The 69,830-nt window shown below is 37.6% G+C and overlaps 9 protein-coding genes, 1 long non-coding RNA gene, 1 other non-coding gene and 1 pseudogene across 11 annotated transcripts; 7 read left to right on the top strand and 5 right to left on the bottom strand.

Moving 5' to 3' along the window:
- Positions 1 to 494: 494 nt before the first annotated feature.
- On the top strand, positions 495 to 1,975 carry LOC104771466 (NCT transcriptional regulatory complex subunit A). Its single transcript, XM_010495994.3, has 2 exons — positions 495 to 910; positions 1,607 to 1,975. Exon 1 carries the CDS (start codon positions 495 to 497, stop codon positions 894 to 896), a length of 402 nt encoding a protein of 133 aa, XP_010494296.1. The 3' UTR covers positions 897 to 910; positions 1,607 to 1,975.
- Positions 1,976 to 2,402: 427 nt separating this feature from the next.
- On the top strand, positions 2,403 to 4,290 carry LOC104771467 (uncharacterized). Its single transcript, XM_010495996.2, has 3 exons — positions 2,403 to 3,050; positions 3,119 to 3,877; positions 3,952 to 4,290. The coding sequence occupies exons 1-3, from the start codon at positions 2,418 to 2,420 to the stop codon at positions 4,048 to 4,050; spliced, it is 1,491 nt and encodes a 496-aa protein (XP_010494298.1). The 5' UTR covers positions 2,403 to 2,417; the 3' UTR covers positions 4,051 to 4,290.
- LOC104771465 (uncharacterized) lies at positions 4,237 to 7,727 on the bottom strand. Its single transcript, XM_010495992.2, has 8 exons — positions 7,024 to 7,727; positions 6,106 to 6,788; positions 5,819 to 6,005; positions 5,533 to 5,736; positions 5,255 to 5,428; positions 4,972 to 5,169; positions 4,779 to 4,892; positions 4,237 to 4,696 (listed from the first exon to the last, which is right to left on the bottom strand). Exons 1-8 carry the CDS (start codon positions 7,669 to 7,671, stop codon positions 4,370 to 4,372), a joined length of 2,535 nt encoding a protein of 844 aa, XP_010494294.2. The 5' UTR covers positions 7,672 to 7,727; the 3' UTR covers positions 4,237 to 4,369.
- A 1,001-nt stretch (positions 7,728 to 8,728) lies between these two features.
- LOC104771464 (structure-specific endonuclease subunit slx1) lies at positions 8,729 to 10,292 on the bottom strand. Its single transcript, XM_010495991.3, has 3 exons — positions 9,882 to 10,292; positions 9,283 to 9,389; positions 8,729 to 9,170 (listed from the first exon to the last, which is right to left on the bottom strand). The coding sequence occupies exons 1-3, from the start codon at positions 10,121 to 10,123 to the stop codon at positions 9,001 to 9,003; spliced, it is 519 nt and encodes a 172-aa protein (XP_010494293.1). The 5' UTR covers positions 10,124 to 10,292; the 3' UTR covers positions 8,729 to 9,000.
- A 19,469-nt stretch (positions 10,293 to 29,761) lies between these two features.
- LOC147919508 (small nucleolar RNA R71) lies at positions 29,762 to 29,868 on the top strand. The gene has a single exon (XR_015594196.1). It is a non-coding gene; the product is annotated as a small nucleolar RNA R71 (small nucleolar RNA).
- A 6,616-nt stretch (positions 29,869 to 36,484) lies between these two features.
- LOC104771462 (F-box/kelch-repeat protein At5g43190) lies at positions 36,485 to 38,129 on the top strand. The gene has a single exon (XM_019241733.2). The coding sequence runs from the start codon at positions 36,789 to 36,791 to the stop codon at positions 38,010 to 38,012; it is 1,224 nt and encodes a 407-aa protein (XP_019097278.1). The 5' UTR covers positions 36,485 to 36,788; the 3' UTR covers positions 38,013 to 38,129.
- Positions 38,130 to 42,404: 4,275 nt separating this feature from the next.
- On the bottom strand, positions 42,405 to 43,635 carry LOC147919507 (uncharacterized; annotated as a pseudogene).
- Positions 43,636 to 46,449: 2,814 nt separating this feature from the next.
- Positions 46,450 to 46,815, top strand: LOC147919506 (uncharacterized). Its single transcript, XM_087506001.1, has one exon. It carries the CDS (start codon positions 46,466 to 46,468, stop codon positions 46,712 to 46,714), a length of 249 nt encoding a protein of 82 aa, XP_087362127.1. The 5' UTR covers positions 46,450 to 46,465; the 3' UTR covers positions 46,715 to 46,815.
- Positions 46,816 to 47,008: 193 nt separating this feature from the next.
- On the top strand, positions 47,009 to 48,274 carry LOC109131120 (uncharacterized). The gene is made up of 2 exons (XR_015593608.1): positions 47,009 to 47,656; positions 47,969 to 48,274. It is a non-coding gene; the product is annotated as an uncharacterized LOC109131120 (long non-coding RNA).
- A 341-nt stretch (positions 48,275 to 48,615) lies between these two features.
- LOC104771461 (uncharacterized) lies at positions 48,616 to 50,286 on the top strand. Its single transcript, XM_019241696.2, has 2 exons — positions 48,616 to 48,888; positions 49,600 to 50,286. The coding sequence occupies exons 1-2, from the start codon at positions 48,664 to 48,666 to the stop codon at positions 50,152 to 50,154; spliced, it is 780 nt and encodes a 259-aa protein (XP_019097241.1). The 5' UTR covers positions 48,616 to 48,663; the 3' UTR covers positions 50,155 to 50,286.
- Positions 50,287 to 50,867: 581 nt separating this feature from the next.
- Positions 50,868 to 52,329, bottom strand: LOC104771460 (transcription factor bHLH139). Its single transcript, XM_010495987.2, has 4 exons — positions 51,940 to 52,329; positions 51,613 to 51,831; positions 51,394 to 51,525; positions 50,868 to 51,243 (listed from the first exon to the last, which is right to left on the bottom strand). Exons 1-4 carry the CDS (start codon positions 52,162 to 52,164, stop codon positions 51,148 to 51,150), a joined length of 672 nt encoding a protein of 223 aa, XP_010494289.1. The 5' UTR covers positions 52,165 to 52,329; the 3' UTR covers positions 50,868 to 51,147.
- Positions 52,330 to 53,558: 1,229 nt separating this feature from the next.
- On the bottom strand, positions 53,559 to 54,386 carry LOC104772751 (uncharacterized). Its single transcript, XM_010497331.2, has one exon. The coding sequence runs from the start codon at positions 54,384 to 54,386 to the stop codon at positions 53,559 to 53,561; it is 828 nt and encodes a 275-aa protein (XP_010495633.2).
- Between the last annotated feature and the right edge of the window lie 15,444 nt (positions 54,387 to 69,830).

Here is a 69,830-nt window from a genome sequence, read left to right as displayed (position 1 = left end):
AGATTGTGAATTTTACTTTGGTTAATCCAGAATTACGGTTTGGTTTGATTCTCGGTTAACCAAAATATTTGTTATTTTTAATATCCAGATTATATCATAATTTCATCGGTTTTACCAAAATTTAAACCAGTTTTTTTTTTCATCAATAAAATTATCTAAATTTAACCTAAAACCTAAAATTATCGGGAACACCGAATTTTTTTTTTTAAAGGTCGATTAATTTCGGTTTTAAATTCTAAACTGAAATTAACTGAGAGTCAAATTTTATTTCGGTTAGTTTGACAATATTTTCAAAATAAAAATTAACCAAAACTGAATGGAACCGAAGAACCAAAGTCCCGGTTATCAATCAAAACCGTGCACGTTTCTCTTAGCTCTCGCATTTTCACTTACCCGCGGTGACAGAGCGCGTAAAACCAAAAAGAAAACCCTAAAAATGTAAAATACACTCCACTTTACGAGAGATCTCACCACAAAACCAAAAATCAAAATCAATGGCGGAAGACCAAGAAACACCAATTCGACCGGAGTTTCCAATCGGAAGAGTGAAAAAGATTATGAAACTCGACAAAGACATCAACAAAATCAACTCAGAAGCTCTTCACCTAATCACCTACTCAACTGAGCTCTTCCTTCACTTCCTCGCCGAGAAATCAGCGGTCGTAGCGGTGGAGAAGAAGCGTAAGACTGTTAGTCTCGATCATTTGAGAACCGCCGTGAAAAGACACCAACCTACTTCCGATTTCTTACTCGATTCGCTTCCCTTACCGTCTCAGCCTGTACGACATACCAAAACTGCTTCCGACAAGATAGCTCCGCCAACGCCGCCTGTTGGGACTCGCCGTATTGATGATTTTTTCAGTAAAGGGAAGGCCAAGGTTGCTGATTCAGCATAGAAAATTATCATTTTGTAAGATTTTGTTTCTTCCCAATTGAAAAATTTACTCTTTCGCTCAAAATCAATCTTATCTTTGTTAAATTCTAGTGTGAGAATGTGACTTATTGTATCATGAGCAACTCTTAGAGGAATTGGAATTACAAAAAAAAAAAAAAAAAAAAAAAAAAAACTGATTCTTGTCCTGTGATAGTTAAAATCTATGATGCATTGCTCTAGCTTTGGTGTGTAGAGGGAAAGCGAGAAAGATTTGGGTTGTGTATTGTTCTTCTAGCTACTCTAATATGAATATACTACTTGAGTGTTCAGTGTTCTGCAATAGAATGTTCTTTCCGCGGTTTCTTGGATTTCGTTCTCTATCGTTTAGTCTTATGTTGTATGTTCTTGAATATGAGCCAATAAAACAGGCATGTTCAGTGTTATGTTGTATCGTTTAGTCTTAAGTTGTATGTTCTTGAATATCAACTTTCTCTAGTCTTACATTCTGATGAGCTTACCAGAATAGAAGTGGACCAGTCTGATGGGTAAAGCCAGAAACTTTAACAGAACAATTAGATATATCTCAAGATCATTATCCATGGTCGCATTTGTCGATAATTCCTCTGATGTTCATTTTTACTGCCTGTTTTATGTCCAAAAACGGTTTGCTCTCTTTCAGACTTCATGTGTATAAAAGCACTGACCATCCTCTATTGATCATTAATCATGTAGAAGACGAGAAACTAGAGCATAAAGATGCAAGGAGCTTCTTATATTCATCAACTCTCAGGGGAACCTATCTTTTGCTCTGATGCTGTATAAGCTGAAAAGCTTTACTGGGTCTGAACTTGGTGGTTCTTTTGTTGTGTTTTAGTTTAAATACAACTAGACAAGGGTGAAATCTGATAAATTAGGTAAAGACATCACAGTTTTGGCTTTGGCAACATAGACAATGTAGTGTATGAGGGAACCAATATAAACTTGTGTGGATGTGGGATCTAGAAAGGTGATTGTACGAAACTAAGCTGAATGAGTACTTCTTTGTTGATATATTTTATGTTAATGTATGTATAGTAAAGTCGTTACATCGAATTCTGAAAAGTAATCAAATCCACTGACTCTACTAAAAACATCCTCTTTTTATACTTTGAACTTGAACGGTTATAGTTAAACTTCTTTTAAACCTTTTGGAATTAATTACTACTTCATTACTCGTTCCCCCTTCGGCTTCCATTCCCAAAAACTTTAATTATGCCTTTAACCACTACTTCTCTAAACTCTTCCTCTTCCTCCACTTTTATATAAACCCCAAGTTCTTTCAAGAGAGATTGATTGCCTGATTCTCTTTCAAGGTAAAAGTCTTTTAGTAGCAGTTTCTTCTGTTTTTGTTAGTCTATATTCTTCCGTGGTTTCATTGTGAAATGAATCCTTTTTGTTCAAGTGTTACCTTTTTTTTACTTATGCAAATATTGTCTCAAACATGGCTGTGTACTAACGTGACTTTTTTTTTTTCATTGTATCAATGCAGATTTTGTATTAAGACATGTCAGATACTTTGGAGAATCCGGTGATTAACTTGAAGCTACTCATAGATGAAGATAAAAGCAAGGTTGTATTCGTTGAGGCGGGTAAAGATTTTGTCGATATACTCTTTAGTTTTTTGACATTGCCAATGGGAACGATTGTTAGATTGATAGAGATGAATCAGCAGTTACAGTCACCAGGAATAGGCTGTTTCAACAATATCTATGCAAGTGTTGTGAGTATGTCCATTAAGCATTTCAGGACAGAAGCTTGTAAACAAATGCTTTTGTATCCTGGAAGTTTGAATCATGAGAAATGTCAAAATCTTAAGATGAGAATAGATGATTCTGAGCCTACAAAGTGTTTCATGTGCCCTATGTTTGTACGAAGCGGGCAATGTAGTAAAAGGTATAGCAATTTTAATAACTCGAGATGTAGCTGTGGGAATTTGATGGATGAAGTGTTACAGTTTCAAGGAGAAGGAGGTGGAGCTAGTGTAGGAAATGGTGTTGATCATGCTTCATTCATAATCACTGATGATTTGAAAGTGGAAGTTACCTCTGTTGGGTTAACACTTGCTGTTCTTAAAGATCTTGGCTACACAGATTGCAATAAGTTGGTTGAGAGGATTCAAGACGTCAATATCAAAGAGGTAATCCTTTTACTCTACTAGACTTTTTACCTTTCATGTTCTTATGCTAGTTCCTCTTAATTTCATAGGTAGCTACTTTGCTGGAGTGTTTATTCACATCGGATACGCCACTGACCGATACATTTCTGAAAAAGAAAAGCTCATATGGTATGAAGAGGATTCATAAAATGCTGACCCCTGGCATCCATGAAGATAGAGAGGAATCAAAAGCTGACCAAATGGTTACATTAAATGCTCATGTTAGGAAGAAGGAAGGGAACATTCTGTTTGTTGAATGTGGCGAAGACTTTGTTGATCTTCTCTTCACCTTTCTTGCTATACCTCTCGAATCTGTATGGGGAATAGTCAGCAATGGAACCATCCTTGGATGCATTGGAAACTTGTGCAGAAGCTTTAAGGAGTTGAGTGTTGTTGATTCAGGAAGAGAAGCTAAAAGTGTACTTCCTCATTACTACAAGTGTCAGAAGCAGCTGCTCGATGTTGTCACTACACATAAGCCACCAACTTACTACAGTTATGTTTCCTTCTCTGTGGATCATTTTCGAGAGTACAGTTTGTCTGAAAACTCTGATAAGCCAGTTGTTTACGAGTGGGATAAACTCGTGCCCGTGATCTCGCTCGATCCAAAATGTGAAGGTGATAGTAACACTACTGATGAGTCAACAACACCTAGTGGTGGATTTATGAAGAGAGGGACAAAGTTTATGGTAACTGATGATTTGATCATCACACCTTCGAATTCAACCTCAACCATTGGATTGCTAAAAGAAAAACAGATCAGATTAGACGCTGTTGAGGTTCAAGTTATCATCATTAAGAGAGAAGAGGTAAATGCATGATAATATTCTTCTTTGGTTTCGACATATACCATTGCCGATTAACATTCTGATGCATGCTGCAGGCCATTAGGTTATTAGAAGCTTCATTAGTGACATTCTCTGCCTTGAGCACTAGTCTTCTAGCCGTGGAATCAGCTTCAACAAGTGTACCTCAAAGCTGACTTTTCAAGAAGCCAAAGATTGAGACTTGAAGAGCTATCTTCAACCCACACCTGAGTTGTTGCTAAATTTGATTGCTAGTGAATATTTTGATAGCTCAGTTTTTCATTAGTTTCTTGGACATCTACTTTGTTCAATCTTTGTTTTTAGCTACTTCTCATTTGCTTTTTATTCGTGAGACATTGAACTTTAGGATAAGCAAGTTTAAATTAATCTTATAAACCGATTTCTTTCTGTGGCCATAAGTATCCTTCATACATATAACCAAGAAAACGTAGAAAATGTTTTCATCAAACATAGGAGAGACAAAAAGGAGAAGAGTCATTGTAATCCATCTTCCTTCCATATTTCTCTAAGGAGCTGATATCTTACAGTCTTTCTGCGTTCATATCCTTTCGGCATCCACTCTGACGAATTGGTTGTTCCAGGAGCAGATAATATAGAGTTAATAGACGTATCTAAGTCATCAAGCTCATCGTCACTTGTGTATTGTTTCTTGAATACTGATGATCCGGATTCAGATAAAGACGGATTGTTCAGCTCTCCTATGAAGCGTTTTATGGAATCTGTAGACGGCATTAAGTAGACAGTGGGGGATGCAGCGCAAGGAAAGATTGTGATGCATCCATTGTCTTCTTCTGTTGAAGCCTGAGTTCAAGACAAAAGGGTCAAGAACACACACACACTGATTATTATGGCCAAAATGTGAAGAAGGTTTACTAATACTAACCTCGGAATTCAGAACATCGAATAGTCTTCTTGGAATTCTGTGCGGGTTAAACTCATCTGGGACAAAGTTTCGAAGAACTCTCTTTATAATTGGTGGACCAAGTGTTGGACAAACCTTCAGAGAAGAACAAGAGGAAGTAAAGACAAGCTCTTTTGGAACAAGAAGAATGAGTTACTCTTTAAGGCCAAATTACCTCTTTTCTTGTGGATTTGTCTGCAAGCATTTTGAATGGCAGCATCATTAAATCGCCTAAGGAGTTGAGTAAATGGAACAGTCTGAAATTTTCACTTTCTGGCTTCTCATTATTATTGCTATCGTCATCTTTGTTCCTACCAGATTTGTCCTCCCTTGGTTCAAATTGATCCTCAAGCCATCTGGACCAAGTTCCAATCTGCAAACGCAATGATACTACTATTACATACCAAAAGGAATACATTTGATGGTTGACAACACTCTGTTCATGCGAGCTTAAGTACCGCGTTTTTTAGCTGTGCGCCTGCTCCAAAACTTGCTTTTCCTGCTGGAATTGGAAGAACATTTATGTCACTGATTGGATCAGAGACAGGATCTGTTGGCATTTCAGCCGCTGACTCACGGAGTATCGCATTGAACATTGCTACATCAAGTCTACTAATTAACTGTTCCATCACCTGAATGAAAAAAAATCTTGAGTAGGTATAACAAGATATATCACCATGGAGTTCTGATTACGGCTTTGATAAGAGTCTTTCAGGAAAAGTTAACTATCTCTTACCAGTTTAGCAAGCATAGGTAGACAACCACACTCTTGTCTTGAACCTCTTAGTGGACAAAGTCTTTCACAGGCAGCTCTAAAGGCATTCTTCCATAGCTCTATAGCATAGAGTCCCTGGTTCCTATGACCTAACCGTCTTTTTCCCGAAACTTTCCTCGAGATAGATCCTTTAACCGCTGCAGATTGCATATGCGGTGTCATACTCTGCAATGAGATTCATTTCGCATGGACGGGTTAGATTAAAACTCTTTAACAACCACATTTGTAAATTTGTTCTTTTGATTACCTGCCACCAAACTGATTTAACAACTCTGGAAAATATCCAAGACTCGAACTTCTCCAAAGCCGCTAGAAATGCTCGAGGATCTTCCCATTCATCTGAACTGGATTTTTCAGGGACAATCTTCATTTTATCCATACCACGGCTTAACATTGCTCTAAGCACAATCGAGTTTGATAGCCAAAATGTTAACCTGTGTATATATTTATAGAAACAAACAACATTAGAAGAACCGTACTGAACAAACACAAATGCCCATCCGAACTATATATGTTGGTATGGTTTAATAATACCTTGGAACATCATTTCCACATGCTTTAGAAACCAATATCATTCCAGAAACCGCGGCTCTAGCTGCACTGGCTCTCTTAGAATGATCTGAGCCATTTCCTTTACAAGCATGAAGATAAAACCTAGCGAGACGACGAGCTGGAGCATGAACCTTACTCATAGAGCTACTGTGCTCAGCGACCACAGAGTAAACAGCTGCTTCAACAGCTACAGATTCCTTCAGCTCATCTTCAAGCGTCTCTGTTCTAGGCTCCTGCGAAGATAAACCTACCTTGTTGCTCACTCCAATCGCCTTTTTGTGACTATCATCTTTGGCTCCGTCAAAATGCAACTGAATAGACTTAAGCTGTTTAAGTCTTGGGATACCTTCCATTCCTAGAGTCTTTCTTCCTAAGGCAAGAGTGTTTGTCCGAAGTTTCATCTGTTTTCTCGCTGCATCGGGAGGTAACGTTAAAGGACCAGATTTGATCTCAGAGAACTGTTTCTTGAGCTGAAAGGCATTTGTATCATCCTTTTGTTTTTGATCAATCTCAACGACCACTTGATTGCTCTGTCTCTTTCTCTCTTCTTCTCTCAGTAGATTCTCAATCTCGGAGACGAGTGCTGCTTCATTGTTGCTGTGCTTTAGCGTTACATGTTTCCAACCTTTCTTCTCATCTCCGTTCATTACCGCCTCTGTATTTTGCTTTTGAATCAACCGGTTCAAAATATGTAAGTCTTTACTTCTTAAGAATACACCAATTATGAAACTCAATTTTGTAGTTATCTTACTTTTCTTCATTTTTTACATTGTATCATATTATCTTTTTAAACCACAAGCCAACAACATAGACGTGCGTACCTCAGATCCAATTCGAATAATCAAAACAGTAATAAATGAAATGTGTTACGTCAAACGTCACTAATATGAAAATGCGTACCGTGGAATTAGCATCACACATAGCTGAGAAAGAAACTCGCCGTGTTGAAGAAGACACTGATGAAGCATCATCATCGTCGTCTGTCAACGACGCCAAACTAAACTCACTACCTTCTCCAGATCTTCTCGAGAAGCTCATCTTCGGCTGCGACGAACAGCTACTCCGATTTCCTTCATCGTAATCCTCCTCTCCAGCCGGCTCAACGGTTAGGTAAATCTCGGAGCTAGCATCATTCCTCGAGCTTTTCTTGAAAGTAAACGGAGCTCCCACGGGGACTGAGTTGGTCAACACGCCGAAATCAGCGAGGTTGACCGAGGCCGTGCCAAGAAGCTTGTTCTTGACACCCTTGTCTTTCTTTTTCGCGTCGTAGACTTGAAGTTCAAGAAGATTCTTGTGGAACTTGTTGTCGGCTCCAACTTTGGGTTCTAACGTTAATGTTAGCCTAAAGGACTCGTTGAACATGATCGTGTCTTTGCCCACGACCGCGATGAAAGAGCCTGAGTTGTTTTCGCCGTTTTCCCATTTGAGAAGGACGCATTGTGCAGGGACTTGGCTTGTTGGCCATGGTTTTAGCTCCTTGATTGAGACTACATACTCAACGAACACTCCATTGTCTTTACGACTCTTTGTTCGAAGACCCAACACCATTCTTTTTTGTTTTGTGTGGAAAAAAAACTGATTGTTGAATGTGAATTATTAGAGGGTTTTGATTTGGTTATAATGGAGTTCATGTTTTGGAGGGGTAATAAACAAAACCACCGGCCTAAGACGGACGTGGGTTGCACCATTGTCTTTTTTTCTTATTATACAAGGAGCATATTAATGCTCTCATATACCCTAGGGTATTTTTATATTTCACAGGAACTAGCTTTATAACGGATTTTAAAATTAGCTTGAATAAATTACTAGTAATACTATTTTTTGTGTGATTTTGAATCAAAGTTATTGTTTTGGGTTACCAGTAATGGAGGATCAAAACTTCCACGGAAATAGTTTTATTCTACAGTATGTGGCAAACTCTCTCAGGTATTATGGTAGAAAATGAAAAGTTAGTTTTTACTTTTCTAGGCATGTTGGCGCCGCATAAGTGTAGTCCTAGATGTGGAACTTATGAAGAAAGAAACCATTAACCAACCATACTTTGTGCAGTTGCTGGCCAACTCTTTCCAATGTTAGGGGTTGGTCACTTGGTCTTACAGTTATAAGATGGTTTGGTCAGACCTCAAGTCCCAAAACTCCCAAATGATACTTCAATAGACGATCAATATCACACTAAATGTACATTCAAATTAAAAGATCACCAACAGCAAGTGAACGAACCACACTGTTCAGTGGTTACCCAATATTGCAATCATACCACCACCACCTCAGTCACAAAAAGCGAACCCAAACACATTACCAAGCCCTCAAAGATGTAAAAGTGGTGCAGACTACAAGGATGATACTTGATATATCCACAGTCAAATTACAAACTACAACAAAATGATGGGAGGGGAAAGGCCACTATAGAAGTTAGAACTTCCCTTTTAAGCCAACCAAAGCGTCAGGACAACAAAAAGGTAAATGAAAACTAGTTCCTTTGCTCTGTCGAACACAGACTACTCTCATTACCACAATTTCTAACAACCAATATACTACTCAATCATATTTCTTAAAGATGTTTCCAATATTTGTTTTTCTATATAAACTGAAAGTCAAAGAAAAATAAATCAACCAATCTTGATTACAGTAACTCTAAATTTGGTGTATCATCATCCATTCATCTTTAGAATTTACAACAGCTGTAAAATCAATGTTCATGGGCTTGTGCGATGTAGTTTACAAACAAGAAAAACCCAAATGCTAGTTACACTCTTTTCCCTATTGTCATCAAGTCCCAACATAAATATTCATTACATAAGTAAACACGGGCGCTGCACAGAACATCGGTGATTCCGCTGATAACTTAATTAAGTTAGTTGTTGGTTGGTTACCTGATTAGATTTTCCAATCAGTTTCAAGATGGCTGCATTCAAGTGATTCCTCGACTTTATCCAATGCTCTCCTCCGGTGTAGAAGCAAAGCATCACTCTGACTCATCTCCTCATCTTTCTTTCTCCGTGGTAACTTTCTTGAGAAGATCTTCCATTTCGATTCAAACGAGGCAGCTAAAGTATTAAACAAGGAAAACTCTCATCATCCATAAGACCATAACCATACATACATGCATTCACAATCACAACGCAATGTCCAATTCAAACAGATGAATAAAGATGGTACCTTGGCTTAAACAAGTGAATCCAGTGATGATACAAGCACAAAGCCATGGTCTTCCAGCACTTGAAGCTTTTGCACCACCTCTGATTTCACCATTGTGCTGCTTTAACCTGCAACCAACAAAAACCACTTTGCTTTCATATTGCTTGAAACCTATGAATCCAAAGCTCATTTTTTTCTAAGCAGAACCCAAATGGGTAATCAACAAGCACTTTGCTTTATAGATTCCTTGAAAACTATGAATCTAAAGCTCGCGCCTTCAGAAACAGAACCTTAATAAGTAATCAACAAGTACTTAGCTTTTCAGTTTTCTTGAAATCTATGAACCAAAAGGCAAAAGCTCAAGCCTTTCGAATAAGAACCTAAATAATAATCAACAAGCATTTTGCTGTTTAGATTCCCTGAACTCTATGAACTGAAAGCTGAAGTCTTTCGATGCAAAACCTAAATGGGTAATCAACAGGCACTTTGATTTTAAATTCCTTGACATCTATGAATCGAAAGCTCAAGCCTTTCGAAGCAGAACCTAAAATGGTGATATACCAAAATCAAGTCATCTCAAATTCAAAAGAGTGTGAAGGGAGAAGGGAAAGATGACGAACCGGCGAGCAAAATCTGTGGTGATGCCAACATATGTTTTGATGGGTTCGTTTGTGGAGAGAATGAGATAAACGGACCAGGATTTGGGATTGGGGATTTTTAAATTCTCTTGCGATTGTTGCGAAGATGATGGTGAAATCGAGACTTCGGTTTGTGGATTTTTCAAAATTTTGAGGACCGGAGCTTTGGGGTTGGTATCGCGGAGCTTCACGGACGGAAACGTCCTAGATAGCAACCTCGTCATCTCACTTCTCTCGTATCTTCTTCATCGAATTCTCATAATGGAACCAAAAGAGTTAGCAAAATTAAAACCGTCACCTTTCTTTTTTCTTTTTTTTTTTTTTTCTAGCAGAATACAAGAATGGACAGAAAATTGTTCACATAGGTAACTGGAAGCGACTCCACTCTAGCTCTACGCACCACTTTGTCTGCTCTACCATTTTATGATCTGGGAATCTGAACAACAGAGAATAAAAGAAATTCATCCTTATCTTCTTCAATAACGTCCAGATATGTCTTGAAAGCAGGCCACTCGAAAGACGAAGACACCATCTTCACCAAATTAGAACAGTCTGTGAGAAAAACTACATTCTCATTGTCCACACTAATCATACACCGCATTGCCCAGATAAGGGTTTCCACTTCTGCATGGAGGGGTGACAAACTACGACGGGAATTAGATGCACCCATAGCGGGAGATTCTCCCTCAGGAAAAATGCAATACCATCCCCTACCTATAAACTGGTCAGTCACCTTCCAAGATCCATCTACAAAGCATCGGTGACTAGAGTCATAACCGTGAACCGGGTCACAAGTTTGAGCCATAGACCTGGATAGAGGTCGGGAGCCACTTTGAGGGAAGGATCCTAGGGGTTCTTCTTGAGCAGAAGACCAAAGCTTTGATTCCTCTTCCGCTGAACAATTTATCATTTTGGGCCTTCCAAATATACCATAGAATCTACGGAAATACTTCTAACGAAGGAGTGTCCTGAAATCTCCAAAAGAAAGAGTCCATATTATCATAGACTGAGTTCGAGGGGAAGCAACCCGAGGATGTCGGGAATTGGGACAATCCCCAGACCTGCCTAGCCGGAGGACATAAGAAGAGAGCATGGTTGACCGTCACCTTTCCTATAAACATTTACTAACAACCCCTTCATCTTTTTCTGAGTTTTACTAACAACCCCTCCATCTTTTTCTAACTTTTCAAACCATCATCTTTTTTCTACTCTTTTTTTTTTGTGGGGTTTTAAACCCTAATATTATAAGAGAAATTTGACTGTATAACCAACAAAAAATCTTTAATTCATTTGATAACTATTCTAACCATAAAACTGTTATATACTCTATATTTTCTATATTAATCACAAAATTACCCCTACCATCACCACCATTTATCACCATCTCCTACCACCACCAACCACCATCCACCACCACCTCCGACCATCATTCACTATCTCCGGCCACCGCGCACCACCACCTCCGGCCACCGCACACCACCAACTCCGGCCACCACCTCCGGTCACCGGCCGGCCACCTACCTCCACCACCTTTAGCCACCTCCGACCACCTTCCTCCACCACCTCCAGCCACCTACCTCCGGTCGCCGGCCGGCCACCTACCTCTGGTCACCGTCCTCCAGTCACCGGCCGGCCACCTACCTCCACCACCTCTAGCCACCTTCCTCCACCACCTCTGGCCACCTTCCTCCACCACCATCAAAACCCCACTTGGTAATTATTTCTACCCCTTATGTTATTTACTTAATTTTTTGAATTATTATGCTATATTCTTAATTATATATCATAATTTGGTTAGTAGGCAAATTGGCCCATATTATAAACCAAGTCTTATTCAAACCGAAATACTTTTTTTTTTGTTCAACTGATTTCTATTGATTTTGAGAAACTGATACACTTGTTACATGGGTTTACAACTTAGCCTTTCCAAAAAACAAACCTGATATCCACCCATAATTAGCCTAACCCTATCCTAGCCACACACCAGTTGCGAGAACTTGGCCTATACAAAAAATGGTTAACACTAACACCATTTGGGCAATAAAGCAAACATAAAAAAACTATGTAGAGGATCGAACCCTCTCATCCTCAAACACTGCTTGTAGCCAAGTTGGGTAACTGGACGTCACATAGGATTGTAAACAACAATCACTTGTAACACTGTGAGCAATAAGAGAAGCTCCTCTATTAGCTTTTGAATTCTCTACTACCATCGTCCACTGACAAAAAAATCTTAGTAACCTTAACAGTTCCCCTGATTCATACGCAAAAGAGGGCCACGCTTTTGGCCACAAAACACATCAAACTAGTGAAGCATCTTCCAACGCTAAAATAACCTTCACACATCTATGACTAACTAAACTTTCAACAGCCCATCGTGTAGCTAGAAAGCTTGCCTGGTCTTTGTTTGGCACATTAGTAAAAGCCCTACGGCTGTGCAGAATCACCATACCTTTGTCATCCCTCAACACCCAAGACGCCCCTGCGAGTTTGTTTCTTTTTGACCAAGACATACCAACATTACATTTATACCAAGAAGTCAGTGGAACCTCCCACCTTGTATTGTATTATAATATATGCGGTCTCAGATTACTCGTTTTTGGCTCCCTTGTTTCTCTGACCAGTTCTTCCTCTCTCCTCTCTTCTCCATTGGAAACCATTTTTTGAGCCACAAACCATTCATCCACATCATTGATAAGCGAAATTTCACTCAGGGTATCAATTCCCTATGCAGTTGTAGTACAAAGAGTTATCAATCCAAATGGTTGTTTATGCTAGCAGGTAGGATGCAATCAGAACAATGCAAGTCAAGCCAAGCAAAAGATGGTTTTGATATAACAATCCTAGAATGAATAAAGGAAAAGAATATAAACAACGAACCACACGACCTAAGCACTCGATGCAAGCATTCGAGTACAGGATCAGGTGGGGTGATCGAGTAAACAAAGAAGGTATGAACAACTCCAGGGGTTACTCGAAGAAGGTGATCATGTACCTGTTCGGGTAAGGGATCGAGTGATGAAATAAAATGCAAGCAATTAAAATTTGAAAGCTTCTAAGGATGAGTAATCGAATCATAAGTGTTTCTTAGCCCTGGGCAAAATATCCGAACCCAAAAATCTGACCTGAATCCGATCCGAAAAATCCGACGTGAACCCGCATTCAAAATTTTAAAATACCCGAATGGGTTTAGGATTTATTGAAATCGGGTACCCGAACCCGATCGGGTATTATCCGATATCCGAACGGGTACCCGAATTAACCCGAACATGTATAAACATAGTGCAAAATAGTCACTTGTAGGATTTGAACCGATGACCTAAAGCATTAAGTGGATGCATTGTAACCATTTTGCCACTTTAATATCTTTAACTAATTTTCAAACCTCCACTATTTATATATTACTATGTATAACTTTCATTTTTTAAAAAGGAATTTAGATATGAGAGATTTTACTTATTATGTAGAGACTTAATTGTATTTTTTTATTCTATACTCATGAACTCTAGATACCAAAATATTTTTTTTTACATATTAAAAAAACACAAAGAAGAAGAAATGCAAAACAAATAGAATATTTTCTACAAGAAATATGTATGCCATACATTTTCTTCACCTTTAATATCAGAGGAGAGATTTGAATTCGGATATAGAACGGGTACCCAAATCTGAAGTATATTTTGGGTATTGAACGGGTACTCGAACCAGATCCGAATCCAATGGGTGTTTATCCGAAATCCGATCCGGATACTAGAAATATCTGAATGGGTCTAGGATCCCTTTACCAAAATACCCGAAAATTTGAAATACCCGAACGGGTACCCGAATGCCCAGGGCTAGTGTTCCTGACCAATACAGATGTCTTAGCCTCAAGCAAATATTCCCTAGACAATGAACCTCTAAAATCTTGTTAAAACACTCTCGTGATAGAAAAAATTAACCTTGATCACTCCCCTACCCAAGTCTCGTTGGAGAAACATGACCAAGCAGACAATAAGAACCGATTCATTATTGTCAATAAACCCCTTACTCATCTAATCTCTTAGGCTAAGTAAGTAAATATCTAGCATTGGTTGATTCAAGCATTTCATCTACACCTCTCGGTGGTAAAACACCTTAGATCTAATCTCACCCTCTCGGTTTGTTGACAGCATTAAGAACACCAACCTAGAAGGGAATCTATAAAACATATACAATCAAACTAAGACATCCTAACTGATCAAGAACACAAAATCATCTATCCCATCCCTAGAAACTTTACTACACTACTCGGAAATCATTGCAAGAAACATAAAAGCATATATGAACGAAAATTGCATTGTATTAAAAGATAGAGTAGAGAAATAAAGAGTACAAGGTAGAAATCTAAAGAAATGATAAAAAGATATAAAATAAATCCTAACAAAAGTGAAAAGTGTTTTGAGTCGCTCAGTTCTCTCTCAGAAGCTCTCGCTCTCTGGTTTGAGGGTTTGCAGCGTACTCGTTTGCGAGGAAGAAGAGGAGGGGTTTATATATGGAAATCCCTTTGACCTAGCTTCCCAGTCCTGCCCGAGGGTCTACTCGATGGGGTACACGAGGATAAGGTCGGGTTACTCCTCGGGTAGATCTTCGAGTTGTTCTTCCTGCTCTTGGATCCTCCTTGATCGTGTTGGGGTTCAGACTGTTCTTCCAGCTCGATGGCTCCTTTGGGTACATGCTCGGATTTGTCCTTGTTTCTCCCCATTTTAGGCTCTAAAGCACTTGTTTTCATCCAAAGTATGCAAATGCAAGAATGCAACACTCTAAATGGCCTAAAAGTGAATTCCTACAGATAATGACCTAAAAATGCTAAGGTAAGGGTATAAACAATGCAAAATATGGACAAAAAAGGATGCTAAAAAATGTAAATTAGAGAGTTATCAGACCCCCAAACTTAAATCTTGCTAGTCCTCTAGTAAGGAAGTAGGAGAGTGCGGTTTCAAAACGGGGACTCATAACCTTTTATGCTAAGCGAAGGATTCAAGCTATAGTCCTTAAAGATAGTTTAATGGTGCTAAGATCAATCAATATACTTACAAATAATTTTCTATGCTTATTACCATGCATCGATCTAGTTCAACCTCCAACTAAAAGTAAAGAACATCTCTTTCACATTCAATTAAGTGTTTGGCGAATTCTTGCAAATGGAAGGTGAATCAAGCTCAATCGGTTTCAAGGGTAAGGCTTTTTGGTAAGGTGGTTTCAAACAAATTCTTTGGGTGGTTTTCTCTCAAAAGAAAGAATGCTAGACAGTTGTGAAAACTATCTAAGATTGAGAACAATTTGGGCAGACAAAGCTTAACTCTTGATAATCTACTATCTTCTCATTCACTTTCTCTTTTTTTTTTTTTCTTTTTAATTTAAATCCCCTATAATTAAACTATCCACAACCTTGATTTTAACTCCCTTTTCTTTGTAATCCCTAATGTCTAAACTTTAAACATCTAGCTCTCTCTTTTTTTTTTTTTTCTTTTCTTTCTTTGCTAAACTCCTAATATGTATATATATATTTTTTTCTCTCTAGGAGACTATAGCAAGATCTTTTTCTCTTTTTTTTTTACTTAGAGAGAAAAAAAATATATATATACATATTAGGAGTTTAGCAAAGAAAGAAAAGAAAAAAAAAACGAGACTTAGAGCTAATTGATTCTAACCTTAGGGACTTCTTTTTTTTTTTTTTTTTCTTTATTCCTCAACCCAACCCAAATAAACATGCTAACCTACCTATCTTTCAAGACCGAATCTATCAGCTAGTTCAAATTCTAACTTAGCTAAATCAAGAGGCAGTTCTTTGTCGTTCTCAATACTCTCAAGGTTTCACAACCTATAGCACAATGAAAAAGATCTCACTCAACAATTCACAACAAGGTTTGAAAGAAAGGTTTGGGTTCATGGGTAGGAAAAACGAATCGGGTTAAACGAAAAGATTGGTAAAAATGGAGTGCTAACCCGAGTTTAGAGTTACCATGAGCAAGTATTCAAATTTCATAAGCAAGACAATTTAAGTTCAAATTAAGTCCAATAATATAGAGATGTTCCAACGTTCAAGCAAGTGGAGGAAACATTCAAAAGACACAAGGTTCTAAACAAAGATTTTTCATTTTTTTCCAAAGATTGATCTAGCAACAATGAACTGTGATTAAGGGTTATAGCTTCAATCCTAAGTTTTTATTTTAAAAAAAGTAGTTTTAATCATTGTCCCCTAAGATGCATATGCAACAATCCTATATGAAACAAACTAGACTCAATCCTAATATGTAAATGCAACTACATGAACACTCTTTTTTTTTTCTTTTCTTTTTTTTTAAATTTTTCAAATTTTTTCGGTTTTTCAATGCACATAGATGCATACTCAAATGAATAAAACTAGCTTGCAAAAATTTGAAATAAGAAAATAAGAAAATAAAACACAATGTTATATACATTCTAGGACCCTCCCTCAAACTTAAATTACACAGTCTCTGTGTAAATAAAAGTCGGAAAAAAGAATCCAAGAATCACGCAAATTGAAATAAAACTAAATGCAATGTTATTTACAAAGGTTGGATGAACTTGGTACCTCATGGGTTGGTGAAGAAGGAGGTTGTATCAGCCTCCATACTCGCTAACGTGTAGCCAGGGTCGTCACCGGCTTCAGCAGCTGTCGGTATTTGATCATCCGAGAGCTCTGTGATATGCACGAACGACTTGCTCGAACCAGCATCCGAGGGGTTGATCGTAGGAGGCATCACGTAGCTCATCGGGTAGGGCATAAATACTGAGGAGAGAAAAGACTTAAAAATGTAAACTATATTTACAACTCTGCCGTTGGGATTTCCTCCCAAGTGAGCTGTTTATAGTCACTAAGCTTGACTTTCAACTCATCTCAGACTGGCGCAGGATCGACGAGACGCAGAGATGATCCCACCTCTGTGCTCTCATTTGCCATATATTTCTTCACTCTCTGCCCATTCACAGTAAACTCAGTCCCATCCTTCCCTAGCAAAGTCACCGCTCCATAGGGCAGAACCTATTTAATTTCGAAGGGTCCTAACCATCTTGAATTGAACTTCCCAGGGAATAGCCGAAGCTTTGAGTTGAACAGAAGGACTTTGTCCCCAACTTTCAAATCCTTGTGTCGGATCTTCTTATCATGAAAAGCTTTGGTTCTTTCCTTGTAGATCCTCGAATTATCATAAGCCTCCAGCCGTATCTCATCGAGTTCGTGGAGATCCATTGCTCTCTTTTCTTGAGCAGTCTTTATGTCCAAATTCAGCAGCTTTGTCGCCCACATTGCTTTATATTCAACCTCGACCGAAAGGTGACAGTTTTTTCCGTAAAGAAGCTGGAAAGGCGTCCGCCCAATCAGTGTTTTATAAGCGGTCCTGTAAGCCCATAACGCATCATCTAGCTTGAATGCCCAATCTTTTTTTTGTGATTCCCACGATTCTGGCTAATATGGCTTTGATCTGTTTATTGCTTACTTCCACTTGTCCGCTGGTCTGTGGGTGATAAGCTGTTGCGACTTTATGCTTGACTCTGTGCTTTCTCAACAAGCCATCGAAACCCTGTTAATGAAGTGGGTTCCTCCATCACTGATCACTACTCTTGGGATTCCAAATCTTGGGAAAATGATGCTTTTGAACATCTTCATTACGACCTTGTAATCATTCGTTGGGCTGGCGATTGCTTCTACCCATTTCGAGACATAGTCGACTGCCACTAGGATGTACATGTTTCCATTTGAGGGTGGGTTGAAAGGTCCCATGAAATCTATTCCCCAGACATCGAAAACTTCGACTTCTAAGATTGGCTGTTGAGGCATTTCATTTCTTCGATCTATGTTACCCATTTTCTGGCACAAATCACATTTTGTTATGAAGAGTTGCGCGTCCTTGAACATGGTTGGCCACCAGAGACCAGCTTGGAGTATCTTTTGGACTGTTTTGAAGGTGGCAAAATGTCCTCCATAGGCGGACCCATGACAGTGCTCTAATACTCCTTAGACCTCCTCCTTTGCTATACATCGTCTGAACAGGCCATCCGTCCCTTTTTTGTAAAGATAAGGTTCATCCAAGTAGTAGTTGTTGACATCCCTGAAGAACTTCTTCTTTCTATCAGCATCATAGTCCTTAGGAATTTTTCCGCACACCAAGTAGTTCACGAAATCTGAGTACCATGGTAGCTGAGCCGACTCGATTGCCATGAACTCGATCGACCTGGTTGACTCGGGGATCGAGTTAGCTATCGTATGTCCGATCGTGTGGCTCATTTCTTCCAAGAAGTCGATGTGCATCAGTCTTTCTTCAGGCATTGAGTCGTCTATTGGGAGTGGATCTTCAATTCTCATTCTGGACAGATGGTCTGCTACCCCGTTTTCACTCTTTTTTTTTATCCAGGATCTCTATGTCAAATTCCTGCAGAAGAAGGATCCATCTGAAGAGCCTAGGTTTGGTGTCCTTTTTTGAGTAAATGTACCTTAGGGCGGCATGATCCGTGTAGACAATCACTTTCAAACCGACTAAGTAACTTCGGAATTTCTCAAACGCAAAAACCACGGCAAGGAGCTCCTTTTCAGTTGTCGCATACCTCGTCTGGGCATCGTCCATGGTTCTGCTGGCGTAGTAGATCAGATGGAGCTTTTTATCTATTCTTTGACCCAGTACTGCCCCCACAGCATAATCTGACGCGTCACATATAATCTCGAAAGGATGGTCCCAGTTAGGTGCTTGAACTATTGGCGCGCTCACCAAAGCTTCCTTTATCTTGTTGAAGGCGTCTAAGCAGTCCTTGTCGATAATAAACTCTGCTTCTTTGTAAAGGAGCCGCGTTAATGGTCGGGCGATCTTAGAGAAGTCTTTAATGAATCGCCTGTTGAACCCTGCGTACCCTAAAAAGCTTATGACGTCTCGCACCGATTTAGGAGGTTGCAGCTGAACCATCACTTCGATCTTAGCCTTGTCGACCTCTATTCCCTTTTCTGAGATATTGTGTCCTAAAACTATCCCCTCCTGGACCATAAAGTGGCACTTTTCCCAGTTTAACACTAGGTTGGTTTCTTCACACATTTTTAGCACCTTGCAAAGGTTTGACAGATAGGACGAGAAAGAAGCTCCATATACTGAAAAGTCATCCATGAAAACCTCCACCATTTCTTCTATTAAATCCTAGAAGATGGATGTCATGCATCTTTGGAAAGTCGCGGGAGCGTTGCACATACCGAAAGGCATCCTCTTATAGGCAAAGGTATCATAAGGGCAAGTTAATGCCGTTTTCTCTTGGTCAGAAGGGTGTATATGTATTTGGAAAAATCTATTATACCCATCAAGGAAACAGTAGTATGGGTGGTTAGCGAGTCGTTCCAGCATTTGGTCGATGAAAGGCAGGGGGAAATGATCCTTCCTCGAGGCGGTGTTACGCTTCCTATAGTCAATACACATTCGATGACCTGTTATCGTCCTTGTGGGAATTAGCTCGTCTTTCTCGTTTTTGACGACGGTGATTCGTCCTTTCTTCGGAACGCAGTGCACCGGGAACACCCAAGTGCTATCAGAAATGGGGTAGATAACTCTAATATCGAGCAACTTGAGAATTTCCTTTTTCACCACTTCTTTCAGGTTCGGGTTTAGCCGACGCTGAGGTTCTACGCTAGAATATGATTCATCCTCCAGGTTTATCCGGTGGGTGCAGAGATCAGGGGATATACCCTTGATATCATCTAGAGTGTAGCCTATTGCTCTCCTATAGTTTCTTAATTGAGTGCAAAGCAATTTCAACTCTTTTTCAGGCAGGCTAGAATTGACGATAACTGGGTAATTTGAATTAGGTCCTAAGAAACCGTACCTCAGCCTAGATGGAAGAGGTTTGAGTTCCACTTTAGGCGCCTTAGACTCGGACCAATCATCAGTGGTTTTGAGTTGCGGCACAAGGTTGTGCTCGATCACCCTACTCGATGGGGCGATCGTGTTAGCGTCCGAGTTGGTGATCGGGTGGGCTGGTATTGAGCAACTACACGACATGACGTAGGAGATGACTACTGGCTTGTCCAAGCTTCTGTTGTCGAGCATCATTTCGTCTCCTTCAGATTCCATCATGTTCTCACTAAGCTCCGGTTCGATGACTTCTCGATAAGTGTTAAGCAGCTCCTTGTAGAGCTCCGTTTCTTGATGTATGAATCCCTCCTTACTATCATTTGTCAGCGCTGTTTGTAGGCACTCCCCGATTGCAATCTCCTCAAACGACTCCTCACGCAGTTTTTCTAACTCCTCTATCTAGAAGGTTTGACCAGCTATTGTAGGGTTTTTCATAGTTTCCCGAATGTCGAACTGCATAGTGAGGTCTTCCCCGAGCTTCAGATCGATCTTCCCGTTCCTCACATCTATCATTGCCCCTGCGGTGGCTAAGAATGCACGTCCTAAGATAAGCGGATCCCTTGGCACCACATCCATTTCCAAAACCGGGAAGTCGGTTGGTACGTCTACTGACCCTACCTTGACCGGCAAGTCTTCCAATACTCCGCTTGGCAACCTCGTTGTTCGATCTGCCAGATCCAGTTGGATTTCGGTGGGCTCGAATTTCTCGAATCCAAGACGTTTTGCTACTGTTAGAGGCATCAGGATGACTGATGCCCCCAAATCGCAAAGACATCTTCCAAACTTCAAGGGCCCAATCGAGCAAGGTAAAGTAAACGACCCGGGTCGCTCAGTTTCTTAGGTGCAGCATTCCTCTGGATTATGGCACTGCACTCATGATTGAGTATGACCATCCCTTATACTTGTTTGATCCGCTCCATCACTGCATCCTTCAGGAATTTATGGTAAGGAGGTATCAGGGTGAAAGCGTCCATTAGAGGCATGCGAAGTTCGAGTTCTTGCATCTGTTTCTCGAACAATGACTTGTACTTCTCCAGAAGTTCCTTACGAAATCGTCTAGGGAATGGCAAAGGTGGCTTGTAAGATGGAGGGATGAATCTTCTTTCTTTCTGTTTCTCTCCTCCCGGTTTGTCTGCAGGAGGCGGGGTTACCGGAGTGTCAACCCGATCATCTATACAAGTAGTGTGGTCGGGTGCAGGGTGGGTTGTTCTGGAGAGTGGCTTGGTGCTTCAGCAGAAGTGGCCGGTTCACGGAGATCCTCCCCATCTAAATCATTGCTGTCCTCAGTGATGTTCAGTGGTGCCGTTCGAGGTGGTAATTGTCGTCCACTCCGTAGGGCTATCGCGTGTGCAGACTTCGTAGGACTTTTTGAGGTGGAAGTCGAGTTATCTGTAAGCACCTGAATTCGAGATCCCAAGGCATCAAACTTGTTATGTAGTTGCTGGAAGTTGGCTGATAGACGGCAAGCGAGATCATCGAATCTTGTATTAATGTGTATCGTGTCGGTCTTCTGTGTGGATAAGACTGTGTGCATCAGTGATAGCAAATCCAGCGAGGAGGAATGATATGCTCAAATTTACCCTAGAGCTACTCTCTCAAATTAAGAGGTCAATGCAGTACTTAGGGGTCGAATTCCACAAGGACTCAAGACTACACAATAAATTATAGAGTTTTATAATTATGTTAAACAGATATATTTTAATTAAATTGCATGATTAAACAGAAAATAAAAGAGTTGTAAATTCAGATGGATGAAACGCTAGGCCTAGTGAATTTCTCAGGAAATTATGAAATATTAAATCAATCAATAAATTAGGATTCAAACAATTAAGAACAGATCTAGAACTCTAAATACTTTTGTAAATTAATTCAGTTCTCACTGCAAATAATATCTAAATTTAAAACCAGAAAATCCAAATCTCTTTGTAAAATTCTAGGTTAAAAAGCAGCAATAAAATCAGGTTTAGATTGTTCACAAAATTATTAAATCAAATCTCTTTGCAAGAAATAATTTTGCTCATCAAAAGGTTTTATCAGGAAAACAATTATATTCTCATATAAATTTATTTTCCTAAAGTATTAATTCTAGATGATCAATTAAGAATTAATATGAAGAACAACCTAAGATGAAGATCTAGAAAGATAATGAATCCTAAATAATCAGATCTAATAATTCATAAAATTCCCTGTGAAAAACCCTAAACCTAACAAACAAATTACTCAGACATAATCAATGAAGAACAAGACATCTTTCTGAATAATAAGCAATTGAAATTAAAGAGTAAAAGGGAGTTCAAGAAATTCTTCTCTCAAAGCAGATCTCTCTCTCTCTCCAAGGCTCTCAAAATCTCACAGGGTTGCAGGAAAAATAAAACTTGATAGAATAAAACTTAAGGGTTTGCAAAAAGGAAAAAAGATGGCTAGCTACATGAAGTATAGGTGAATACATGGTCACACATACCAACTATATTATAGTATACTCAACTACACAGAGTATATGTATTACATGGCCACATGCATGAACTATATGACGTCATGTGTTCAACACCATAGACATACAATCTGGTACACTGATTGATTAATTCCGGTGAAAACCGGTGTTGACTCCGGCGTTGACCAAAAAAAATTTCTAAAATAAAAAATAAAAAATAAGAAGTTATTATATTAAATCATTTATAGTTTTTATTAATTAAAAAATATTCTATACAATATCTAAATATTTTATATATATTTCAAAAATATATCTTAAATGTAAAATAGAGAACTCAAACCTTAAAAAAATTTCTAAAAATTAATTTAACATATTGTATTTGTGTAAAAGAGGGTAAAAATGAAAATGTTCATATGTTAAAAGTAAATATTGTGAATTTTTTTGTTGTTGTTTATATGTTAATTCACTATCTAAAGATATTTTTAATATATTTCCTAAATATATCCTAAATGTAATATAGAGAACCCAAACCTTAAAAAAACAATTTCTAAAAATTAATTTAACATATTGTAATTGTGTAAAAGAGAGTAAAAATGAAAATGTTCATATGTTAAAAGTAAATATTGTTAATTTTTTATTGTTTATATGTTATTTTGAGTATGTAAATTTTAAAGTAAAGAGTGTCTAATTTTTTTTCTAACAATTACCATGCAAAATTTAGAGTAAAGAATCATATACTCAATCTTTTGCATATTATTTTCTAATGAAAGTAGTTGAATTTGATTTTATTGATTTTGTAGTAATTAAATAATCTGATTATGAGAGATTTATATATATATATATATATATATATCTTGAAAATAATTATAAATTTTTTTTATATTTTGAACATAATTATAAATGATTTTATATCTTGAAGATTATTATGAATGAATTTTTTATATCTTTAAAATAATTATAAATGATTTTTATTTAACTATTTACTTTACCTTGAAAAATAAAAAGTAATTAATTACAAGAATGAATATATTAGAGATATATAAAAAATATTTGGATATTGAATAGAAAATGTCTTTTAATCATGAAAACCCATAAATAATTTACTATAATATATTTTTTTTTTAATTTAGAATTTTCTTTTTAAGTGTTGGTCAACGCCGAGTCAACGCCGGTCTTTGCCGGAGTCAATTGACCGATGTACTGGATTATATGTCTATGATGTTGACCGCATAACGTCATATAGTTCATGCATGTGGTCATGTAATACATATACTTCGTGTAGTTGAATATACAATAATATACTTGGCATGTGTGACCATGTATTCACCAATACTTTGTGTAGGTAGCCATCTTTTTTCCTTGCAAAAACCTAAAAAAACTATATATATATATGTGTCCTAAAACACGTCAGGGACTAGTCTTGCAAATATGGAAAACTTCGGGCAATTTTGTAAAACTTCCAAATTTGGCTCTCTCGTCGGTTTGGACTGGGTGTCGATCGATGCTAAGGCAGTGTCGATCGACACCATCTCCTCTGATCGATTCCAAGTTGATTTCTTGCGGATTATTGCTCCAAACTGATCCAAATTGCTCCACTTTGCTCCTTTCATGCTAAAATCCTGTAGAACCTGTAAAGACTCAAAAACAATCTAGAAACAAATGAAAAGACACTAAAAGACTCCTTATATCATGGTTAAAAACCACAAAAACCATGATATATCAACTCCCCCAGACTTAGCCTTTGCTTGCCCTCAAGCAAAACATAAACTTAGACCTGTGAAAGAGGTTTGAAGACAGGGAACTCACTCAATTGCATGATGATTCTTATTTGCACTCTTCATTTACCTGACTCAAGAACTTACTACTTATACTTAACCATGATTAGCATCAACATTCCTTACTCAAATCCCACAATCCCTTGGAATCTCTGAAATCTCCATTGTCATCTCATTAGTCAATATTAAAGCATAAATAAGGTGGATTCTTACCTTGGGTGTATTGATCAGTGGCATGTGGACTTTCTTCAGGCCAAGACATTCTTCTTCAATCTCTTTTCCTCTCCCTTTTCTCACTTCCATTATTTTTTTTTCTTTTTTTTTTCTAAATCAAAGATGTAAGCGAATACCGGGGTCATCGGTAATTTACCTACCCCTCGCTTCCAAGCTTTGTGTGATCATTTGACTCAAGAGTAGAATAATGAGGTCACTGGTAATTTACCTACCTCTCTAAACTGATCAAAATCATCTCATCTTTTATTCTCTCTTTTTCTGATTTTTTTTTTTTTCAAAGCACTGAAGGGAAGAGAGAGGGGAGACATACTTTGAAAAATTGCATTGTCTTGTATGGCCTGAAGAAGAAGTCTAGTCCACTGATTTCCAACCCCAAAGTAAGAGATTAAGTCCGGTTAAAATCTTGATAAAAGGTTGAGACAACGTTAGATCAATCAGATATCCATTGAATAAGGGCTTTCAGGATTGTTGATAAGGCTCATAGTCTTTCTAAGCTTCAGTTCTGAGATCAAGCATAAACAAATAATCATTAGAGTGTTAGCCAAATAAGAGAAATCATTAGTCAAGATCATAATTCCCAAAGATAAAAAAGAAAAATTTTGAAAATTTTTGACTCAAACTTTATGGTTTTGACTGACACAACTGAAACTCAAAAACAGAAATCATAGTTAGTAGACAACCTCCCCCAGACTTAAACAACACTGTCCCCAGTGTTATCAAGTAAGAGGAAAGCAAAAATAGAAATAAAATAAATAAAAATCAAAATCAAAAGAAAAAGAAAACCTACTAGTGGGTTGCCTCCCACTAAGCGCTTGTTTTCAGTCATTAGCTTGACTGTATTGGAGCTCAGGCATCCGGTGGATCAGAACGTGGCAGTGAAGTCCTCTTCATCCAAGGTGGGGTATAAGCTTTAGGTGCATGAGGCTTGCCAAGGATGTGAGGAACAGGACCAGGGTAGGATTTAGGGATTGGTTTGCCTCTCTTATGTCCTGCAAAATCATCAACAGAAGAAACAAGCGCTCTACGATAATCTCGTGGCTTGGTTAACTGCAAAACAGTTTTTATCTCTTTGAAATTCTTATTGATGATAGGAGGAAGTTTAGGAGAAGGAGAGGTGTACCTTTGCCTTACCTGAGGGCTCTGGAGTGTGGATTGATGACTCTTCTGTTTGGGAACAGGTTTCTGACTTGGAGCATCAGTCTTGGACAAGTTCAGTCGCGGTCGTGGAGGGGTGTCGATCGATACCCTCTTGGTGGCATCAATCGACACTGAGCCTGATGCTCGTGTTGCAGAAACTTTTTCAACAGAAAAAGTCCGTCCATCAATAGTAGAAACCCTCCTCAGCTTATCCATCTCAAATTTCATACTCAATCCATCCACATTCAGTGCTATGTGTCCCTTCTGCACATCAATGATGGCACTAGCTATAGCCAAGAAAGATCTTCCTAAGATGAGAGGATCTTTAGGCTCTGTATCATACTTCAGCACCACAAAGTCAGTGGGAATCACGAAGTTGCCAACCTTAACCGGAATATCCTCTAAAACACCTTCAGGAATTCTTCGGGATCGATCAGCTAGGATCAGAGAAATCTGAGTTGGCTTGAATTCTGTCATCCCAAGTCTCATAGCAACAGAATGTGGCATCAAGTTGATGCTAGAACCAAGGTCACAAAGTGAGTGTGCAAACCTTCCTGTGGAGATAGAGCAATCAAGTACAAAGCTTCCAGGATCTGGTAACTTCTCCGCAGTCTTACATTGAATGATTGCACTCACTTCCTTAGAGACAACCACCTCCTGCTTTCTCTCTTTCTTCCTCTGAACAGGCTGATTCAACAGAATTGCACTAACATCCTTTGTAAGAAGTGCTCCTTCTTCAGGGCTCAAACCATTGGATACCATTCTCTTTACATAGCGTTTTAGTGGTGGTGAAAGCTTCACTGCATCAATCAATGGCATCTCAATCATCACCTTGTCCATCATTGCCTTGCATCTAGCTTCTTCCATCTCCTGCTTAGACTTTCTTGGCTTGGGAAAAGGAACCTTAGGCTTGTAGACCCTCTCAACTGTTGGAACCTGAGATTTTGCAGCTTCTGGGTTCGTCTGAGATGAGTGTCGATCGACACCCAGGTGGTGTCGATCGATGCCATCATCTGAAACCGAGAGATTGGCCAATTTTTCTCCTTGTTCTGCATAAAAAATTTCACCATCATCTTCATCTCTCACTGATATGGCATTGCAAGCATGTCTGGGGTTTGACTCAGTTCTTGCTGGAAGAACACTCTCTTGCCGTTTAACAGACCCAGCAGTCTGTGCAACTTGAATCTCCAGCTTCTTAACATGAACATTCATTGCTTCTATCTTCCCATTCAGCTCAGTGTAGACATTGTCAATCTTTCCATTGAATGTCACTGTCAATTGCTCCTGTCCTTGCAAAAGCTGCTCAAGCATGGCTTCCATTCTACTCTCTGAAGAATTCTTAGGAGGTGGAGATTGATAAGATGAATTCCCATAGGTCCTTGTATAGCCATTGTTCTATTGTTGCTGCTGATACTCAGGCTTGGAAGTGTAGCTTGAAGAGTTCCCACTGTAAGGCCTATTGCCTTGCTGATTTCCAAACCGCTGTCCCTGATTCCCATAGACATAGTTCACATCTTCCTCTTGGTGTCCTTGATCAGGTTCTGGCTCATATGTCTCAACCTCAGCAGCAAAATGAACAGATTTCTTACCCATAAGGAGATTATGCACTGAATCCAGCTTAGCATTAATAGAAGCTAACTGGTTTGAATGAAATCCTCCATGCAATCTCTTCCTTTCAGCATCTGCTCCCTTAGTGCTATTGCTAGAAGCCAAATTCTCAATCAAAACTTCAGCGTCTTCTGGAAATCTTGTTTTGAAGTTCCCATGACTTGCAGCATCCAAAGCTAACTGATACTTCCAGTCACACCCTCTGAAGAAGATACTCAACAGTTGTACCCTTGAAAAACCATGGTGTGGACAGTCCCTCTGATAAGCTTTGAATCTCACCCAAGCTGCCTTGAAAGCTTCATCTGGTCTTTGCTTGAAAGTGGATAGCTTGACTCTCAACTCATCTGACATTGCATCATCATAGAAATGGTTTAGGAAAGCCACTTTGACTTGTTGCCAAGATGTCAAAGATCCAGCTGGCAACTGCTTCAACCACTGAGATGCCTCTCCTGCAAGTGAGTAAGGGAAGAGTTTGCAGAAGATGTAGTCCTCAGTCACCCCATTAGCCTTGATGCTAGTCACCAGATCCTCAAAATGCTCAATGTGGTCCAAGGGCTTCTCATTGGGCAAAGCAGAGAAAGGTCTATGCCCAACTAGTTGAAAGTATGCAGGTTTCAACTCAAAATCATTCCTCTGAAAAGGGGGAGGAACAATAGCAGACCGGTTCTCATACACCAGATCAGCCCGATTGTAGTCAGCAATAGTCCTGATCAGATCCCGGTTGTTCTCCTGTCGTCGAACTGGGTTCTGTACGTGGTTGGCAGCTCCACGCACATCTGCAGGTGGGTGTCGATCGATGCCACCTGGTTGGTGTCGATCGACACCAAGATCCGGATCATCAACGACACCTGCTTGCTGGTTCACGACAGCCTGCTCGTTGACAACAGGTTCAGGAATCACGTTTCCTTCTGCATCAAGCTTTTGGCCCTGCTCATTGCGCAAGTGGCCCTCTTGATCCCTCAAAACACCAGCCGCATCACGCATCAGAATGATCGTATTAACCATCTTCAGAGATTTAGCTGCTTTTCTTATTCTCACGCTCAAGTTTTCCCAACTCTTGGTTTGACAAATTCACAGTAGGACCAGATTTGTTGCTCCTTGTGTGAGGTCTAGGAGGCATGCACCTGAAACACCAAAGAGAAGAAAAACAAAAACGTGTAAGTAGAAAATAAAAAGAAAATTTTAGACGAAATTTAAAACTCAAATCTAATGGTAGATCAGAGAGTCCTCGGCAACGGCGCCAAAATTTGATATGCTCAAATTTACCCTAGAGCTACTCTCTCAAATTAAGAGGTCAATGCAGTACTTAGGGGTCGAATTCCACAAGGACTCAAGACTACACAATAAATTATAGAGTTTTATAATTATGTTAAACAGATATATTTTAATTAAATTGCAAGATTAAACAGAAAATAAAAGAGTTGTAAATTCAGATGGATGAAACGCTAGGCCTAGGGAATTTCTCAGGAAATTATGAAATATTAAATCAATCAATAAATTAGGATTCAAATAATTAAGAACAGATCTAGAACTCTAAATACTTTTGTAAATTAATTCAGTTCTCACTGCAAATAATATCTAAATTTAAAACCAGAAAATCCAAATCTCTTTGTAAAATTCTAGGTTAAAAATCAGCAATAAAATCAGGTTTAGATTGTTCACAAAATTATTAAATCAAATCTCTTTGCAAGAAATAATTTTGCTCATCAAAAGGTTTTATCAGGAAAACAATTATATTCTCATATAAATTTATTTTCCTAAAGTATTAATTCTAGATGATCAATCAAGAATTAATATGAAGAACAACCTAAGATGAAGATCTAGAAAGATAATGAATCCTAAATAATCAGATCTAATAATTCATAAAAATCCCTGTGAAAAACCCTAAACCTAACAAACAAATTACTCAGACATAATCAATGAAGAACAAGACATCTTTCTGAATAATAAGCAATTGAAATTAAAAGAGTAAAAGGGAGTTCAAGAAATTCTTCTCTCAAAGCAGATCTCTCTCTCTCTCCAAGGCTCTCAAAATCTCACAGGGTTGCAGGAAAAATAAAACTTGATAGAATAAAACTTAAGGGTTTGCAAAAACCTAAAAAAACTATATATATATGTGTCCTAAAACACGTTAGGGACTAGTCTTGCAAATATGGAAAACTTCGGGCAATTTTGTAAAACTTCCAAATTTGGCTCTCTCGTCGGTTTGGACTGGGTGTCGATCGATGCTAAGGCAGTGTCGATCGACACCATCTCCTCTGATCGATTCCAAGTTGATTTCTTGCGGATTATTGCTCCAAACTGATCCAAATTGCTCCACTTTGCTCCTTTCATGCTAAAATCCTGTAGAACCTGTAAAGACTCAAAAACAATCTAGAAACAAATGAAAAGACACTAAAAGACTCCTTATATCATGGTTAAAAACCACAAAAACCATGATATATCAAGGAATTAGATGGAGGCATTGGGTTGTGTATCTGGTTACTGTGGATGTAGGTTTGGGGCCTTGTGGTGTTACCACTTTGATGATAAATATAGTGCACATCTTCTAGCTGAATAGTCTCCCCATCTTGTTGTAAAAACTGATCTTCCTCTGATATTGCATGAACATGCTGCTGCTGGCTGAGGAGCTTATCAAGCTTGTCATTGAGGGCTTTCATGTCCCTCTTGTACTTGGCATCTTCCTCTCATGTAGATCGCACATGGCGATCCTTGTTGAGGAAGTTACCATTGCTTGCGGTGTCCAGAAACATCCGTATCTTGAGGACCACTCCTCTGTAAAGTGTACTCAGCAATGAAGCATTGCTGAAGCCATGATGAGGACATCTGGTAGTGTATCCCTTGAAACGTTCCCAAGCTTCACTGAACATCTCATTGTTCTTCTGAACAAAGCTGGAAATGTCATTTCCCAGCCTTGCGGTTCTGGAGTTGGAGAAGAATTTGGCTAAAAACACCTTCTTGCACGCTTCCCAAGTGGTGATAGACTCCTTGGGGAGTGATTTCTCCCAAATATGTGCTTTGTATCCCAAAGAGAATGGGAAAATCCGGAGTTTGAATCCATCCTCACTAACTCCATTTATCTTCGTGAGGCTATAGAGCCTATCAAATTCATCCAGATGATCCAATGGGTCCTCCATTGGCAATCCATGAAACTTTTTGCTTTGTATCATCTGGATGAGACTACTTTTGATCTCAAAATTGTTGTTCTGGACAGCAGGTGGCACAATGTCATTCGTTTGAGTATGAGTAGATGGAGCATCCCCTGCTCCTATGTTGGTCCTTGCTTGAGGAGCTGGTGGACCGTTCTGGTTGTTCATTGTCTCCTCAATTGTTGCTGGTTGTGGTTTTTGAACTTGTTGTTGTCTGAGTAACCTTGGTCTGTCGATGTTGTCGATGAAAGGACTCAAGTTTTGGCTACCCTTGGATCGTGTTTGCATGCACAGGTAGGTGACCGAATGTGTACACGAAAGTCAACCCGATCTAGGTGATTGAGTGACGGGTCGGGTGGGTGCTCGGGTTGTACCTGAGATTCAAAACTAACAAAAACGAAAGCAAACAAGTCAGATTCTGAACCAATAGAGATAAAAGAACTTGATCTAGCAAGTGTTGAAATCCTAAACGTAGCAAAATAAAATTCAACCAAATGGCAACGGTGCCAAATTGATAAGCGAGACTTCACTCAGGGTATCAATTCCCTATGCAGTTGTAGTACAAAGTATTATCAATCCAAATGGTTGTTTATGCTAGCAGGTAGGATGCAATCAGAACAGTGCAAGTCAAGCCAAGCAAAAGATGGTTTTGATCTAACAATCCTAGAATGAATAAAGGAAAAGAATATCAACAAGGAACCACACGACCTAAGCACTCGATGCAAGCATTCGAGTACAGGATCGGGTGGGGTGATCGAGTAAACAACAAAGGTATGGACAACTCTAGGGGTTACTCGAAGCAGGTGATCGTGTATCTGTTCTGGTAAGGGATCGAGTGATGAAATAAAATGCAAGCAATTAAAATACGAAAGCTTCTAAGGATGGGGTAATCGAATCCTAAGTGTTCCTGACCAATACAAATGTCTTACATGTCTCAAGCAAATTTTCCCTAGACAATGAACCTCTAAAATCTTGTTAAAACACTCTCGTGATAGAAAAAATCAACCTTGATCACTCCCCTACCCAACTCTCGTTGGAGAAACATGACCAAGCAAGCAATAAGAACCGATTCATTATTATCAATAAACCCCTTAATCTCTTAGGCTAAGTGAGTAAATCTCTAGCATTGGTTGATTCAAACATTTCATCTACACCTCTCGGTAGTAAAACACCTTAGATCTAATCTCACCCTCTTGGTTTGTTGACAGCATTAAGAACACCAACCTAGAAGGAAATCTATAAAACATATACAATCAAACTAAGACATCCTAACCGATCAAGAACACAAAATCATCTATCCCATCCCTAGAAACTTTACTACACTACTCGGAAATCATTGCAAGAAACATAAAAGCATATATGAACGAAAATTGCATTGTATTAAAAGATAGAGTAGAGAAATAAAGAGTACAAGGTAGAAATCTAAAGAAATGATAAAAAGATATAAAATAAATCCTAACAAAAGTGAAAAGTGTTTTGAGTCGCTCAGTTCTCTCTCAGAAGCTCTCGCTCTCTGGTTTGAGGGTCTGCGGCGTGCTCGTTTGTGAGGAAGAAGATGAGTTGTTTATATATGGAAACCCGTTTGACCTAGCTTCCCAGTCCTGCCCGAGGGTCTACTTGATGGGGTACACGAGGATAAGGTCGGGTTACTCTTCGGGTAGATCTTCGGGTTGTTCTTCCTGCTCTTGGATCCTCCTCGATCGTGTTGGGGTTTGGACTGTTCTTCCTTGTTTCTCCCCATTTTAGGCTCTAAAGCACCTGTTTTCATCCAAAGTATGCAAATGCAAGAATGCAACACCCTAAATGGCCTAAAAGTGAATTCCTACAGTTAATGACCTAAAAATGCTAAGGTAAAGGTATAAACAATGCAAAATATTGACAAAAAAGGATACTAAATACATGTAAATTAGAGAGTTATTTGACCCCCAAACTTAAATATTGCTAGTTCTCTATCAAGGAAGTAGGAGGGTGCGGTTTGAAAATGGGGAGCCAAAATTGTTTGCTTTTAAAATTAGTAAAATTGTATGATCTAGCCAAACCGAACGGAGCCAAAATTCAATATATTCTCTTTGACATTGGTTTATCTTCGAAACTGATATGCATAATTTTAAGTTTAGATGGATTACCAGTTCAGTTGTTTAAACTGATTAGGTTTTTAAAGAAGATAAGATGTTTAAAACAAACAAAAATCATATGAGACGTTGATATTATTAAAGGTTTCAAAAATAATTGTTAAGAAAACCAAACTTTTAGATTCAAATTAAAACTGATAATATCATAACGAACTGAACAAAATTTAACAGTTCTCAAAACCAAGCTAGAAGTCTTGTTTAATCTCTGTATGCAAAAAAATAAATAATAATAATAATAGATAAAAAACAATTGGAAACTTCAGGATTGTTTGGATCAAAATTTCAAATATAGTTTTTTGGTTTAACAAACTGTATCGTAATCTAAAATACTTATCAATTTCAAAACAAATTGTTATTTACTCCGTTCTAAATTGCTTGTCGTTTAAGATTTTTTACACATATTAAAAAAACAGTTAAATTTCTATTTAACTGTTTCTTTAATATATTTTTTAATTTTTTTATTAATCATTACATTAAAAAAGTTGGGACAAAACTGATATGTTTATCAAACATATGCATTGAAAATCTAGGACGACAATTATTATAAAACTAAATTTTTATTCTAGAATAACAACTAAAAAAATCGGAGCGAGTAGTTGACTACAAGATAATATTAATGAAACCATGTGTATATGTCAATCACATTGTAATTACCTGGACCCAAAGTCCACAAAATAGATCACTTGAAAATCATCGTCGGCATAGTCGATCATTATAGGCGATCAATATAAGTTCTAGAATCGGTCAAGTGGAGAAAACTAATGCACTTTTTTTCTTTCTCAACAGTTAATGCACTTTACGAGAAATAATCAGTAATATAATGGATTACTTTACGCACATGTTTTGAGAGTAGCATCATTATCAATGGTTACTCGTATAGTTGCTTTATCAAAAGTTTAATGAATAAATAATAAAAAATATTAAAAAGACAAAAGAGAGGAGAGAAGCGTTTCTCAAGTTACTCCGGGAAAAAACGATTACTACACTATTCTTACACATGGCGACTTGTTATTGGTTTCTACTTGTTTCAATTAAAATATTATTAATTTTTTTTATTTGAGTAATGTTTATGACTTTAACCAATAATGATGGTCTTATAGGGAAAAGGGTCATTTCATACCCGTACACACCTCAAAAGTACGAATTGCTGTCTGTATAAACAAAGAGTGCCAATTTAGACATGTACCCTAATACATTTCAAATTTCATACCTGTACTCACAAAATCGAACCAATTACAAAGTCTACGTTAACGAATTTAAGTCAACCGTTAGAGATGCTGACTCAGAATCCACGTGTATGCAAAACGACGCCATTTTGATACGTTTTCCTCGCAAAAAAATTTGTGGACATTCCACACTCGGGGAGATTCGAACCCTCAATCTCGAACATTACTAGCATTGGACTTAACCAATTGATCCCACAACAACACTCGGTAAAATCATACAATTATTATATTCTTATAAACCTAAGGTAGCATCTAAATCGAAGAAAAATGTGGGATATCCACACTCCCGTGCGTCGAACCCGCATCCTCAGATTTTAATAGCAAGGACGTAACCAATTGATCCAACAACATCACTCGGTTATATCACACAATGTTATCCTTATAAAACGGAAAGAAATCTAAATCCCAATTAAAAGACCAAAATCAATTTTAGTGTAACCAAATAATTTTATTTTATTTTCTCAAAAGTTTTTAATATGAACAGATGTATTAAAGTAGATGTAATCTAAAAAATTTATATTAAAAATATGAATTAATTAATCTAAATTAATTAATCTAAATTTTTTTAGATTAATTATTTTTTTAGATTAATTTTTAATGAATTAAAGAAAAAATGAATTAATTTTTTTAGATTAATTAATCTAAAAATTTTAGATTAAAAATGAATTAATTTTTAATTAATTAAAATTACATTTAATTAATTAATTTTTAATTAATTAAAATTTAGATGTAAAAATATGTCCTATTGAGAACATCTGAGGACATTTATATTAAAAAATATATCCTATTTTTTTCTTTAATTCATTAAAAATTAATCTAAAAAAATAATTAATCTAAAAAATTTAGATTAATTAATTTAGATTAATTAATTCATATTTTTAATCTAAATTTTTTAGATTACGTCTAATTTAATACATCTGTTTATATTAAAAACTTTTGAGAAAATAAAATCAAATTATTTGGTTACACTAAAATTGATTTTGGTTTTTTAATTGGGACTTAGATTTCTTTTCGCTTTATAAGGATAACATTGTGTGATATAACCGAGTGATGTTGTTGGATCAGTTGGTTATGTCCTTGCTATTAAAATCTGAGGACGCGGGTTTGACCCACGAGAGTATGGATTTCCCACATTTTTCTTCGATTTAGATGCTACCTTAGGTTTATCAGAATATTATTGTATGATTTTACCGAGTGTTGTTGTGGGATAAATTGGTTAAGTCCAATGCTGGTAATGTTCGAGATTGAGGGTTCGAATCTCCCCGAGTGTGGAATGTCCACAAATTTTTTTGCGAGGAAAACGTATCAAAACGGCGTCGTTTTGCATAAACGTAGATTCTGAGTCAGCATCTCTAACGGTTGACTTAAATCCGTTAACGTGGACTTTGTAATTGGCTCGATTTTGTGAGTACAGGTATGAAATTAGAAATGTATTAGGGTACATGTCTAAATTGGCACTCTTTGTTTGTACAGACAGCTATTCGCACTTTTGATGTGTGTACGGGTATGAAATGGCCCTTTTCCTTGGTCTTATATGTCCATATTTTCTTCTAGAGGTGGATACTAACGCCGCGTATAAACGTGTGTACGAAGAAAATCTTGGTGTATGAACATATAATACTTTAGAAGCTATTGGGCAATATTGGTGTATCCAATATATGCGTTAGACTTGACCAATAGCTTCTAAAATGTACTAACATCAATATATTTTAGGAGCTATATTGTACAATATATGTGTATTGGACAAAATATTCTAGAAGCTATTAAGCAATATTGGTGTATTGGATCGATTTTGTTGATGTCTGTTATAATAAGTTTTAATATTGTTGTAAATTTTAAGATTTGATGTTACATAAACTCCTATATCATTTATTAGTATAGAAAAACCAATAATAAAGAGTTTTTCTCCAAATTTTCCTCCGGTTTCTACAAGATATTAGAGTCTGATTAATTATTGTTTAGAGGAAAACTATTTATTATTAGGGCTTAGGAAACTAGAGAAGGATTTGATATCATATACATTCAGTTCAAAAAACTTAATAAACTTATAAGAGAACACATCGTCGCTACTTGCTACTGCTCTGCAGCCTCTCGATATAACATTGTTCAGATTTCGCATGAAAAGAGTGTAGACGAGCGGATCTTATCTACTGGTCCTACTTACTTATTATGACTATTACATCACCGATCGAGATAGACACTTTTTGTAAAAGATAGAAACCATATTAAATTCTAAAGTCAAAAAGTGGTCCTAAGATTAATTTTCATAATCAACTGTTCCATTCATCAATAATGTAATTAGATGTTGGTCGTCCAACGACGTTCGGACTATTATCATCAATAAACGTGCATTTATGTGTAATTGTATAATTTATGGCCCACTTGTGATTGCGAAGAAGAAGTCAAAACTCTTGTCGAGTTTAGTTTGGTTGTTGTACTCTCCAAATACTTGAATTGAATGTGGCACCGTCATTGGAGTTTTCAGTTTGGTTTATTCGGTTTAAAATAATGCATGACTGAAACTTTTGTCTGGTTTGATTGAATCACGTTTTGTTTTAGATAAAAGTATTTTGAATAATATAAAACTAAACTAAAATAATATTTATGTTAAACATAATATTTATATTTATATAGATTATATTTTTCGACATCATATGTTAAACATATTTATAATATAATTTTTTTTGGTGGTTATACCGTTTAATATGAAAAGACTTTAGCATTGATATTTTTCAGTTTGGCTTCATTTGATTTTAAGAAATGCATATTTGGACATTTGGTTCAATTTTTTTTTTTTTTTGGTTCCATTATAGAATTCTCTTCTGTTTAGTTTTGAAAAAAAAAATACAATGTATAAATAATTCATTTTAACTTAAAGAATTTACTTATAAAATAAGTATTATTAAAAATTTGAAACTTAAAAATAATTGAATTTATCTAACCGTTTTAATACAACACTAATATTCTTGGTTTCGAGTTAGTTTTGATATATTAATTTTTTTCGTTTGAACAAAATATAGAGAAAATATATTAATGTTTTATTCCGATGTTTGACCAAAAGAAAGATTAATAAATTGTTTACTTTCATATATAAAAAATTAGTTTCATTTTTGTTTATATGCTTTTTTAATATATTAAAAATTAGAAGAGCATCATCAGTTGGGTCCGGTTCACTTGTTCTTTTGTCCCACATCCCAAATGTGAACCGTCTAGACGCAAACGTAGAGTCTTCGTTACATATCTCTTCCCTTCCCTTTGTCTCTTCTTGAAGTAAGAAAACAACTCAAAGCTGGTTGAAACTTCAACGTCCCTCCTACAATCTCTCACCATGTTCCGACTCAGAGCTCACGGCAAGAAACCCATTACCATCACCACCACCACCACCACCTCATCCACCGCCTCCGATTTCCTCTACTGGTCACCAGAATCATCCCCCACAGCTCTATCTTCTCCAAGAGACATGGATCCAACCATCTGGTCTAACTTACCAAATCACCTCCTCGACCACATCCTCTCTTTCCTCCCTTTCAAAACTCTCATCTCCTTAAGATCAATCTCACGCCATCTCCGATCTCTCATCCTCTCTCCATCTTTCCTCTCCGACCATTCTTCCTTCTCTCTCCCTTCTTTCCTCCTCCTCTCTCATCCTCAATCTTTCAACTCCTTCCCTCTCTTCAACCCAAATCTCATCTCCTGGTGCACGTTACCACTCCCTCGCTCTCTCTCAGTAACCTGCGCCTCTTCTCTCCTCTCTTCTTCCCACGGCCTCCTCTGTTTCTCACGTTCCACTTCCTCTGTTTCTTCTCTCTCCATCTTCAATCCATTAACCAGATCCTCAAGATCTATCAAGTTCCCTAGCTACTCTTTCCCCTTTGAGCTTCTCTCTCTTGTTACCTCCCCTGACGGCTACAAAATCTTCGCTCTTTGCCCATCTTCCTCCGCCGCTTCTTCAAGATCCGTTTGCCTTTACGATTCCGGTGATCGCACCTGGAGAAAGTTCGGCGGCGTTGATCAGGTCTTACCTCGTGGGTTTAATCAAGATGGAGTGTTTTACAATGGGTCTCTTTACTTCGCTAGATCCGAGCCTTTTATAATCGTGAGCGTTGATTTAAACGACGGGAAATGGACAACAACAGCCACCGGACACGGTGTTTTTCCGGGGGAGGATCACATCACGTTTGCTAGATTGGTGAGTGATCCAGAGAGGAAGATACTGTACATGGTTGGAGGGATTGGGAGCAATGGGATTTGCAGGAGTATCAAGATTTGGGAATTTAAAGACGAGACATTGAGTTGGATCGAAACTGAAACGTTACCGGACATTGTTTGTAGGAAGTTCACTTCGGTGTGTTACCATAACTACGAGCATGTGTACTGTCTGTGGCATAAGGAGATGATCTGTGTTTGTTGTTACAATTGGCCTGAGATTCTGTTTTTTCATGTTGGAAGAAGGACATGGCATTGGGTTCCAAAGTGTCCTTCGCTGCCAGAGAAATGGAGCTGTGGGTTTCGTTGGTTCTCTTTTGTTCCCAGCTTGTCTGCTTCTGTTTAGTTATCTGATATTTGTTATTGTGTTTATGTTCAAAATCTCCATATTTTTTTGTCTTCTATCAATGGTTTCGTTGGTATCTCTTTGTGAAATAAAAGATTGGTAATATTTAAAATGAAACCATAATATTTTTGTTATTTAATATTTCGTTTGATGTTGCAATTTTCGAGTAGTCTTTCCACTAGGGATAAAATTTGCACTATTGAAAAGAGTGGTTAAGATTGCTTGGGACACTAGGGGTTGACACGTTACAAGGAGTGTCCCATGGTTTCAAGCATCGCATTGTGCCATTGTCACAAACTGATTCCTCGTGAGCCAGTTCATTGGTCGTATCACTTTTCCACCTGTTGTCGTTGCTAATTGCTATTTCAACCTCATCAGAGCTCGAGAACCTTGGCAAGTAGAGAGAGAGGGAGAGAAAAGCGGTTAAAGAAAGAAATTGTTAGAATGGTTGGTTGCTACAAACAGGGAATCCATCCAACCTAAACCTAACAAGTAAGAGCATGGCCATTAGTCATATTCTGGGGATGTCTTTTTATTTTTTAATAATAAAATAAACAAAAAATAAAGTTTTATTCGTAATTATCCTAGACTTGTGTCTCTGCGCAAGCTATTTTAGATACCCACAGACACTCAACGTGTCAATAATCTATTGGTTGCGTTTTTTTTTTCTTCTTTTTTCTTTAGTTGCTTCTCTCTCTCTTTTGATACCAATGAAACGAGGAAAGCATGAATCGATTCATCAAATGATAAGAACAAATCAACACTTCAATTACTCAAATCAACAACACAATATCAATTCCTTCAATCCGATTACAAACCAACGAGATTCAACATTCTTGAAACGAGAAATCCCAAAGTCACCTTGCAAGAACTTCAATGGAAGAAGAGTTCTTCGCAGAGGATGAACAATCGCCTAACAACCAGAGAGGAAGAAGAAGATCTAACAAACTTTTCAATATTTTCGATAAAAAACTAAAATGAGATTATTTTCTTCTTTTAAATGAATAATTTTTCCAAGTCTTCATCTTAGCCGTTGATTCCTCTTGTAATCTGGACCCTCCACGTGGCATTCACTCTCATATGACCGTTGCTATATCAAATCCTCCCCCCTTCAGCAACCATGACCTCATGGTTGAAAGATGGATACTTCTTCAACAGATCATATAAGAATTCCCAAGTAGCTTCAGATGTATCTTCATGAGTCCACTTCACCAAGACCTTAGTAACAGCTTTGCCTTGACGATTAACCATCCTCCTCTCCAAAATACACTCAGGTTCTTTCACAAAAGCATCTGGAACAGCCAGTGGTAGTTGTGTAGAAACACGATGATCACCAACCCGAAGCTTCAATTGAGACACATGGAACACCGGATGGATCTTCGAAGTGTCAGGAAGTTCCAACTTATAAGCAACCTTCCCACAAGTATCCAGCACCTTGTAAAGACCATAGTATTTAGGGGCAAGCTTGTAATTGGAACGACAGACGACTGAACCCTAGCGGTACGGCTGCAGCTTAACATAAACATAGTCACCCACCTGAAAACTTCTTGCAGAACGCCGTCGATTTGCAGTTTGTTCCAAACGATGCTAAGCGCGAAGCAAATGAAACTTAAGGATCAACAACATATTCTCTCGCTCCTCCAAACTTCTAGCAACCACCGCGACTTTTGACTCACCAGGTAAGTAAGGAAGGTGTTGTGGTGGGAGCTGACCGTACACAATCTCATATGGTGTCATTTGAGCAAAAGAGTGAAAGTTAGTGTTATACCAATACTCAACTAACGACAACCATTTGCTCCACAGATAAGGGCGATCACTGCACATACAACGCAAATACGTTTCCAAGCAACGATTCACAACCTCGGTTTTGCCATCACTCTGAGGATGATAGGCACTGGAATAGTTGAGAGCAACCCCCTGTAAGGTAAACAACTATCTCCAAAAGTCACTGAGAAAAACAGAATCCCGATCACTGACAATTGAATTGGGCAAACCATGAAGCTTGAAAATGTTATCCAAAAAGCCTGAGCAACAACAGCAGTAGTGTACGGATGACTGAGAGCCACAAAGTGAGCTGTCTTAGACAATCGATCAACCACAACAAAGATCACTGTCTTACCAAAAGAAGGAGGAAGACCATCTATAAAATCCATTGAAATGTCAGACCAGATAACATTTGGAATAGGTAAAGGTTGGAGTAAACCTTGGGATGCTGCAGTATCATATTTACACTGTTGACAAACAGCACAGCCGCGTATATAAGCCTGGATGTCTTTAGACATCCCTTTCCATTAAAAAAGACTTTTAACCCTTTGATGTGTTGCATCCTGACCCGAATGGCCACCCACACCTGAACCGTGGAGCCATTCCAGTATAGAAGTCCGAATAGCAGCATCATTAGGAATCACCAATTTACTTTTCCGACGCAGAATACCTTGTGACCAAGTAAAAGGCGGTTTGGAACTTGGGTTGGCTTGTAGCGTGGAAATCATAGTCTGTACACCCACATCAGAAACATAACTAGCTTGAATACGCTTCATAAGATCACATTCCAACACAGAGAGAGCCATGTGTAAAATCTCAGAACCTTCAACACGAGATAGAGCATCAGCCACCAAATTTTCTTTACCCTCTTTGTATTGAATTTCATAATCAAATTCCAAGAGCTTGGGAAGCCATTGTTGTTGTATCGGAGTGTTTAACCTCTGCTCAAGTAAGTATTTAAGACTTCATTGATCAGTCTTAATAACAAAGTGAGCCTGCAGCAAATAATGCCTCCACTTCTGCACTGCAAAGATCACCGCCAATAACTCCTTCTCATAAATGGACATGTGAAGTTGCTTCCCTTGTAAATGACGACTGATGTAAGCAATAGGGTGGCCTTCCTGCATCAACACTGCCCCAATTCCATGCCCACACGCATCAGTTTCAACCACAAATTGCTTATCAAATAATGGAAGAGCCAAAACAGGAGATGTACAAAAAGCTTGTTTCAAAGCATTAAACGCTACAGCAGCATCCTCAGACCATAGAAATGCATCCTTCTTGGTCAATAAGGTCAGTGGTCTGGCAATGTATCCAAAATTCTTAAGGAAACGACGGTAATAGTTGGCTAACCCCAAGAACCCCCTCAATTGCTTCAAATTCACAGGTACGGGCCAGTCTTGAACAGCTTGAATCTTGGCTGGATCTGTTGAAACACCGTCTTGTCAATAAAATGACCCAAATATTCCACTCGAGTCGTAACAAATGCACATTTGCTCTGTTTAGCGAAAAGCTGTTGTTCTCGCATAACCTCAAAAACAACCTTCAAATGAGCCACATGAGATTCTAAAGACTCACTATAAATGAGGATGTCGTAAAAAAAAACTAAGACAAACTTCCGTAAGAACTGTTTAAAAACAGCATTCATCAACCCTTGAAAAGTGGCTGGAGCATTAGTTAATCCAAAGGGCATCACCCTATATTCAAAATGACCATTATGCGTCTTAAAAGCTGTTTTAGGAATATCACTTGGCTCCATTCAAACTTGATGATAACCCGCACGGAGATCAATCTTAGAAAACAACTTGGAACCACCTAACTCATCCAACAAATCTTCAACCAGAGGGATAGGAAAACAATCCTTCACTGTCAAGCTGTTTAACCCTCTATAATCAACACATAGGCGCCAAGTACCATCTTTCTTTTTGACTAACACCACCGGAGAAGCAAAAGAACTAGAGCTCGGTTGAATTGTACCCCCAATCAACATCTCCTGAACAATTTTGTCGATTTCATTTTTTTGGTGAACCGCATACCGGTATAGCCTCAAATTTACCGGGTTAGCACCCTCAATGAGCTGAATCTTGTGATTATGGTGCTCTCGAAAGGGTGGTAGGCTGCGAGGTTCCTCAAAAATATCCGTATACTCACTCAACAAGGCATCAACAGAAGCAACACTTGTAGTGGTTAGAGATGATAAAGTCAATGGAGCAATCTCTTCCTTTTGAGAAACACACAGCATAGACAATTGCATTGACTCCTCCTGAACTTTATTCAACTTTTCAGCTTTAATTGCTCTCACAGACTCTGGATGAATGCCATGAACAACCACTTTCTTATTACCCCAAATAAACTTCATAGTTAGTGTAGTAAAGTCCCAAGTAATTGGACTTAATGGCTTAAGCCACTGTACCCCCAACACTGCATCAACACCAGAGAGGGGAATAACCATAATATCTGCACAAAAGGTCGTACTATGAAAGTTCCACTACAACTTCTTAATTCTGGCCGACACCTTCAGATGATTACCATCAGCCACCTTGACCTGAGCATTGTTCGCTGGTAATAAAGTACAACCCAATTTTGCTGCCATTCTAGGGTCCATAAAATTGTGAGTGGAACCATAATCTACCAAGACAAAGAAAGAACGTTTCTTGTGGACTCCCCTTGCACGCATCGTACTGTAGTCAGAATTCCCGAAAGAGCATTAACTGAAATTTGAGCAATAACACCGACTGGTTCTTGATTCTCCTTTTCCAGTTCCACAATCTCCAAATCATCCTCCTTATCCATATCTATGTTAAACAACTGAGCTTTACGATGGAATTTAGCATGAGCTGGTGTAAATGGTTCATCACAATGAAAGCACAAACCCTTAGCTCTCCTTTCATTCATCTCGTCTGTTGATAAGAATTTCTTTGGTGGAATAAATTGATCCTTAGGCTTCTCAAGAAACGGTTGTCTGATAACCCGTTGTTCTGTCTCCTTCGTAGTGGTTGGTTTATTTCCATTCCAAGATCCCAATTTACTCTTACGAGGATGTGCTGCCTCGTAGAGACGTCCTAACATCAAACACTGCCTCACTGTATGAGGTTGAAACATGCGAACATGCATTTGAGTGTCGAGACGGAGACCTGCTAAAAATGCACTCACCAAATATGATTCAGGTAACCTTAAGCGAGTTTTGAAGCTCTCAAACTGGACATTATAAGCCATGATACCATCGGTTTCTTGTAGCTTTTTTAATTACGCAATAGGATCATCCCAAAATTCTTCAAACCTCTCTTTCAACATCAACTTATATGTTGACCAAGACAACTGTGAAACATCCTCAACCTCATCCTCTATCAATGACTGATGCCACTTAGCAGCGATCCCTTCCAAATGCATCGATACCATAGTAATCTTCATATCATCCGGAGTATGATCAATAACATAAAATTGTTCCACCTTAAACAGTCATTCCTTCACATCCTCACCATTAAATCGTGGACAATCTATCCTTTCAAGTCTCGTAACACTACCAGAAGCATGAGAAACAATCGATTTCGTACCTCCCTTCAGATCTGAAGCACAGCTAAGTTGTCGCAAGCGACGAATGTTGTGGATGCGGTGGAGCCGATGTAGAAAACGAAGCCGGTGTAGAAAACGAAGCCGGATTTGTCAACATCTGAATCGATTCAAACAACTCCTGAAACTGCGTCTCTTGCCGCAAATTTTGCTCTGCAAACTGGCGATCCAATTTAGCATTTTGTGCTTCGATTTTTTCTTCTAATCTCCCAACACGAGACTCAAGATCTTCCTCCGTCACGTCGGTGACAGGATTCTTCAATGCCTGAGCTCGCGTCGCGATCGTCATACCTCTGAGAATTGTTTGACTTCTGATACCTTTGATAAGAACAAATCAATACTTCAATTACTCAAATTAACAACACAATATCAATTTCTTCAATCCGATTACAAACCAACGAGATTCAACGTTCATGAAACGAGAAATCCCAAAGTCACCTTGCAAGAACTTCAATGGAAGAAGAGTTCTTTGCAGAGGATGAACAATCGCCTAACAACCTGAGAGGAAGAAGAAGATCTAACAAACTTTTCAATATTTTCGATAAAAAACTAAAATGAGATTATTTTCTTCTTTTAAATGACTAATTCTTCCAATTCTTCATCTTAGCCGTTGATTCCTCTTGTAATCTGGACCCTCCACGTGGCATTCACTCTCATATGACCGTTGCTATATCATCAAAATCGACGAGAACAAAACAATCGAAATTCTTATCTGGTTTCCAAAACAATCGAATTTCTTCCTCAAATTTTTCCTTCTTGGTTTCAAGAAACCTTGGATCAGGTATGGATCTCGATTCGTTCTAGTTTCAATTTTTCTATGGGACTATCTATTTTTTGGGGTTGTGTCCATTGTAGTAGTATATGGTACTATTGATTTCGCGTCAGACATTCGTGGGATTCCAATAATTGCTGATCCTTTTAAGGATTTTGATTACGGATGATGAAATCAGTTTTTTTTTTTTTGCTTTCAGGTGATAAAGAAACTATGTGTGCTTACCTAATCGTAGTAGTGCACAGGGACTATGTGTGGTCTCTACAGTTTGCTGTATATGGAAATACAAAGATTTTAGGTGAAAAAAGGATTTTTAAAAAAAATCAGGACATGTTTTTCTTTGTTTGCCAATTTGGATTCAATGTCTAAAACTTGAATGCAGCATGTGGGAAATTGATTGTGGATTTTGTATATTCATAGAAGATCAAGTAGTAGATGAGTTTCTGGTGGATGATAGAGTGAATATATATATTGCAGATACTGTGAATAATGCTCGTTCTGTCCTCCATGGCTCTGTGGTTGATGGCAAGAAACTGTAAGTTAATTGTGGCTTTAAGCAGTGATTACTTTATTGGTTGAAGGTTAATGATGAGTGATTGTTTGTTTTACTTGGTGTGTGTCTTTCTTTAATTAGGTTCGTAGCCAAGTTCATCAACAAGAATGAAAGAGCAGCTATGGCAGGGCATCAAGAACTCACAAACGTTTATGTGAAGAACATGATTGAAACTGTTCCATAGGATTGTTTACATACCCTGTTGTGGTTATGAGGGATGGTATGGGAAGATCTAGAGGTTTCAGATTTGTCATCTTCTGCAATCCAGTAAATGCTAAGAAAGCTGTGGAATCTCTCCATGGACAACCACTTGGTAACTCAACCTTCTTCTTCTGAACCCAATACTTAGTACATTGTCATTAGACCAGAGCAACTCGAGGTATGTTATAGTAAAGGCATTACCAGCTTTTCATAGTGTTTGGATGATAGCTGAAAAGGAGTAAAAGTGTGAAACCTGGTTCTATATATTCTGAGTTTGGGTAAAAAGAGTTTGTTCTTCTCCTGTGCCTGCAGATTCAAAGAAACCTCCAACTCCGGATAGAAGAACAAGGCAAGTACCTGCAATTGATGTTCGAGAAGCAAAACTCGGGTGAAGGCTGAAGTTATTGTGCTTCAAGTTACTGTTATCTATGGTTTCAGCTTCAAGTTGGTATCAGTAGAAGGTCCAAGAGAAATTGTTGTCTATGGTTTCAGCTTGGTTTTAAAGTAAACATTTAGTTAATAAAATTCAGAACTCTTTTTGTATATATGATCTATATAGTTAAAATCATATTCTAGTTTTATTTTCCTAATATTGCATATATTATATAACCAACATTTATAACATTATAAAATATACATTACACATATTTTTAATAAAAAAAATTAGACACTCAAAGATGACTAATGGAAGGACAAAAATTAAAAACAAAGATGTGAAGACATTAGTATTATTTTTATTATAATTAAAAGATATAGACCCTCATTTGAGGATGTGCAATGGCCATGCGCTAACAATATAGATTAATAATCTAAAAGCATTCTACACTTTTCAACAAATATTCTACAACTGTCTTAAACATCTTACTACTATATACCGGTTGGTTTTTCAAAGTTGGATTAACATAATAGTGTTATGTGTCAGTTAATAGACCAGATTTAAAACTTATAGTAAAATATACTAAGAAAAGTAGTTCTAATTCAAACAAAAATATGATAATCATTTAGTCAAAAGATTTTTAAATAGACTAAAATTTTTATAAAAAACAATATAATGACGATCATGTTGTTTTTGCGGGTCATTCCAACAGGCGACTAAAACATGTTCTCGGAGAGGCATGCATGACTCATGTAGGAAAGTACCTTTGGAGTTAGGCACACCAACTCAGTTGAGTTCGAAGATTTTGTCTCTGACCAAAGATGTGACTTTGAAGAAGGGGTTCCATCATCCCTGATGAGCTCACGGCAGGACAAAATCAGCCAAAAATGGCCAGTGAGACGAAGATTGAGACTTTGATCATAGAGTTTGTCGATAGTTGCACAATTTTAAAATATTTATAAAAATGACTGAAAAATTAATTTGAAACTTAAAATAGAAACAATTCGTTCTTTTACGTGTCATCCGATTTTGTTTTTCACTAAAAATAGCAAATGCTCCAAAACATCTAGAGAAAATATAGCAAAACCACTAAGAATAAATCTTTAAACAAAACACAAGATATCATACACAATTTTTTTGACAATAGCAAATTTTTACATTGTTGTCATTCTTCTCATCTCCTAAGAGAAGGAAACTAAGAGAAGGAAACTCATGAGATGAGAAGAAAAATTTGGTGGTTGTTTTTATACAACAATATAATACACATCAAATCTTTGAAAAGATACCAACTTAAAAAAGAAGAAGCTGCGTTGATCTTCCCAAAGGATCCTCCATGGTTCAAGCCATGGATGGTTCCTGTGATGATGCTTTTTGTTTTCTTTGTCTTTTCTATTGTAGGAATCTGTCGACGTTGTCACAGTTATCGCCGAGGCGAAAATTCTCCCAGTATCCATCCTATCACCTAATTATTTAGACTCTTTGTTTTTTTTTTTTTCTTTTGATAAAATGTAAATCATTGTTGGTGAAATGTAAGCTATATACAGTATATAAAATTTTCAACTTATAATTGGGGTTTTTAATTTTGGAGGCCAAAGCCATTGTTTCACTAGGCTTCTTATTTAGGCAGCAATTCCTCAAATATGAGCTAGAGATCCTTCGGGGCCAACCAACCAAAAGTCGAGTGCTCAAGGCAAAACTTACACATGTCAATCTTAGTCTTAATATTTAATTTATATTCTTCTTCAATAAGAGAGTTGCTCGATACTGCGAGCAAGTCTATAAGAAAATCTCTGAAGTCAAACTTACATTTTTTTTTTTTTTTGTCGACCAAACTTAAATGTTTTATATGTAAGTAAACGCACTTGTACATAAAATAAAATAAAAGTACACTTCTACATATTTAGACATTTTATTGAATGTGTGTTGTTACATGATAGCAAACTATAAATATAGGCCTGGGCATTCGGTGATAACCGAGAAAACCGAACCGAAAAAACCGAGTTTTTCGGTTATCGGCGCTGAATTTGAGAGAGACAGAGAACCGATCGGTAAAATTATTTAGGGATTTCGGTTATTAGTTCGGTTCGGTTCGGTAAGCTATAACCGATCGGTTATTCGGTTCTCATCTATCATTACGGTGATTCCTGCTGAAGATCTCGTCTGCAACTAGACAGGTCGGCGGCCATGGAAGCTGAACTAATGAAGATGATGAATTAGGGTTAGATGCGTTTAATGTTTTGTTAATATGGGCTTATTTAATCAAATGTGTGTTTTAAAGTTGTATGGGCCTGACTTAATAATTTTTAAACGGTCCATTAGCCCATATTAGTTAGATAAAACACCAAAACCCTAATCCATCATTTTCTATTTTCTTTCGTTTTCTTTCAGTTGCAGCCGCTTCTCTCTAGGTATGGTTTCTGACCTCTTTCTCCATTGTTCTATGACTGACTCGAGTATTTATCCTTTAGGGTTTGAGTACATTTTAATTCACATATTGTGAGGGATTCAATATAGTAGTTAACGGTAGATTTTCTAGAATCTTGTATATATACTGAAGATACTAAGAAAATTTTATCAAATTTTTTTTTTCGTTGAGACTTGAGTAGTTAACGGTAGTAAATTTTATCAAGTTAGAATCATATAGTTTTCTAGTATAAGAATTAGAATTATATTACTATTAAACGGATGTAATTGATTCTCAGTATGTGTGTTCTTTGCAGCTGGCGGTTATAACAGACCTCAGTCATTGCTAGCAACACGAGCGGCGGTTAACGAGTGTGGTGGGCAAATTTACCGTCGGAGCTTGTCGTAGCCGCTGCCGCAGATCAGTCCTTTTTGTTGAAAATCCTAACCTTATAGTGGATTTGGGCTTGTTAATAGTTTTGTTTAAGGCCAATTATTTTTATTTTTTTAATAAGGTCCATTATGTTGTTGGTTTGTAATTAGAGTTTTATTTATTCAGCCTTTGAGCATAATTTTGGTCTAATTCGGTTCGAATTAACCGAATTAGGAAAATTTTCGGTTTATTTCGGAACTGTTTTTAAATCCACTAACCGAACCGAATACCGAACAAACCGAACCGAATAAAAATTCGGTTCAATTCGGCAGAATTTTTAGATAACCGAAAAATCAAAAAACCGAATTAACCGAACCGAATAAATATGTAGATGTTAATATGTCCTACTTTAGCTAGTGGGTAATGTGAGTGTGCATTGTCAGATGTTAATATGTCCTACTTTATCCTAAATATTTAACTTTTGTTTAATAGTCCGACCAAGAATTAGTTGCGTATACGTCCAAAATAACACCGGCAAGACAATGGAGAGATGTCCACTATTTTCGTTTTGATATCTGACTATGAATCCCATTTGTCCACTAACTTTTTATCTTTATATATTGGTATATTCCTTTGCTAATGCGAATTAGAATCAGTGTAATTAGTCTCCAAAACTGGAAGAAAAAAAAAAGGAGAGGAATGAGAATGAAGATCGACACAGACAGCATAGTTGTGCCATTAAGTTTGTTGATAGCAGTGGGATACCATGTCTTTCTATGGAGCACCTTCAAGCACAACCCTTCTCGTACTTCCCTTGGCATTGATTCCTCCAAACGCAAAGCTTGGTTCCGTGACATCAAAGAGGTTCTTTTTTTTAGATGTTTGTTCTATGTAGATTTTGTTTTGCGCTTATATGTTATGATAAAAAACAAATTATTTTCTTTTCAAATTTGAGCTAAACCAAAATATTTAGGCAACTATGATTTTTTTTTTACATACTTTTATCTTGTTTTTTTTTCGTTTCTTCGTAAAGTTTTCAAAAGATGATTGAAATATGTATACTGTATGTATTGCGTATTGCAAATATAAACACATTTAATTTCTTTACCCCAAAAAAAAAAATTAGTTGTAAAACGTAAACGGAATAAATGGCGTTGGCGTTTACATGTAACATATATCTTCAGTGAAAAATCAGAAAATAGTTCACTTGTTTCTTTTTCATTTGAAACAATCAAACCGACAAACCCCTTATGTCTTTGTCATTTTTACTAACTATTAGAATATGTATATGCAAGGGTAAACATACTACTCATTAGTTTTACGTTTGAACAATAGGTCTTATTTTAAAAAAGAAAAAAAAAATCTTCAACGCAAACGGAATAATCGGCGTTTTGTGCTTACATTTTATAAAAAATAGTATTAGTTGTTACATTTTACAAAAATAAGTCACATGTAAAGTTGTAAACGCAAAGACAAAATTCTGCTTTTACGAGTAAAACAATTAAATCCGTGTCTTGTTGTAGTTTTTTTGTTAATAAATCAGTTATTGTTTTGTTGATCATAATGAAAACGCAGGGTGACGATAAGACCGGGATGTTGGCTGTACAAAGCTTAAGGAACAAAAAAATGGTGACAATTCTCACCGCTTCGATCGCCATACTTATCTTCCTTTCTCTAGCCGCGGTAACTAACAACGCGTTTAAAGCGAGTCATCTCATCACCGCGGCCGATGACATCTTCTTCGGCTCACAAAACGCTAAAATTTTCGTCCTAAAATATGCATCTGCCTCGTTGCTTCTTGCAGCGAGCTTCTTCTTTAGCTCAATTGCCCTGAGTTATTTTATGGATGCAATTTTCCTAATCAACGCGATTGCTAAGAAGCCTGAGGGAGACTGCGACTGCGGTTTTGATATCACGGGGACAACGTCGTTTAGGGAGTATACAAGATTGGTGCTGGAGAGAGGTTTTTTTATGGCTATGGTTGGGAACAGGGTTATGTGTGTTTCTGTCCCGTTGTTACTTTGGATGTTTGGACCGTTACCGGTGCTCGCCTCTTCATTAGGCCTTGTTTGGGTATTGTATCAGTTTGATTTTCCAGCGAACGCTAAAATTTCTGTTTGTAAATCATAAAGAAAAACATTGAAAATAACATTGTATTTTTGGTCAGGTTCTACATGGTATGTTAAATTTACTTTAAAAAAAAATTCTTTGCTCATATGTAGATTCTAACGTGTTAAAATGGTAACTACATGTCGGCCCGTAGCAGAAGCCTAACAAATAAGAGTCTTAGGCAGTAGATCTTATATAAAATTTTAGGGGCATCATATATATATAATTATTCTATAGTATAGTGGCTAAGTAACGTGCTCTCTGTCTTTCGAACCCTTCAAACTCTCTCCACCTTAATCTGATAATCTCTGACACCAGTTTTCTTCTATCTTCGGTCTCGGCCGATTCTCTTCTTTCTTCATGTATGTCATCCTCTATTTTTCTTTTCTTTGTTATCAAGTTTGCCATTTGCCAATCTCTGTCGTTTCTTTTTTTTTTGCTTCCATTTTTGAATCATTTACAGGCTTCCTCACTTAGCACTTTATCAGAAAGATTAATATACAATATATGGCTCAGTAATTGACTGAAAATTTTAGACAAAGTGATTAAGTTATTGTTCTTTTTCTGTTTCTATTTTTGTTTTCTCATTCTGAACTCTAGTTATTTTTATCTGTAGTACAATGCCGCCGGGAGGTAAAACAGTCATTATGTTAAACATTAGCTTCCAAAGTCAAAATATGAAAATTAACTGTAATATATACAATTGAAGGATAGAAATAGAAAAAAAAAGCTGGTATTCATCTGGTACGATTTTGAATTGAGATCTAAATAAAATATTAGTCGTCCTTACAGTAATATATTTGACCCCCAGGTACATTTTAAAATAAAACTGAAATTAAAATGCTGGTAGTCCAAATTGACTTTAGCATATAATAATTACTAAAGGAGTGTCAAGTTCATTGAACTGAATAGACAGAAAAATTGAACAACGCGAACAAAAATAACCATAATCATGAACATACAGCAAAAGGACACAAAGTAAGTTATATGTTATGTTATTCCAACGATATTCCCTTACATAAGCCGCGACAAAAGATTGTGATGTAGTCCCATATTCATGCCATTGTGAGCAAGAGGTGCATACATCCATAGATCATCTGAACTCAATAACTACGTTGCAAAATTTCCAAAAACGGCAAGAAACAAAAGTGTTTGGTTAGGAGACATGTTGTATATAAACACAATTTAAGAAAGACTTAAGTACATGGTTTCTTGCAGTACAAGAAACAACCAAGACTCAAACAAGACATAAGTTGTTACCTTGATTTGCAGCTGCAAGAACTTCACGTAATGGACGGCGTCTTCAAGCATTGTGCTTATATCGACCTTTGTCCCATTAGGAACTAGGCTCTGCAATGTCTTTAGCCTATCGTTTATCCTTTCTCTTCGTTTCTGCAACATTCTTTAACATTATTATTCCACAAAACCTAACAACTCAAACCAGCAATGATCAATGATTTGTTTGGTTTCTTGAATTACCCGAGCATATAGGCTCTGAGGATCGGATGCTATCCGTTTATTGGGTTTTGCTTTCCCTTTAAGGCTTTTTGATGTATTAGCTGTTAAACCTAAAGCTCTCTCATCATCTGAACTATTGAAACTGTTTAGGCTCTGACCATCTCTCAAAGCAGTCTTAGGCTCGGTGACCAAATTGTTTTCCGAGCTTAACTTTTGCTTCTTCCTCGGTTTCATCAGCTCCTGGTTTGTGTTAACCATTATCGTTAGCTCAACGATATTGCAAGATAATGGCTTACCTTTTAATAAATAAAAAAACATCGAAAATTTAACATTTTGATTTGAACTTACTTGTCTTGAGTCGACATAGTGGTTCGTTTGGTAATTGGAACCATCAAGAACAGCCGGATAGTTCCTTTGCAGAATCATACCAAATGGGAAGAAATCATCAGAAGAGAAAGCATCAGTCTCACTAGGAGCATTGTAGAAGCTTGTATCGTCAGATGAACATTGATCAAAGTTGAATATCCCTAAAAGAGACTCAAATTCACCATCAACCAAAGCTCCATTCTCCATCGCAATCTTTTTTTTTTTTTTGGGTGCAAATTTCAATGCTCAATTTTTATCCTTTCTTTTCTTAGGCGTGCGTCTATACATTTATATATAGCAGCGTACCAGCTCATATCAGAGGCTTGAGGAAAATAAACTTTTGAATATGATAAATATTTTATGGTTGGTTACAAAATCTTAGTCACTCTGTCTTGAACAAGTCTTAAGGTTCATAACGTACCATGTTCAACTACAATTAGTCAACTTGTGGGGTCGATAAAAGCCAAGTTTAGACAGAGTCAATGAAGAATGCCACTCCATTGCATGACGATCGAGTACATTATATATTTTAGATATATAGAAAGATTCATGTTTCTCAATGAATGTCAAACATTTTTATGTGAAAGATCAAAAAGAGAATAAAGAAAGAATATATGGGGCGCCCCACGATATGTACAAAAAGTGTCTTGTGACAATGAACTTGTTTTTTTAGTTTTCTACCTTTTGGGGAAATAAATAGTCCATTAATCCGAATGTAAGTTTCTTTTCCGCAATACATGGATGAATCTTACGTACGTTGGGGGTTCGGTGTGTGTCCAAATCACGATTTGGCTATACACGAATTACTTAAACTAATTTAATTGAATTCGTAAAGAGGTTGATATACAATATAGAAGATATACTTTCTAGTTTAAACAACAAAGTTACTCGTGCTTAGAGCAAGTTTAATGGGTTAATGCTAATGTTGTCGTTGTGTAAGTGTAATCAGCTTGATTCAAATTCCTGTAATAATACATATTGTTGAAAGATAATAAACATAGAGATATACTGAAAAATCCAAAGGACGGCACAATATTATTTGAGATTCCGACAAGATGAGATTCACACTCGTTTGCGTGTCTTAAGATCACCCTTGCATACACAAACAAATAAAAATTAATATGTCAAAAGTCATTGTCCATTATATAAACAAATAAACACAGCTCAGAAATGTTTTGTTGTGTCTAAGTTCGATTAAGGTACAATGCATTAAATCTTACGGATTAGCTGTTCATTGATGGTTAGACTTTTTTCTTTTAACCTTTCATTTACTAGATTATAAAGTTTTATTTTCTTTCTAAACATTACAAAAATATATACTAGCTGTTGTTATTCCATTGATGATTTCAGTTCCATGACATGTTGTCAAAATAACCATGCATGCATAATCTCTTTCCAACGGTTTTCCTATTTTTTTCATAAAATTTCTGGTGTTATATTTAGAGAACTTCGGTTACATATATAGAGTTTAGGTGCCGCAACAACAGCTAATCCGGGGTGAACAAGCCCGGTACAAGAACATATATAGGTTACATATTAGACAGAGAAAGAACGAAACCACAACATGAGCAAATCTTGAAGCTTCGGATTGGAGCGCCTTGCTATAAGCAGGTGTTTCGTATACAGCGGTCAAGCTGGTGAAAAAGCCCTTCCACAGGGGTGCGCATACCCGTGAAGATGCTGGCGTTTCGTTCATGCCATATTGCGTAGATCACTGCATGGGCTGCGATAAGCTTTAGAGGACCCATCTGAGCTTCGCTAGTAGGAGACTTTAACCAGAGCAGAAAACGATCCCAAGTGTTGAACCCTGTGTAGTGGAACTGAAGCCTGGCGAGGCACCATCTCCATAGATCATAGCTATATGGACATCTCAAAAAAAGATGGTCTCTTGTTTCAAAGTAAATCTCGCAGAGGTGGCAAGTATCATCTTCTACTAAACCCCAATTCCTTAACCTCGACAAAGTTGGCAATCTATCAAGGCAACATAACCACATTATGAAAGAGTGTTTGGGGATAGAACCTGTGAACCATACTTGTTTGTGCCAGTTAACCTCTTGCGCATGTGGCCTGATTAGATTCCAAGTTTCGGTGAAGGTAAACCTATCTTGAGGGTCCCCATTCGGTGAAGCCCAGAGGTAAGTGTCCTTGGCATCCGTATTGAAATCAGATTCAACGAGATGGGAGAAGAGTAGTTCCTCGTTGAGGTTCCGAGCCCCTCTAAAGATCCATCCATCTATGGTACGAGCATTGGCCATAGTAGAGTCTAGTGGGAGACCAAGTCTTAGGTGTTCTCTTGGCCCCAGGAATGTAAACAAATCACCAAACGGAGTCCATTTATCATACCAGAAGGAGCAGGATCTACCATCACCGATTTTGCAAGAGAGGAATGTTTTGGCTAGGTATCTTAGTTTGAGCAATTGCTTCCACATAGAAGAACCTTGGCTCGAAGATGGAAGTCTCCAGAAGCATTTCCTTCTCAGCTTATGATTTTTGCACCAAGCAACCCACAAGGATCCTGAGGCAGTGAATAATTTCCAGATCAACTTGAGACCAAAAATCTTATTCCATACTCTAAGATCCTTTAGACCGAGACCACCCTCTTCTTTTGGAGAGCAAACTTTCCTCCAGCTGACTTTGGCCTGTTTGGGGATGTCAGAAGCTCCTGACCAGAGAAACTTTCTACAAAGCTTTTCAATGTCCTTAATGCACTTAACTGGAAGTATAAAAGCTGCACACCAGTATGCAACAATGTTTTGGATGATTGAACTCAAAAGTTGTAATCTTCCGGCATAAGATAAGTGTTTGTTTTTCCAGGAGTAGAGTCTGGTCCTTATCTTGTTTACTAGGGGTTCTCAATCTGATCGTGTAAGAGGGTTTGGCAACAGTGGGAGGCCCAGATATTTGACAGGGAGGGTACCCAGGGAGAATCCAAACATAGTGCTTAGCAAGGTCTGATCAGCCGCGGAAGTACCAGCTAGAAACAGCTCTGTTTTGCTTCGGTTCATTACAAGTCCAGAGATGTTGGTAAAGTAGGCTAGAAGATTCACAATGGCTTGCAACGAATTTCTCTCCCCATCGAAGAAGAGCATCACATCGTCAGCAAAGATTAGGTGCGTGACATTGGGATTGGTTGCCTTAGGGTGGAAACCGATCTGGCCTGATAGGAACCTCAAATCTAGGAGTCTCGAGAAAATGTCCATTCCAAGCACGAAGAGGTAAGGTGATAAGGGGTCTCCCTGTCTGAGACCTTTCTTTCCTTTAAAATACCCACATAACTCGCTATTTACAGAGATAGAGAATCTTGTAGTCTTGATGCATTGGCTAATCCAGAGTATGTATTTGCTTGGGAAGTTTGTTGCGATCAGGATATCTAAGATAAAGCTCCACTCGATGGAATCAAAAGCTTTACGTAGATCAATTTTCAACATTCCACGCTTAGAGGTCCCGACACTGTTATACCCTTGGACAAGCTCTGAAGCAAGCAGGACATTCTCCACTATCTGTCTATCCTTAATGAAAGCTGTCTGGTTTTCTTGTATCATGTCTGGTAAGAGGATCTGCAGCCGTCGTGCAAGTAATTTAGAGATTACTTTGTAAACCGAGTTAAGGCAAGAAATAGGCCTATAATCTCCAACTGTTTCTGCATTACTCACCTTGGCTATCATGGAGACTGCTGTAGAGTTCCAGCTTGGCTCCATCTTTCCATGAGTGAAAAAATTTAGAACTGCAGCAGTGACCTCCTCCCCTACAATCCCCCAACAATGTCTAAAAAATTCACCTGTGTATCCATCAGGGCCAGGAATTTTGTCTCTTGGAAGAGCAAAAAACTCAGCTTTAATTTCTGCAGGGGTGAAGGGTCTTTCCAGACACTCTCGCTGCGCCTCAGTACAACGGAATGGGTGGATGGATTCGATACAGGCCTGAAGGCAAGGGGTGGGGTTTGAGGTGCCAAACAATGATGTGTAGAAATCGACACATGCATTCTTGATTACCAGTTTATCAGTGGTTGTCGATCCGTCTTCAAGTCTAAGCCTCTTAATCCCAGTGAAAGCATTTCTCATCACTACACTCTTGTGAAAATACCCAGTGTTTTCGTCACCATCAGTTATCCACTTAAGACCTGACTTTTGGTGAAGGAAAGTCACTTCAGCTGTTGCTAACTTCTGCCAGGATTGATAAGCAATGCGCTCTGCTGAGGCCATCTCTGGAGTAGGAGTGGTAAAAAGATCAGCTTGAGCTGCTTTGAGGTCAGCTAGAGCCACTCTAACTCGATTTTCGATCCCGGAGAATGCAGCTTTGTTTAGTTCCCTGAGTTTGCCTTTTAGACGTTTTAACTTTCTTGATATTTGCATAATAAGAGAACCCGAGGCATGCTCTGAGGTCCAGCTCTCTTGGACTAATTGTAGGAAGTTTTCATGTTGCATCAGGTGGTGGTTAAAGCGGAAAGGTCTTGGTACTCTAGGGCCTCGCCCCTGAAATCTGATACAGCACGAAGCGTGATCTGAAAATAACGGTTCCTCAAATGTGGCAATTGAGTGAGAGAAGGAATCAAACCAGAAAAAATTCCCCATCATCCTGTCCAGTTTCTCTGCTACCGGAGTACTTTGCTGATGGTTCCACCAAGTGAAAATTGGGCCATGTGAAGGCAGGTCCGACAAACCGCAAGAGTTCACACAATTTTGGAGATCTCGACACCCTCCCGAATAAACTTCATAGTCCTCTCTTCTTGAGTGTTCTGAAGGAAGAAGGGTTTGATTAAAATCTCCTAAGACAAGCCAAGGAGAGCATCAGAGAGGCGTGTTAGAAGACATGGTTTCGAGATCGTTCCAAAGCTGAGTCCTTTCGCTTCTCAGATTTGCTCCATAGACAAAAGATGCTATGAAGTTTATATCCTTTTCAGGCCAAGCAATACCACAAGTGATATGTTGGCGAGTCTTCTTGTAAAGAGTTACAATCACAGGCTTACTACTGACTATCCAAATTCTCCCTATATGAGAGTGTTCATAATTGGATATGAGACTCCAACCCGGCAAAATCTTTTTGATAGTCTTTTGCGCGTTGTGTTCCAAGACATGAGTCTCCAAAAGGCAACCAAAAATTGGTCGTTGTTGCTGGCACCAAGCTCTAAATTTCTGCTGCTTATCTGGATCATTGATTCCTCTAACATTCCAACAAAACATCAGCATCACAAAAAATATTTAGATAAGTGACTAGTGGCGGAAGGAAAACCTTCCCGCATGAATAGGACCTTGCTTAAGCTTAGCCCTGAGTTTTTTCTTTTGACTCTTAGAAAGAACCTTTGTAAAACCTCCTTGATCAGCTTCTGGGGGCTGGGGGTTTTGATTCTTTCGATTCTGAGCTCACGACTTGTTCAGGTGTGTCGGTCTCAGCACCTGATTGGTCTGGTGGCTTCACCTTCCCGAGACCTTCCTCCACTGCAGGTTCCTCCATGCGCAGAGTTTCTTCCATATCTTTTCCTCTGCTAGGGTCAGGAGAGATATTTTCAGGTTGGGAACTTCCTTTTGGAGGGGAGGAGGGAAGGACGTGATCCCCACTAGATGAGGGAGGAGCTTCCTGAGGTCTCTTAACCCAGACCTTGCCTTTTACTTTGCGGTTGGCAGGATCACCAGTCTGATTCTCATGGTTTTGCATAGAGACCATCTCTTTACCATTTCGCCAAGGACAAATAGTTATCGCATGATAAGCCTTTTTGCAGATGAGGCAGAGAGGCGGAGCATTGGTACAATGTTTGGAGGAGTGCCCAGCTTCATCACAAAGAGGGCAGACAGGAGGCAGATGAGGACAAGAGACTGCGACTCTTCTTGTTTCCCCAGATTCAAACTGAGCACAAACAAATTCTGGGAGCGGCTTATGCAGGTCAATTTCCATGAAGACCTTTGCCACCTCAAAGTTTGTCATCTGTTCAGTTTCTTTATGAAGGCAAATCGGGTGACCCACAATACTGGCAATTCTGCTGAGAGCTGGCGGGTTGTAAAACTCATAGGGCACATTGCGTAATTCTATCCAGACCGGAGCTGTCTTTAATGAAGGCTTCGACGGTTGAACACCCGGCGACCACTCAGCTACAAACATCGTGGAGCCATCAATAGACCATATTCCTTCTCGAAGAACTCTTTGTCTCGTAGAAACATTGGATATCTTAAAAAGAAATGTGTTTGGTGTGTCGAGCTTGGATACAGAAATATCCTGGTGCCATTTACTCCAAATTAAATTGACAATCGCACGGATCTTACCAAAAGAGGGAGCTTTACGGTAGAATTGACCGACCACAAAACTCTGCCAAAGGGGTTTACTATCCTCGATTACTTTGTTTGGGATTGTTACACAGAGCTCGCCCGAGTCTAGTAGGAAGGGGGAGCCACATTTCTTCAACGAGCTAGATCCACCGTACGTCCGCTCCGCCCAGATTAGTGGAAGCGTTACCACGGCGGCAGCCTTGATTTGTAGAGACGAAGGAACAATTTTGCTTTCGTCCACATCTAGATCTGCACTTTCCACGGGGGGAGAAGGCAAGATCTCTTTCGGAACTGGGAGAGGGAGTGGTGGAGGAGGATTGATGGGAAGAGGAGGAGGTTTTCTTTTTTTCTTGGCCATGACAGAGGAGAAACGCCGGTGGTGGCCGCCACCAGCTCAGGGGGAACAAAGGAGGAGAGGCAAGATCTCCAACGGTTTTCCTATTGCAACATCACCCCAAAGGTACCCGTAACCCTTCCGCTTGTGAAAGGAAAAACCAACGGTTTGGAGATAACATGCACACATTATTATACGTGTGAAAATGACATGCATGACCCATATGTTTTCCAAGATTTTACGTATGTAAGTCATCGTTGCTCATGCCACCAACGCTGCTGCTAAACCTGTTTTGTTAGCGTGAATTAAATTTGGTATTTCCACCACCCCTACAAATAATCACACTTCATTGGGCTTGCCAAGTGGCGGTTGGATCTTAACCAGGACTCAATAACCTTAAATGTAAACCTAGGAGAATATGTACAAATTACAAATATACTTTATATTAAACAGTAATAGGGAGTGATTTTTGAATACAATGTGAATGAGAGGATATCCCAAGTAAGAATAACAGATAATAAATGTCAAAACAAATAGCATTATGAACTTTCTCTATAACACATATATGTGTACATAAAAATCAAAGTATGAATTCTTTTTCGGAAGAGATGACCAATATCAATTGATACAAGAACAAAGATGATATTAGTTTAGAGATTATTGTGCATATTCCTGTAAGGTTATGTGGATTACATATATATACTAAAGCGATTCATTCTAGTTTCCTACTCAACCAAGATATGATATTGATACTAAATCTGTATACTAAATTGATAGTCAACATTCAACAATTACGGATTGATATGTAGTTAAGTGAATGACGAAGTTGGAACATGTTGAGATGATTTAATCTCAATAGCAATATTTTAAGGATATAATTCAATAGATTAAAGGTCTGACTGATTCAAACGCAGCATTTGCGATTGCGGTTGTGAGAGTTTGCAGAAGCGGGCAGTTGCGGTTTCAAGCGATATTAAGCGTTTTGAACAACTGGTTTAATGTTTTAAAATGGGTGCGTTTGCGGAAGTTTTACGACTGGTTGATCAGCATATACAATAGCAGTTAAAACATAATAAATATGATATATAACTATATAAATGTTTTAAAATATCAAAAACTTTATTAAACTTAATTAATATCATAAAAGTACTAGAATTATTATTCAAAAAAACAAATAACTTTCATAGTAAAATACTTATTACTTTATGCATTTGGTCTATCACCAAAAATTGTATCAAGTAATTTAACAAATTAAATGGCAAAACAAATGCTTGATATCGTAGAACTTCTGGATTGATTTTATAATTATGATAATATTTCTTCAATGAATACAAACGATTTTGGTTTGCCCCCAATTATGATAATATTTCTTCAAAAACTATATTATGAAAAAGTAAAAAAATTTTAAACATGATTAATAATTAAGAACCATAAATAATTACTAAATATAAATAAAAAATAATTATTCAAATATTAAACAAGTAAATTTTATTTTATAATGATACACAAATAATTATTAACTAGATTATGACCTGTGGTATACCGCGGGAAAAGTTTTTATTTAATTTCTTTGTTAATGTACTATTTTAATAATTTTTCTGATGCACTTTTTTGTTAATTTTAGTAATTTAGTATATAATCCGTGGTATACCGTACAACAATTTTTGTTTGATACAATCAAAATTAAATGAGTTTGATTCGATATATTTTATATTGGTGTTGTTAAAATAATAAAATAAAGATTTAACATGTTTCGAAGTATCATATTAATGATATTTTATCTTTTAGTATTATTAATTCAATCATGTCATATCATAAAACCCGTCATGTAATATAACTCATTTGTATTATTTTATAAATTTTATATGTTTAAATATTCACAATTTTAAATTTTTTATTAAGTTTAGATATATCAGTTATAAATTATAAATTTTTAAAATTTTTTATAATTTACTATATACGGTAATTTACTATATTTGTATGTTAAACACACACTTTTTATATTAATTGAGTAATATATGTTCGTTTAAAAAAATCAAATCACAATATATGCAGAAAATATATTTTTTTTATAACTTTATGTATTATATGATGATTCACTACATTTAAAACTTAAAATCAAAAAGAGATGATAGGAGAATAATCCACCAAACAAATATCTATCTTAATTGTAAAACATTATATATGGATATTTACAATATTTTAATTGTGTTTGGTTATAAGGGTAGTAGAAAGAGTTAACTAAACTTGTTTGGATATGAATATAAGTATATAATGACATTCAATGGTAAATGTTTCCAAAAACATATTTATGAGCAAAAAGTGCTGCAAAAATACTAGTATAGATATTGAAAAATTACAGTTAAAGAATGATTATTTGAGAATTAACATGAATATATATATATACATATATATGATTTGATAATATATATTTTAATTAGTAGATTTTCCTTTTTTAGTTTCTTTCCTTTTTAAAAGACAAACGCAACCGCCAATAACCGCAAATGCTTGCGGGAAGAAACTTTTGAAATTTAGCAATTTTGAGCGGTTTGAAGAGATATGGAGCGATTTTTATGAATGGTATCAACCGCTAACAAACGCAATCGCCCACTAACAAACGCTAGGCGGGTAATAGCAAAAGAACCAATAAACACCTAAGTAGTACTTTTTTATGCTTAGGCTTTGAATGGCTGCGCAGTATGGTATAGACCGGACTATGTATACCAAAATATTGGTATGCAAAACAGTGGACTGTAGTATGGAGAAGACGAGTATGGCGTTCATAATGGTATGAAGCTTTGAGGAGTGAAATGAAAAATGCAGACTAACAGTGAATTTACATTGGTATGAGGTTGTATGCTTAGATGTATACTAGTATGGAGATTTTTAGTATGCAACAATGCATACTGATACCCAATGGTGAATAGGTAATTAAGTGTGCACTAGTCCAATTTTAGTCCGGTCCGGAGCAGACTATACAAGTATACAACCATTCAAAGCCTTAATAAATAATTTCCACGCATAGTGAGCGGAATCATTCAAATAAAATAGTTGAATCACAACGAAATGATTTGACATCATCATATTATTGTTGATCACCAAGAAACAAATAATATGATGATGTCAAATCATTTCATTGTGATTAAGCTATTTTATTTGAATGATTCCGCTCACTTCCCCGAAGGTCACCCATCCTGAGACTATTCCAGCATAAGCAAGCACAACTCTAGACTTCTTTCAGGATCCTTGACCAAAAAGATAAGTGCACTTTGGTGACATAGGTGGCCAAATCAATTCTTTCAAACCTCTCTGCAAACCGGGGTGTTACAATTCACCCCCATTAACATATCGCAACATCTTCGTTGCTCGCCAAGACCGTCACCCTTGACGGTATGATCCCACTCGACTCCACACTCGTCTAGGTTCGGCTCTGATACCACTTGTAACGCCCCAACTGCTATCTCTTAGTGGGTTCCATGTTTACTCTCAGTCCATGGCCCCACCTTCCTTAATGGGTCTCACATCCTCTTACTAGGCCCGTGAGCCCATCCATATTCGATGGTCGGTTTGCTACAACTGGGAGGCTTTAAATATTTGTTTACCGTCCCTACGAATCACCACATAATCATCCTGTGTTTTGTCCTCACTCGCACAGTTCCGACATTCACTTTTTGAAAAGTCACATATCCTGAGACTACTTCAGCATAAGCACGTTTAACTATGGATTTCTCTCAGGACCCTTGACCAAAAATATAAGTGCATTTTGGTGACATATGTGGCTAAATCAATTCTTTAAATCCTCTCCACAAATCGGAGTATTACAATTCTCCCCCACCAACATAGATTTGTCCTTAAATCTCGAAAACCCATGAACGATTGTGAAATACTTATCAACCTCGTCAACAGTTCTTCGAAAAATGGATTTCTTACTTACTCAATTCAGGACATTCACTTTTTGACTTTAAAATGTACTTTTGAAAGAATTACTCAAATGTTATCCAAAAGTTGGTTTATCACTTATATATATAAATCTTCTAAATATTACTCAAATGTTTAGTGTCTTGGGTGTAATTACAATTTACCCCTTGGGTTTATTTTTTCGATTTTGAGTAAAAAAAAATATACATACACATCAGATATGATTTAACACGTCACTAAGCAGTTTTTTTTAGATCGACAGTTGTTTTCTTGTTTATATCAAAGAAAGGGAAAGTGAATAGATTTAACTGTTCACAAACCGCGAAATTAAAAAAAAAAATCGAAACTCTCGTCGTCTCTCGTCGCCGGCGATACTCTGTCATTGTCCACTCTCTTGCCGTCAATCTCTCGCCGTCATCTCTCACCATCTTTGCTCGCTCTCTCTCTCTTCGTCTTTGCACTCTCTTTCTTTGTCGTCGCTCTCTCTCTCTTCGTCGTTGCTCTCTCTCTCTCTCTCTCTCTCTTCGTCTTGTTCGTCTTCGTTTAAACGTTCCCGTATGTGTCGAGTATTTAGTTTCGAGTTTTCCGGCTGAATATGGGTTTTTATCGATGATTTATGGCTGATTGTTGCCGTCGTTAATGACGGCTGATTTGTTAGATCTATTCGATTCGATGGCTGATTTACTTTTTGTTTTATGTTGCGGTTCAGTTATTTTAGAGTTTACGGCTGATTTGTTAGATCTATTCGATTCGATGGCTGATTTACTGTTTGTTTTATTTTGCGACTGAGTTACGGCTGAGTTTTGTATTGGTGACTGAGATATTTTGTGCTTTAGATCTGAGTTATGTATTTGTGGCTGAGTTATGTTATGCTTTGTGTATGAGTTTGTTTTATGTTATCGCTGATTTATTTTATGATTTACTTATGAATAATATTATTTATCAGATGTCGATGGTGATTATTTCTGAAGAACAAGCAAGAGATTACCTTGGACTATACGCTGAAGGAAACTCTAATCTAGAGTTTAGAGATATTAATACCAATTTCAAGATGGGATAATTCACTACGATCAGGGAATCAATAGGACAGGATGCATGGGATGAAACGAAGAAAGTACCCATTGGAATAATATCTAAGCTAGTTGATAGCCAATTCGTCTGGTCTGGTAAGATAGTACATTTCCTACTATGTAACCAGTTAAGGGTACATAAGAAGGAGCTTTGGTTTGTCGTCGGCGGTCAACCTATCAGGTTTGGGTTGAATGAATTTGCTCATGTGACGGGGTTAAACATAGACCCAATGCCTACTGAACGGTTTGAACTTGAAGAGGAACACAAAGAGTTCTTCAGACTTTTGAAAGTGCCTCTGGGAAAGGTCCAACACTACTTGAACTCAGGGAAGCATTAAAAGTGTGTCGGGGATGGGACCCTGAGCCCCGTAAATGGTTGGGGCTGTTGTGTTTTCAAGCCATTGGACTTTATGCCATCCATCAGTACTCTAGAATACCATTTGAAAGTGCGAAAAAAGTTTTTGTTGATGAAACCGTGATGACTTATCCGTGGTGTTGGTCAGCATTTGAAGCTCTTGTTGATTCTATAAAGATGTTGAAGCCTACGAGAAAGTCGTACACCCTTAGTGGTTTTACACCCGTGTTACAGGCTTGGGCGTATGAGTCAGTCCAAATCTTTGGAGAACGGTTTAGGAATGCATCAGCTGAAGATGGTGGCATACTGTTGCTTCAATGGGGGGGAAACCGTACACGTTCAACGCTGGAAACCGTAATTGCTGAAGAGATCAAAGTGCTTGGTGAGGTAAGGTTTATATCTGGTTGAGTAATTTTTTAGTGATGGATGAGTTATGATTTAGTGATGGCTAAGTTATTATTTTGTAATGGCTGATTTATGATTTGGTGATGGCTGAGTTATTATATACTGATGGGTCTCATATTCTCTTATGTTACAGCTGCGTGTGACTAAAATGGTTATGAAGGATGATGTACGCGAGCTATTTCATACGTGGCCAGATCAAAAAGATGACCCAGCAGTTGATCGCCTTATCCAAGACATACATGAGGATAAGTTTGTTAAAGGTTTTTGGGATGTTAAAGCAGATGTTGATTCTGAATCTCCTCCCGCGAAGAAGCAGAAAGTCCAGAAGATGAAAGTTTCTAACAGCCAGGGTGGTGAATCTGGTGAAGGAGCTGCACAGAAGAGGAAGAAGAAGAAGAAAGGAATAAAGGTAAGAGATATGGTGTATAGTGAGTTTATATTATATGTAATCTTTTGTTAGCTTGTTTACGACGGTTTGTGTATTTGTTTCAGTGTGCTAGTGAGGAGGAAGATGCTGGAGAAGATGTGTCGGTTGGGTCGGTTGGAACTCTCATTGAGTTGGTGTCTAATTTAAACTCAAGGTTTGAAACCTTGGAAAAAAACATTGGATATTGAATAGAAAAGAGGATGAATGAAAGGTTTGAAACCATGTTTGGATCTGTTGAGAGTGATCTCAAACAGATGAAAGAACACGTGCTTTCCATGGGTGTTGGGCAAACTGGCCAAAACACTTTTGATGCGTGTTCAAATTATAAAAATTTCTAAATAAAGAACCTATTACCAGAAGACCTTCGGGAAAAACTGTTGACACCAAAAGGTCCACCAGCAGTTCCAGGAAAAATGCAACAAAACTACTCTGTCAACACTCCTCCGGTAATGTCTGAATTATGTTAATGTTATGGCTGATTTTCCAGAATGTTTAGATTAAGTTATCATTATCTTTAATTGTTTTCCCTATGTTATACAGGTAGATGGCAGTGGTTTGGCTAGGATCAGTAGGAATCTGAATAAAGATTTTGATAAAGATGATCCTCTTAATTTCATTGAGAAGTCTCCGCTGCTACAAAACCAAATCAACGGCCTTACACGCGGAAAAATGCCAAAGATGTAAAGAAGGACAAAGAATTAGATGCAAAGAATGTCAAAGAGGTTACGGCAAAGAAGGCCAAAGAGTTAGCGGCAAAGAAGGTCAAAGAGTTGGCGGAAAAGAAGGTTGGAGAAAATCCGCACAAGAGAAGAGGTAGAAATACTACTAATCCTACTGCCGTGAAGCCGTTGCAATTTGTAGAACCTGTTTTGAATGAGGGAGAAGCCGAAGTTGGTGCAAACGCTGGTGCCAACGCTGCTGACAGCAGTATATGTGATATGACAGCCGAGTTTATGGCTGAAAACAATGTCCTTGAACCTGAATCTGAGGATGATGAGGAGGAAAAGATTAGGCTTGATATAATTAAAGCTTTAAGGCTGGAGAGTGTTAAGCTGTCCCCGGATGGAAGTGCATTGAATACACAACAAGCTACACAAGCGAGGATTTTTCCTTATATTGGGGACAACGGACTGACGTGCATGAGGAAGAACTGTGTACCTAGAGCTGGAATATATGATCCTCTGGCACCGGTTGATCTGGTCAAATTGAAAAAACTTTTGGAGTACCTAAAGACAGCCGAGTATGACCCGTTAGACCCTTGTTAATCACAGCTTGTTAACATTATATTAACCTGTTAGGCAAGTCAACACCAAATATTGAATTCTATAGGACTCTCATCACCGAAAGAAAGAACTGGCCAGTGAAGGATGATACATTTGGGTGGCTGTCTAATAAAGTAAGTTTAACTTGATGTCTGAGTTATTATGTTTACGGCTGAGATATAATACATAATGGCTGAGTTATTATGTTTATGACTATGTTATAATACATAATGACTGAGTTGTTATTGTTGACGGCTGAGTTATAATACATAATAGCTGATTTGTTATTGTTTACGACTGACTTATATTACATTATGGCTGAGTTGTTGTTTACTACTCAGTTTTCTGTTTTACAGCACATGGGCGTGTTTATGAGACTCCTCAGTATTAGGTACAAACGAGATCCCTTCCCATTCCACAATAAACGCATTGCGTTTATAGACCTGTGGTTCACCAGAACGATGGTTCGTGATCATCGTCAGTTCGAGATGAAACCCAAGCTGTTTAAATTCACTAGCAATAGTTATAAAGATTTAGTTAAAGGTTTGATTCCACTAGATGAACCGACTAATTTGAAGTGGGTAGAAGATATGGATCACCTGTATATTACTCCACAACTGAAGGGAATCACTGGGTGGCGCTGCACGTGGATCTCATCAGAAGGCATATTGATTGCTATGATAGCATCGTGGGTCAAGCAAACAAAGTTAGTGATATTAGAATGCTGAATGCTTGTAGGGCGTTTATGCGGATGATTCCAGCAATGATGAACGAGAACGTTCCTGACAAATGGCATACACCTACTTTCAAACAGTTTACCTTCAGGAGGAAGAGTGTCTCCAAGGTCCCCTCTAAACGTACAGGTTGGTGACTGTGGTGTGTACGCTTTAAAGTTTATAGAATGTCTAGCGCTTGGTGTGTCTTTCGATGGAATCTGTGATCAAAATATCCAGGCTATACGATTAAAATGGTAGCAGAAATCTACGATGAGGCATCTGATTTTATGAGTTCAGTTTAAATAATGCATTATGTCCTTTGTTTCGTTTCTTTTGGTAGGAATTGTACTATGATATGTAAAACATTTGGATTTCTTTTGGTAGGAATTGTACTTGGATCAGTAAAACTTTGATCTGTCTATTTCCAAAATTATGGCTGATTTACGGTTCAGTTACGGCTGATTTATATACTCTCCACAGCTGACTTAATAAATATTTGTAAATTAGAATTATTATAACTCAAAATTAAAATATAGAATGGAAAAATGAATATTACAATCATTATAAGCAATAAAAAGTAATAATTATAGAGAAATATTGATTTGTACACATTCTGATCAAAACGTGTAAAACATTCAAAACATGATATTTAGGGGTTAGGGTTTGAGGTGTAGGGTTCATATTTCTAACATTATGGGTTTTAATATAACAGTTTGGTATTGGTTTTATTGTGTTTGGTTTAAGGTGGTAATTTGGATATACTAATATGATAACCATTTTTGAAATTACTTTTCGGTTATTTCCGGTTATGTGTCGGTTAGATGAATATATAACCATAAATAACCCAAATGTTATCCAAATTAGGTAGATTAACTTAATATAGCCCTAAACCGTTAGCAAGCCGAATATAACCGTAATTAACCGAAAATTCCAATACAAAAATACCAAAAGGGGTAAAATTAGTTTTTCGGTTCGGTTCGGTTTGGTCGGTTATTTAGTCTTATAATTGTAGTTATGACTGAGTTATAGTTTATGACGGCTGAGTTATCGTTTAGAGTCTTCTCAATAATATGAAAACGTATTATTTTTTCTTTCCTGGGTCTTTTACTCTGTCAGATTCCTAATAAATATTAAAACATCTCTCGATATCACAAAAAATGTTGTTAGGGAAACGCGAAAAATCACTAATTATGTGCCTGCTCAAATACACACGCGTAATAAATTCATAAAGTGAACTTTTTTACAATATATTATTAAAATATATAAATAATTGTTATTCGAATTTAGAATTTTATTTTTTTAAAAGTATTTCTCCAACAATTGAATATTAAAATTATTATAACTTAAAATTTAAATTTAGAATGGAAATATGAATATTAATATCATTAAAATCAATAAAAAGGGATATTTATAGACTTAGAGTGATTTTTACACGTTCTAATTTGAGAATTGGCTGAATTATCGTTATTCACGACTGAGTTATGTAAATATTTATAAAGTCATGGCTGAGTTAGCAAATATTGTGGTTGACTTATCGAACTTAATGGTTGAGTTATCATTCCGTAATGGCTGAAATGTCGAAATAACGACTGAATTATATTAATATGAAGGTACAACATAAACGAAATTAAAAAAAAACACACAATCATAGTTCATAGATCATCTTTCATAGTTCATATAGAAGATGACAAGAAAGTACAATAGAAATCACTTTCTGAAACCGACGTCATTTGGGCCAAATTCTTCAAACATATCGACCAAATCATTCCAAACTATGCTGCTCAACATCTCGGGTTTATTGCCACCTTTCGCCCATATCCTCTTGAGCGCACGCATCTGGGCTCTGAATAATGTTCTAGCCCCCAAATTAAACTGCGTCCAGACCGTTAAAGTATGCTTTGGATCCCACGTGTATTTACGCTACAATTAAAGGAAAGAAACGATAAGAGTATAGAATAATATCAATATGGTGGTTTGTCCAGAGATCTTACCGCGAGGAGGAGAAACCATCGTCTCTTAAAGTGGGAGGGGATCAAACGGTACGTCGGCCACGCATGGTGCCAGTTGTGTTGAAGTATTCCTCCAATTGCGATAGAGAGAACGTGAAGGAACTTGAACCACGTAACAATGGTTGTGTCAACCCAAGAACCCACGCCAGGGTTTAGAACCGGAATATTGTCCCGATCAGTGGCGCAAATGATCGCTTCGACATCTCTAAAAAACTGTCAATCGATATGAGGAACAACTTCCATGTCGATAGGAAAATGTAACAAATAGAAAGATCTATGATTTAGGGGAATATAAAGAGAAACAATAGAAACGAAGAATGAGACAGTCAGACATATGAATAAGGAGAATATAAAGGAAAAACAATAGGAAAACGAAAGGCCACGTCTATTATTAGGTTAACATATGGTTTCCCGCCAAAATATTGCTTATTGGATGAGTTATAGTTTTACGGGAAAACGAAAGGTCTCGTATATTCATGTGATGGCTGAGTTATAGTAAGTAATGGCTGAGTTATCACTAGGAATAATCTGGTATATATACAAATAGCTTTCTTGTATTCTGGTCCAACCAAATAATTTACTTTTATGCTATCTATGTATATATACAAGTATTTCTGTTTCTTTAGTCTATTACCTCTCAACTACAAACTAGAATAAAATTATTGTTTACAACACTATGTCCGCTCGAGCACCCAAGATGCCGGATCTCCCCGACGATGTTTTCATAAAAATCGTTTCCCTTGCTGCAGAAGATTGATAGTGGTCACTTGGTTCTATTTTAAGGGCTGGTCATAGGGAAAAAATGCAGTATACAGTAAAGAAGTTCTAACGACAGCTGCTATCTATTGCCTTTGTACTGATCCATCACAAATCAACACATCCAATGTCCCTGATGGTGGCCTCCAAATTGAAGGGCGGTACAGGCCTTTCTTTGTCAAATGCTTTGACGCCGGCAACCCAATTGCCATTTACTACGAAGGGCTAAGGGTTGTGGCTGAGGAAAGAGATATCCAGCGTGGGATTGATATTCTCAGTCGTAATTGATATGCTCAAATTAATCCCTAGAGCTACTCTCTCAAATTAAGAGATTACTGCAGTACTTAGGGGTCGAATTCCACAA

Source organism: Camelina sativa, chromosome 20 (genome assembly GCF_030686135.1).
Source record: "Camelina sativa cultivar CO46 ecotype springtype chromosome 20, ASM3068613v1".
Lineage (NCBI taxonomy): Eukaryota > Viridiplantae > Streptophyta > Magnoliopsida > Brassicales > Brassicaceae > Camelina > Camelina sativa.
The sequence above is the reverse complement of the archived record's forward strand: the minus strand, read 5'-3'. Positions and strand labels throughout refer to the sequence as shown.

What these genes read in the sequence shown, in the direction of transcription:
- LOC104771466 (XM_010495994.3), top strand. Translation starts at nt 495, where the DNA reads ATGGCGGAAGACCAAGAAACACCAATTCGACCGGAGTTTCCAATCGGA.
- LOC104771467 (XM_010495996.2), top strand. Translation starts at nt 2,418, where the DNA reads ATGTCAGATACTTTGGAGAATCCGGTGATTAACTTGAAGCTACTCATA. An exon ending in AAGACGTCAATATCAAAGAG is followed by an intron (nt 3,051 to 3,118) that starts GTAATCCTTTTA and finishes TTAATTTCATAG; the next exon opens with GTAGCTACTTTGCTGGAGTG. An exon ending in TCATCATTAAGAGAGAAGAG is followed by an intron (nt 3,878 to 3,951) that starts GTAAATGCATGA and finishes TGCATGCTGCAG; the next exon opens with GCCATTAGGTTATTAGAAGC.
- LOC104771465 (XM_010495992.2), bottom strand. Translation starts at nt 7,671, where the DNA reads ATGGTGTTGGGTCTTCGAACAAAGAGTCGTAAAGACAATGGAGTGTTC. An exon ending in TTAAATCAGTTTGGTGGCAG is followed by an intron (nt 5,737 to 5,818) that starts GTAATCAAAAGA and finishes ATCTCATTGCAG; the next exon opens with AGTATGACACCGCATATGCA. An exon ending in GCGCACAGCTAAAAAACGCG is followed by an intron (nt 5,170 to 5,254) that starts GTACTTAAGCTC and finishes TTGCGTTTGCAG; the next exon opens with ATTGGAACTTGGTCCAGATG.
- LOC104771464 (XM_010495991.3), bottom strand. Translation starts at nt 10,123, where the DNA reads ATGACGAGGTTGCTATCTAGGACGTTTCCGTCCGTGAAGCTCCGCGAT. An exon ending in ACCACAGATTTTGCTCGCCG is followed by an intron (nt 9,390 to 9,881) that starts GTTCGTCATCTT and finishes TGTTGGTTGCAG; the next exon opens with GTTAAAGCAGCACAATGGTG. An exon ending in ATTCACTTGTTTAAGCCAAG is followed by an intron (nt 9,171 to 9,282) that starts GTACCATCTTTA and finishes TTAATACTTTAG; the next exon opens with CTGCCTCGTTTGAATCGAAA.
- LOC104771462 (XM_019241733.2), top strand. Translation starts at nt 36,789, where the DNA reads ATGTTCCGACTCAGAGCTCACGGCAAGAAACCCATTACCATCACCACC.
- LOC147919506 (XM_087506001.1), top strand. Translation starts at nt 46,466, where the DNA reads ATGAGAAGAAAAATTTGGTGGTTGTTTTTATACAACAATATAATACAC.
- LOC104771461 (XM_019241696.2), top strand. Translation starts at nt 48,664, where the DNA reads ATGCGAATTAGAATCAGTGTAATTAGTCTCCAAAACTGGAAGAAAAAA. An exon ending in GGTTCCGTGACATCAAAGAG is followed by an intron (nt 48,889 to 49,599) that starts GTTCTTTTTTTT and finishes ATGAAAACGCAG; the next exon opens with GGTGACGATAAGACCGGGAT.
- LOC104771460 (XM_010495987.2), bottom strand. Translation starts at nt 52,164, where the DNA reads ATGGAGAATGGAGCTTTGGTTGATGGTGAATTTGAGTCTCTTTTAGGG. An exon ending in ACTATGTCGACTCAAGACAA is followed by an intron (nt 51,832 to 51,939) that starts GTAAGTTCAAAT and finishes AACACAAACCAG; the next exon opens with GAGCTGATGAAACCGAGGAA. An exon ending in TCTTGCAGCTGCAAATCAAG is followed by an intron (nt 51,244 to 51,393) that starts GTAACAACTTAT and finishes TTTGCAACGTAG; the next exon opens with TTATTGAGTTCAGATGATCT.
- LOC104772751 (XM_010497331.2), bottom strand. Translation starts at nt 54,386, where the DNA reads ATGTGGAAGCAATTGCTCAAACTAAGATACCTAGCCAAAACATTCCTC.